Here is a 72,089-nt window from a genome sequence, read left to right as displayed (position 1 = left end):
TTTAGATCTAGTTTACCCATCGTCTTAGATCCTAGGGCGGAGCTGTAGTTCTTCATTCCTCCGTAGCTTGCTCCATTAATACTTGTAGGTACCACTTTGAATCCGTAGCTTAGTAAAGACCATAGTAGATTCATTCGATAATTACAACATATCCGTTGCTATTTCCATGGCTTCATAAGATCCCCTCATGGATTATGCGGTGATTCTTTATCTTTAGCATTCTAAAGACCTGCAGAGTATACTATTATGTTTCTTTTATTTAGGGCACCCGTAGATCTAGATTTCCTAGCATCGTGTGGGAAACATGTTTGCCTCATATCCAGGAAATTTTCTAACGAAAAACTTGAAAAACAATTCGTCCGTAGGCCGCAGCGAATCATAACTGTTCTCTAGACGCCTCTCACGCTGTGGCGAGTCAAGATTTCCATCCAGATGCCTCCATGCTGGTGAGTCATAATCTTTGTTTAGATGGCTTCGAGGCTGCGGTGAGTCACCATTGCTGTTTACATATTTCCCCAACCACTCGTTTGGCGAGTTAATATTTCCTTAGGTCCTTATGACCCGCCAATCGCCTTTTATGATGATCTCTTCCTCTGTGCCTCTACGGCCATGGGTCCCATTTCCAAGTGCAATTGGTTTCCATGTGAGGTTAGCAACGAAGTCCTTGAAGATTTCATCAAAGTGAGAACCCTAGGTCCAACAGAAACACTCGGTTGGCAAGACACCTTAGGAGAACAACACCCTCAACCTGCCAACGGGGAGGTGGTGGTTTTTACTGGGGCTTCACACCGCCCGGCTCAAAATTCTTCACAGACGCACTACATTTCTTCAACCTCCATCCCCAGGACATAGGCCCGAACTTGATCACTAACCTCTGTCAGTTCCAAGTATTCTGCGAGGCCTCCTTGTAGATAGAGACTACCGTCCTTCTATTTAGGATGTTTTTCTATATTGAACTACCAAACCGAATTCGCTGATGGCCCCTGCCTAGAACTTGGTGGGGTAAATATTCAGAGATGCCGAGAATACGGGTTGCAGGCTGCGGCTCTACCTAGTCACCCCAGGGGTTGGGGGAAGACTTGGTTTTACTACAGCGACTCTGCTCCAGCCATCGAGAATCTTCTACCAGGATTTACGTAGGAACGTTTACCCATGGGTTTTGAGCTGTGTGAGAAGCTCACTAATGAAGAAGAAGCTTCACTCGCCACTGTCTTCGCCAAACTCAGGGCCCTGACCGCCAACGGTCTCACCGGAGTTGATCTGATCCGCTATTGGGTGGAATGGCGGATCATTCCTCTGAGCCGCCGGTGCGGCCTAATGTGCAAATATGATGACAGCTTAACCCATCCACAATGCTTCTACAACGTCTTGCTAGCGGAGGAGGATATTCTTAATATTGTGAAGAAACAATGTGGCGAACCAAATGAGAATTGCGCCAAGATTGGCTTAAGACCATTGTGTGTCTCCAACCCTGCTCCAGAGGTAAACTAACTTGACTCGCCTATCTTTGTTCTCTTTATAATTCTGAGCTTATTTTCTGACCCGGCCCCCAACTTATGTTTGACAGAAGAACTTTCCATTTTGTAAACGAAGATCTAAAACCGTTGCCAAGAAGACGACAATGAAAGCCGCCCCAAAGAATAAGAAAGCCAAAGGCAAAGCCACCACCAAAGAAACCTTTGTTGTGGGCCAGTCTTACAATGTAGAAGAGCACTCAGAGGTAAACGCTTTTTGTCTTTTTTATTCTACCTCATTCCATACTTACGCGTTTTCTGTTTATAGGATGATGACATGGAGAGCCAATATGAAGACATCGAGGTAATTTCCATTTCTTCCAACTCAAATTCTTCCCATCCCAGGCCGGCAAGGCGAATATGTAGTAAAGTTCCCTTGTCTCAGCCGGATGCTCATCTGGATCCCAATTTCCTTTTGAAGAAGGCCCGTTTTACACCAAAACGTCGAACTCGAAGCCATTCTGGTGATCTTTTGTCGTGGTTGCATGAAAAAACGTCTGATCGCAAATGGCAGAGCGAGGTATGTGTTACACTAGATTTCCTTTCTTTTGCAGACGATTCTCTTATGATTTACACTATCTTTGGAATCTTTATACCCATCAGGTTTCTCCTCCTTCATCTGGCAAATCAGCGGCTTCGACTCTTCCTCCTTTATTCCGCCTTCAGGGCTATGTTCCTTCACCAACATGTCCTTTGGGTGCCATCTTTTGTAGGGCTCAAGCAAAGAAGAGGAAAACCAGCGAGTCATCATCCACTCCCAAGGCAGCTGAGATATTTGAAATGAGGGCTTCCATCCGAGAAATTCAAGATGAGCCGGCTGAGACTCACGCCGGAGCTTTTCACGTTTTCCCCGACATCCAGGACGAGCTTCCAAGCTCTCACAAAGAAACAACTAAAAGCCCCAATCCACCAAGTCCTCAAACGACGGCTGAAGACGTAATGCCTGATCCAGATCCAGTTGTCGTCGTTGGAACAGGTTATTCCAAACCTGCGTTCGAAATATTGATCAAGAATGTGCCCAAAGATGCCCCAATCCTCGTAGAGAAGGGCATGACCAAATTGACACTACTGGAAATCAGTTTTTGCCATCAGCCAAATCTTTGTCGTTTGTTGGCTGATGGCAAAGAGTGTCTTTGCCGTCAGCTTCCACAAAGCGGATGGCAAAGAAATGGCTGATGGCAAAGAAGGTCTTTGCCAACAGTCAATTCTTTGCTCTCAGCCGTAGACGACAACGATGAGAAAAGCACACGGCAAAGCTTTGGGCTGGGCCCATCTGGCCAGGGAAATATTAGGTCAAACTACTCCCCTTCTTTGCCGTGTGCTAGCGGACGACAAAGAGTCGAGAGGCAGACGACAAAGTGTATAGACCCTTTGCCGTACGCCAGCAGACAGCAAAGTTCATGAATCTACTAATGGTTGTCCCGCCCCCACCCGACCCTCTCTCTCTCTCAAACGTCCACTCTCTCTCTCTATCCACCCCCAACGCCCACCATCCCGAGCACCGTCGCATGGCCACCCTGGTGCCCCGGCGCCACACCAGTGCCACACAGCCCAAGCGTTGCTACCGCGGTGCCCCACAACCCCCTGACGCTGCCGCCCCAGCGCCCCCGGCGCCGCCCCGCAACCCCAGCACCCCCGGCGCCGCCCCGCAGCACAACAACCCCGGCTCCGCCGCCCCTGCCGGTGAGCCTCCACCCCCCTCCATTTATACGTTAGTATATTAACATCCTTTGAAGGAATAATATGCAACTTTAAATTGTTTTTATTCACTTCCTTATTCATTCCTATTTTGACAAACCAATGGTACGTAGAACATTTCCCGTGCTAGAAATCTAGTGACCATGACATATATAGGCTTGTCTTTTGGTTTAGACATTTGGTGTTGTGTGCTCTTAGCAGCCATATATTGAACCCCTGGTAATCTAGTGTTGATGTGCCTTGTGACTGTACTCATCAAGATGGTACTGGCAAGGAAGAAAAAATGTTGTGTACATCGACATGCTAAAAATTATCTGATGCTCATGCTTGCTTGATTTCCAGATCAGAGCAATGCCTGGTAAACCCACAGATTAAGCACAATGTCATTTACAAAGGACATTGTAACTATTGTTCTTGTTTACCTGGCACTGGTTGTTGTTCTGGATATGTACTATTGTAGACTGGTAATTTCTCTGATTGTGATCCTCCTAGTGTAACAAATGGTTCAGGCAGACTGTATATTGGTATGACCTTATTCATTCAGGATTTTGGTGAAGCACCGCCTTTGAGAATCTTCTTTTTGTGTGTGTTTCATGGTGCAAACCTTTGTTTTTGTTTTAACTACAAATGTATTTGGCTATCAAACTACTTTTCCGCTATCCAATTTTTTTCGTGCAAAAATTGCTTGTGTTATATGTAGGTGTGTAGTTTTTATGTTAACTAGGAAGTACTAAAGTTATCTATCCTACCTCCACCACACTACAAATTTCATTTCATATTAATATGAGAAATATAAGATGTAGTCATTCTTTAGGTTATTTGGGTTAGGCTCTTCGATTGCATCATGGCCACAATGAAGTTTTATTTATTTTCCTACAATTTACCCGTGGCAACGCACGGGCATTCTACTAGTAGGGGTAATTTCAATACTAGGCCATATCTCGGTCCGAGGTGCCGGATTGGACCGAGGGTCCGGGTGGCTGTTCCGCTGATGCCGGGGATGAGTTTACGGATAGTGAGGGCGATGTGCAGGTGGATGGGGCCACCGTGTACAAGCGTGGTTGTACACGCCTCCCGGTCGTGCCAGCTACCCGTGAGCAGAGGCCGGTGATTAAGCCTGAAGGGGATAGGTAAGTACATTTATTCATTTTTTAGCTTTTGCCTTCAAGTTTCTTGAAAATCTAATGCGTTGACGTTATCATACTGCAGGGGATGGGCACACCCTCATGGAGTCCGCAAGACGAACATCGTCTTGGGTTTGTCAGGTTGCCTGGTGAGGGTCAGGTTGCTACCCTAGGATTTTCTTGGGAGCCCTACCAGGCTGCGGAGGCCCCGCCGGAGGAAATTATTGATGCTATCTCGTGCCACACGAGGGCCGAGATGGTGATCAATAGCTTTTGGGTAAATTATCCTGTGACACAATCTAAAATTAACAATATAGCTAATTATTGTACTAATCGGTGTTCTCTCATCTGATTGCGGACCTTCTATAGATGTGAGGAGGGATACGAGGAGGAGGCGGCCAAGGTTCTCGAGGCCGAGTGTAGGCGGTTATTATAGAACTTAGGCCACGAGGCTCGGTCGCAGGCTATACGAGACTACTACGCCACGCGTGGTATTAAGAAGGAGAAGGAGTGCCATGCCAAGTATCTGAAGAAGGAGCAGTACATGAAGGTAATTACCTATTCTTAAGGCCTTCTACGTAGTTCTCTTGATTTGATTCATAGGCGTGGTGCTCAAAATTCTTTCTAATAACTTATAGGTGCCCCCGAGATGGTGTGCGGATAAGATGGATTGTTGGGAGGCGTTGGTGGATGGGTGGTGCATAGGGAACTGGCGAGCCGTCCACGACAATGGGAAGGATCGGTGGAGCCAAATGGTTGGTCTGCCACAACATGCAGGCAGCGCCAACTTACTTCACATCGGAGGAAACTGGGTATGTGGTTTGCTTCATGATTCATGCAATTCATTCTTCATGCCATCTTGAGCCCCTTACTAATAATGTGTTCCTCTCTTTTAGGCGCATCACAATAAGACGAATATGCCACACTTGTACGACCTTTATGGCATGGCCCATAGTGCCTCCTACAAGAAGGCGAAGGCATTCTCTGAGTCTCACCTGGATGATCCAAATAACTTCACCAACATATCATCCCACCACAAGCTCGTGACATACAGGGACACGGGGAAGGCTAGGAAAGTGGACAACTTTAACCCGAGCCAGGAACCTTTGGATCCAGAGCTGGTGATGATATCTGGTGGCAGGAGGCCCCATGGCTCGATAGCCATTGGAGATGGGATAATATGTTGTCCACTCACTCTCCCGGAGATCGAGGCGCGCCAGTCGAGCTCCTGTCCTGCGATAACGCCTCGTCCATGGCCAGTTGATCTAGCCATCGAGGTTAGTTGTACGGAATCAGAAAACTTTCATCCATTTCATTATGTGTGTGACCATCGATCATTACTGTGGTAACGAGGAATGGTGTTGCAGGCTGCTCTTCATAAAGAGAGATTTGTAAGTCAGGATGCTCTTCACGCAACTCTTGAGGAGAGGGACCGGACCATGGCACGAATGATTGAGGAGGAGAGGGCCCGGAATGACGCAGGTCAATGTGCCCTGTACGAACTTTTTGTAGTATGTTTTTTTTACATTAGCCAAATCATGTGTGTAATGCCTGTTTCATTACTAACTAATACGACCGCCTCTTCGGAGTTTGTGTGAGAAGAGCGGTCAAGTCCCTCCGCCAATGCTCATCTTCTCTGCGATTGGCACGGTGAGTTTCATTTGAATGGTCATTATAAACTAGTATTAACAATTGAGTGTCATCATGCTAACTGAAACATTGCAAAATATCTTTTCTGCAGAATAATTCCTGAGCGGCATCGCACGACACTTCTCCAGGGCAACCGTCTCCAAACGAAGCCGGCGTGAGCAACCGTGGTGTTTCTCCTCCTTGATGACCACGACGGTAAGTTTTCTCTAGTTCATTTTTGACATAATTAGATAATTTAGCTCCCCTCCTCTAAAATGACATATTTAACCCAAGTTAGCTAACAAATGACATATAGTTAGCTTGGCTTCCACCTAAATGAGGATAAAGAAAAATAGAAATATAAATAAGAGGGAGAAGAAGAAGAAGAAGAGGAGGAAGAAGAGGAGAAGAGGAGGAGGAGGAAGAGGAGAAGAAGAAGAAGAAGAAGAAGAAGAAGAGGAAAATAGGAGAAGAAAGAGGACAAATGAAAAGAAGTAAGAAGAAGAAGAAGAGAAGAAGAAGAGAGGAAGAAGAGAAGAAGAAGGAGAAGGAGGAGGAGGAGAAGGATCCCTCCTTCTTCCCCTTCTTCTCACCTCCTTCTTCTTCTCCATCCTTCTTCTCCTTCTTCTTCTCCTTCTTCTCACCTCCTTCTTCTTCTCCCTCCTTCTTCTCCTTCTCCTTCTCCTTCTTCTCTCCTCCTTCTTCTCCTTCTTCTTCTCCTCCTCCTTCTCCTTCTTCTTTTTCTTCTCCTTCTTCTCTTCTGGCTTCTTCTATTTCTTCTTCAATTTATCTTATTTTCCCCAACAAAGACATACTTAGCTAATTATCCTCCAAAAGGACATAATTAGCTTAGTTAGGGTAAAAACATCATAAGAACCTTGGTCAGCTCACAACTTAGCTAATTATCCTCCAAAATGACATAACTAGCTTAGTTAGCTCCAAAATGGCATATTTAATAAAACATGACCTATACTTAGATAAGTTCTCTCCTAAGTGACATAATAAGGCCTAAGAGAAGACGAGAAGAAGAAAAAAAAGGAGAAGAAGAGAAAAAAGAAGAAAACAAGAATAAGTAGAAGAAGAGGATAAAGAAAAATAGAAATAGAAATAAGAGGAAGAAGAAGAAGAAGAGCAGGAAGAAGAGGAGAAGAGGAGGAGGAGGAGGAGAAGAAGAAGAAGATGAGGAGAAGAAGGAGAAGAAAGAGAAAAAATGAAAAGAAGGAAGAATAAGAAGAAGAGAAGAAGAAGATAAGAAGGAGGAGAAGGAGGAGGAGTAGAATTGAAGGAGACCTCCTTCTTCTCCTTCTTCTCTCCTCCTTCTTCTTCTCCCTCCTTCTTCTCCTTCTCCTTCTCGTTTTTCCATCCTCCTTCTTCTCCTATTTGTTCTCCTCCTCCTTCTCCTTCTTCTTTTTCTTCTCCTTCTTCTCTTCTTGCTTCTTCTCTTTCTTGTTCAATTTAGCTTATTTTCCCCAACAAAGACATACTTAGCCTATTATCCACCAGAATGACATAATTAGCTTAGTTAGGGTAAAAACATCATAAGAACCTTGGTTAGCTCACAACTTAGCTAATTATCCTCCAAAATAACATAATTAGCTTAGTTAGCTCCAAAATGTCCTATTTAATATAAAATGACCTATACATAGCTAAGTTCTCTCCTAAATGACATAATAAGGCCTAAGAGAAGAAGAGAAGAAGAAAAAAATAAGGACAAGAAGATAAAAAAGAAGAAAAGAAGAATAAGTACAAGAAGAGGATAAAGAAAAATATAAATAGAAATAAGAGGAAGAAGAAGAAGAAGAAGAGAAGGAAGAAGTGGAGAAGAGGAGGAGGAGGAGGAGAAGAAGAAGAAGAAAGAGGAAAAATGAAAAGAAGGAAGAAGAAGAAGAAGAGAAGAAGAAGAGAAGAAGAAGAGAAGAAGAAGGAGAAGGAGGAGGAGGTGAAGGAGCCCTCCTTCTTCTCCTTCTTCTCCTTCTTCTCTCCTCCTTCTTCTTCTCCCTCCTTCTTCTCCTTCTACTTCTCCTTCTTCTCTCCTCCTACTCCTTCTGTATGTTCTCTCCTAAATGACATAATTAGCTAAGTTCTCTCCTAAATGACATAATTAGCCAAGTTCTCTCCTAAATGACATAATTAGCCCATTTAGCTCCAAAAAGACATAGTTAGCTCATTTAGCTCCAAGAAGAGGAGAAGAGGAGAAATGAAAAGGAAGAAGAAAAAGAAGAAGAGAAGGAGAAGGAGAAGAAGGAGGAGGAGAAGAAGAAGAGAAGGAGAAAGAGGAGAATAAGGAGAAGGAGCTCCAAAATGTCCTATTAGGATAAAGAAAAATAGAAATAGAAATAAGAGGAAGCTGGAATTGAAGTTTTTCTTCTCCTTTTGTTTTCTTGCTTCTTCTCTTTCTTCTTTAATTTAGCTCATTTGTCATATATATGTTGTTGTTGTTCTTCTTCTTACTTTGTTATTCCCATTTTGCAGATTGGATGTACTACATGCATGGAAGCTGGCATTGGAGTGCTTGAGTTCTAGTTTTTATTTGAGTTGATGAACAATGTGCAACTAGATGTATATCTATATATGGATGAACAATATGTGCGGAACTATATGTATGTATATATGGATGAAACTTTGTATGTGTTGGTTCTTTTGATATATGGGATGTATGTTGATGAACAAATGGCACTGATGAACTTTATATGTATATCATATATGTGTTTTGACCTATATACCATATATGTGCTACGAATTATATATATATGTTCTGTGAAATAGAAAAAATAAACAAATAAGTGACAATTTGGGCTCTTTGCCATCACGGAGCAGACGACAAAGAGGCCACGTGTCGAAAGGATCGAGATGGACCTAGAGGGGGGGTGAATAGGTACAATTCCAAATTTTAATAGTTACTTAGCAATTTTAGGCAATGGTGCGGAATATGAGAGTGAGCCTAATAATTGCAAAGACAAATAGTAAGCTACGTCACCCGGATGACCAAAGTAGTAATATGGATTAACACAAGTAGAGAGTTAGGGTTAGGGATAACCAAAACTACAAGAGAGACGAGGATGTATCCCGGTGTTCACTTCCTTGGAGGGAAGCTACGTCACCGTTAGAGGGGCGGATGTTACCACGAAGGCACACCAATGCCACGAAGGCTCACCCTATTCTCCCTTTGATACAACACCACAAAGGCGTTTCTCAACCACTAGTGGTAAGCCTTGAGGTGGCTTCCAAACCCTCACAAACTTTTTAGGGGGTAATCACAAAGGTTTGATTCCTCTCCGAAGACTCCTACCACCTAGGAGTCTTCAACCTCCAAGAGTAACAAGATAAATGGAGATTGCTCAAAACTTGCTCAAATCACAAATCGCTTTGGTGGAGAGGAGGAGAGGGAGACGATCTATCTTTCGATTGGAACAACACTCAAAGGGGCTCATAAATGCTCTTGGGATCTAAGATTGGGTGTAGGAAAGAGTGGGTGAGGAAGAAGGTGTTCTTGTAAGTGTTCATGCTGTGTTGAACACCCTCTCACGAAGCGGGAGGGGGGTATATATAGTGGGGAGACTAAAATAACCGTTGGGGTCACTTAAGTCTGACAGTGGTCGGACGTCCGACGGTTTCCGGTTGTCCGGACGGCCCCGAATGTCCGAGAGTACGTCTCTATTCAAGGCCACTGGATTTCCGAAGGCGGTCGGATGTCCGGCCATCGGACGACAGGGGAAGGCGAGAAGTCCGAGTTATTTGACTCTCGATTTCTCTCGTGCAAGGTGCTAGTTTTCCGAAGTGGTTGGGCGTCCGGCCCTCGGACGTGCGGAGGGAGCCGGATGTCCGAGACTTTGGCTCTAGTTTATGGTTCCGAATTTCCGAAGTAGTTTCCACCGGACGTCCGAGGCATTGGTTCTGTTTTGAGATAAAAGCAGAGCAGTGGAGATGTGGTATGAGCAGAAAAGTAGAGATGTAGTTTGAGCAAGTTCATCGCAAAACCCGTGATCCCCTCTTAATAGTGCGGGATCCCTATACTCAAGAATAGTAAATTAAAGGATAGGCTACATCAACTTTTCTCAATCCCGAGCCTTCGTGACATATAAGTCCTGATCTTCTCAAGCCACCTTGGCACATAATTCTCGATCTACTAAGAGTACTTTAAAAGCCATCCTGAGATACACTCAACAAATAAGATTAGTTTCCTATGTATGTGTTGTCATTAACACCAAAACTCGATTAAGGGGATGACTGCACTTCCAATCTCCCCCTTTTTTGTAGTTGATGACAACATATACATAGCTCTCAAAAGATTTAGCATACATTTAGCTCTGGAGAGGTTTAGTACGGAGCTCCCCCTTAGTATGTGCACAGTAAAAATAACGGAGCTCCCCCTTATTGTGTGTATCAAAGATATCATGTGACTTAGTAGAGATAATAGATCATCATATGGCAACCGCAACCGATCATCATATAAAGTAATAGAGCAAAACATAATAACATACGATGATATCATAGCAATCACGACATTCATAGGTAGCCATACATAGTTCATCACAGTAGTTTATTCATTACATTATGCAAACAATCAAATTGAGTTCAAAACTAAATCTCCAAAGACTAAAACTAGGATACATTACTCCCCCTTTGGCATAAAGTAACAAAAAGGGAGGCACCAAAAACATCAACCATGCTCAAAGATCATCAGCACCATCATCCTCATCATCCTCATCCTGAGGCAAGCCACTGCCACCAGCCTCGTCAAGAAAATCAGCCCACTCAGGACCAGATGGGAAGCCAAAATCAGAAGGAGGAATAGCAGGAATAGCCTCATCGTCACTAACATCAAGAGTGCACGAGTCTCTCGAACGACCCTTGAGGGCATTCTTGGAGGAGATCAAGCGTGAAACCACATCGTGGTTCTGAGCGCACTGGAAGGAGAACACCTTCATCATGGCAGAATGTGCCTTGCCAATGAATTTGGCAAAGCGACCGAGTGTAGCTGAGTTGGATGAAGGGTTGCTGACCGGGCAGCAGTGCGGCGAGTGGAGGTGTTTGAGGTTTTCTTAGGAGCATAGTCATGCGCCATATGATTGGGAATGGCCCACTTGTGATGCATGTGAGTGGGAGCAACAGTGAATTAAGCAACATGGTGAATAAAGGTGTGGATGAAGGGGGCATGAGGGAAGGCTCGCCTGTATTGAAGACTAGCTAGTCGAATCTCATGCCAGAGAAAGTGAGGCACATTAATCTTGCGCTTGGGGAACTCGTGTAAATGTGACATGATTTCAATACAGTAGCCGCTGCAGGTTCCCCTGTCACCCATCTTGGGATAGATGGTGCGGATAAGACACTGAAATATGATAAAGAAGGGAGAGCGCCAGATGGATACTTGGTTAAGATCCTTCATCCGTTCGTCTGCATCAAGTTCACGAAGTGGTTTGAGGAGAAGGCCACACGCCTCAATGGGCTTAGGTGTATGGTTAGGATCACTCTTCTGGATTTTGGTGCCGGAGTCGGGGAAACTGAGTGCGGCAAAAAAATCAGCATAAGAGGCTGTGAACTCAACATCAGAAGTCATCCAGCTAACAGTGTTGTTTGAGCCAAAGAAACACGTGGCATAAAATTGATGAATAGCGGCACTGTTAAAATCGCACCGAAAAGCAAAGGGGGCAGCGATCCTCGATGACTCAATGAGCTCAATGGCAGCCGTATATTTCGCCGGGTGAGTGCGAATATGCTCAAGATCAATATAATGATGTACTGAGAGACCCTTAGGAACGATGACAGTAGAAAAGATGTCCGCTTGGACGTGTGTGTGGAAACGTGAGTCCATAGAGTCACGTTCAATAGAAAATTGGTTAACATCACGGCGGAATGTAAAGTAGGAAGAATTAGTAACCTTGGTGAAGTCCTTGACTTCACGACCTAAAGCAGGAGGAGGTTCGAGGGAGATGCGATGAGCATCACCTCCGGGCTGTTCAGGAGGAGTCGGTGGCATATATGAGGGCCTACGAGTCCCCGGCTTCGGCATAGTCTTCCAAACGGCAACGTATTCAGCACGTTCCTCAGCTGCAAGCTCATCCTCGAAGTCAGAGCCATAAGACGAGGAGCGGGGCTGTGGAGGAGGACGCCGGGCGAGCCGTTTGAAGGGACGACATGGTACATCGGGGTTATCCGACCCCGTGCCAGGAGTGGCACGAGCGGATGAGCCAGCAGAGTTCTTCCGGGCAGTGTGCTTAATCATGGGCATGATTGAAAAGGCCTACACGATTGGAAACCCAATGGGGAACGGTCACGGCCAAAACACATGAACGAACACATGAACTATTGAGAAGGGGAACCAGTCACGAGAGAAACCGAGAGGATACCTGCAGATCGAGAGAAGCACTACTGGAATTCAGAAATTTGTTGTCTGCCTTTCCTTTGCCGTCTGCTGACACATGGCAAAGAGCTTCTTTGCCATCAGCTGGGGCAAAGCGGACGGCAAAGACAACACCTACAACAAAAGTTTTCTTTGTCGTCGGCCTTCCCTATGTCGTCGGCCAGCAGACGGCGAAGGAACCACAGGCGGACGGCAAAGGGGTGGCAGACGGCAAAGGGGGTACCACCGTACACCCCTCCCACCCCATAACGGGCGCTCCCTTTGCCGTCTTCCCTCCTTCTCTTTGTCGTGAGGGGGGACGGCAAAGCGAGCCCCCCCTAACGGTCGTCTCCCTCTCCCTCTCACTCTCACTGGCTAGTCTCCTCCGCTCTGACAGTTTCTCTCAGCCGCTCGTCCCACGCCCGCCCGCCGCCTCCCCTGCCGCTGGCCGCCTCCTCCCCCGCCCCCTCCTCCCCTCCCGCGGCACCCCTCCTTCCCGCCCGCCCACCGCCTCCCCTCCCGCGGCACCCCTCCTTCCCGCCCGCCCACCGCCTCCCCTCCCGCCCCTCCTCCCCGCGGCCTCCTTCCCACGCCCGCCCGTGGCACCCCTCCTCCCCGCCCGCCGGCGCCTCTGCTCTCGCCTGCCAGCCGCCTCCCCTCCCCCCGCAGGCCGCCTCCCCTCCCACCCGCCGGCCGCCTCAGCTCTCGCCCCCTCGTCCCCGCGCCCTCCTCCCCGCGCCCTCCTCCCCACACCCGCCTCCTTGCCCACCGGCCGCCTCTCCTCCCGCCCGCCGGCCGCCTCCCCTCCCGCCCACCGGCCGCCTCCCCTCCCGCCCCTCTTCCCCGCCCCCTCCTCCCCGGCTAGGTGAGTTTTTTATTTAATTAGATTTAGTTAGTTGATTCAGTTATTTGATTTAGTGGTAGTTGATTTAGTTAGTTGTTTTAATTAGATTTAGTTAGTTGATTTGAATAGTAGGTTTAGTTAAATAGTATGTTTAGTTAGTTATTTGATTTGTTAATTTAGAGGTAGATTCAATTTTGTTAATTAGTGGTAGATTCTTTTTTAGTTAATGATTGGTAGATTTTGTTTTTGTTATTTTTGTTGTTGTTTAGTGCTATATAGGTTTAGCGATAGGTTTAGTGATAGGTTTAGATTCTAAATAGTCATAATTGAAATAAGTAGAAAAAGGATGAAGAATAAAAGAAGAATAAGTAGATAAGGGAAGAAGAATAAGAAGAAGAGGAGGAGAAGGAGGAGGAGGAGGATAAAAAGAAGAAGAAGAAAAAGAGGAGAGTGGAGAAGAATGAAGAAGTCGAAAAAGGAAAAGAAGGAAGAAGAAGAAGAAGAGGGAAATGGAAAAGAAGGAAGAAGAAGAAAGAGAAGAAGAAAAGGAAGGAAGGAAGAAGAAGAAGAAGAAAAGGAAGAGGAGGAAAAATAAGAAGATGAAGAAGAAGCACCCGACACCACCGACCCTCGATGACACTGAATCCCGACGCCACTGACCCCCGACCCCCGACAACTCTTCTGCCTCCGGTTGAACGAGAAGGTGCCTTGCGACCTTCCACAAACCGACGGGGTCATAGTTTTGTAAATTATGAGTTAGGTCACATATTTTCCAATTATGTTAATTATAAAAACATCCTATTTGTGTTGATCGTGTGAATTTCAATGTGTAGTTGTTCGACTACCTCCACGTGCGTTGGACGAGCTCCGCCCTTGTGTTTGTTGGTGAGCACAAATCACTTCTCCTCCTACCCCCTTAATTTGCTCTGTCCCGGTCTTCGTGCCGATGAAACTTGCTAGCTATAGGTTTCTTCAATCATGAGCATGTGTGACTAGTATACGTCTCCTGTTCGAAAGGGCGACATCTATAAATATGCATTTCTTTGCATATTTATAACCGCCATCCTTTCGAATTGTCCAACATTATCAATGGACAGCCCGAGTATGTGTAGATTGAGTTTGTTTTCCCGTTTGCTGTGCTACGGATCCGATGCGGAATTTCGTCAGTGCCTCCCCTGTTGTTCTCCAGGTACACATCCTCTCTGCTTATTGCCGAGACGTGTATCAGGAGAACAGCGGGGAGGTGCTGCCGAAATTCTACGTCGCATCTGGAGCAGAGCATGGGAAAACGAACCCAGTCTACACATACTCGGGTCTATCTTTACCTATTAGCGTGTAGGTTGCATGGACGTAATAAAACTAACAAACTTGATTAGCGTATGAATATAGATGATGAATTATATATTTATTTCTTATGCCCCCATAGGTAGCTAGGCAACATGAGTGATCGTGCTTGGATGTACACTGGTCACCCTAGTCAGAAAGACATGACCCATGAATGGTTAACAAAAACCAGGGGGTTTGTGAGAGCCTCATTTGCAAATGGCCAGCAAAAAACATGGTGCCCCTGTCCCAACAGCGACAACTGGAAAAAGCAGACAGAGTTTGAAATGGGTAAACACCTACAAAAGTGGGGTTTTACACCTAATTATATGGTGTGGACTTTTCATGGTGATTCTGACCAACGTGCCAAAGCTGAGGTGATTCGTCGTCGCACCGACGAGCATGGTACCGGGATTGAAGACATGGTGCAGGACTTTGATGATGCTCGGGATTCGAACGATGAGATGCAGGAATCTGCAAAGGCCTTCTATGAATTGTTGGAGTCTTCAAAACGTCCTCTCCACGAGCAGACTGAGCTTTGTCAGCTGCATGCCATCGCGCAACTAATGGCTCTGAAGGCTCAATTCAACCTAGGCAGAGAATGCAACGATGCGATGATGACGATATTTGGACGCTTTCTACCCAAAGTCCATGTACTGCCTGCAAACCTGTACCAGTCAGAGAAAATCCTCCGTGTACTTAAGATGCCCTATGAGAAGATACATGCCTGTGAGAATGGATGTGCCTTATTTAGGCTTGAGTATGCGGGCTTGAACTATTGCCCCATTTACAATTCTTCCAGGTATATTGTGGTAGACAACGACATGGGTGAGAAGAATCAGACCAAAATCCCCATTAGTGTTCTTCGGTATCTGCCAATCGTACCAAGACTTTAGCGTCTTTTCATGGTCGAAGAGACGGCCAGACAAATGACATGGCACAAATTGGGCAAAAGAACTGAACTAGATGCGGATGGGAACAAGATGCTGGTACACACTTCAGATGGTTTTGCGTGGAGGCACTTCGATGCATTACATAAGGATAAATCGGAAGATCCAAGGCAACCTAGAGTTGCCATCAGCAGAGATGGGTTCAATGTGTATGGTATGACGGCAGCACAATATAGCTGTTGGGCTGTATTTGTCATTCCACTATATTTGCCACCCGGAGAGATTATGAAAAGAAAGAACATTTTCCTGACGTTGATAATTCCAGGGCCCAACTCTCCAGGGAAGAATATGAATGTGTACATGCAGCCGCTTAAGGATGAGTTGCAAGAAGCTTGGGATAATGGGATCAAGACCTACGAGGCGGCTACCAAAATAAATTTCAAAATGCATGTGTGGTACATGTACTCGACGCATGATTATCCGGCATTTGCGCTATTCGCTGGCTGGTGTGTGCATGGAAGGTTCCCGTGCACCACATGCAAGGCAGCTCTTCAGTTCTGTTGGTTGCAGGCTGGTCGCAAGTATTCTTGCTTCGACATGCATAGACAATTCCTGGATCGTGACCATAAGTTCAGTAAATACAAGAAGAATTTCATCAAAGGTAGAGTTGTCAAAAACACTGCACCAGCTGCGTTGACAAGCCAACAGACCCTTGATCAGTTGAACACTCTCGAGCCTGATCCTTTGCGTCCAGGATACTTCAAAGGGTATAATACGGAACATGCCTGGACTCACAAGTCATGCTTATGGGATCTGCCTTACTTCAAAGACCTCCTTTGCCCACACAACATTGACGTGATGCACACTGAAAAGAATATTGCGGAGGCCATTTTTGGTACATTGTTCGGCATAGAGGGGAAGTCAAAAGATAATCCTAAGGCTAGAATTGACCTGGAGGCTCTATGTGATAGACTATTGCAAAGCTTGCGGCAACGGAAAGGAAAGCAAAGCATAGCGAAGCCAAAGGCATGGTTCAATCTTGAAAGGCTAGCTATGAGGGAAATGCTATTGTGGGTCAAAATGCGGTTGATGTTCCCCGATGGTTATGCTGCGAATCTAAAGAGGGGAGCGAGTCTTGAGAAATTGAAAATATTTGGGCTCAAGAGTCATGATTGGCACATATGGATTGAGCGGGTAATGCCGGTGATGTTGCTTGGCTTTGTCCCTCAGGATGAATGGCTAGTACTGGCAGAGATGAGCTATTTCTTCCATTCTCTTTGTGCGAAAGAACTATCGCTTGGCGTGCTAGATGAAATGGAAGAGTTGGCGCCGGAGTTGATCTGCAAATTAGAAAAGATCTTTCCACCGGGCTTCTTTAATCCAATGCAACATTTGATTTTGCATCTCCCGACCGAGGCAAGAATGGGGGGGGCCCGTTCAAAATCGATGGTGCTACTCAACTGAGAGGATGCAGAAGACGCTTCGAGCTAAGTGTAAAAATAAACATAGAATTGAAGCATCGATGGCCGAGGCATTCATTACCGAGGAGGCGGCAAACTTCGTGACAGCACACTAGGAAGCCAAAAATCATCATTTGCATAACCCAAAGCCTCGGTACAATGATGGCGATCGAAAAAAGTTCGATCCACCGTCAGCCTATTCAAAGGTAAGCTCGCACCATCCGCTGCTTTGAAAGGGAAATCGTTGGATGTCGAAGAATGGCAGGCCATTTCATTGTATATCTTCACCAACCCAACAGAAGTGCGGTCGTACATCGAGTAAGTTCTCGGTAATTTATTGTTCCAAAACTTCTAATTGCTTTGAACTACTCTTATTCCCGGATATTTGATATAGTCGATACGTCGCCAAATTCTCGGATGGAGCGGTCATCGAAAAGGATTCCATCGAAGAGTATGAGCTTCTCGGAAAGCATGGAGGCGACTATCCGGTTTCATCTCTTGGTTCAAACAAAGCGTAATTAATTACCATTAAGGGCCCATTTGATTTCTTGGTCTAATTTGTGGCTAATGCATCCATTCCTTCGTATTAAACTTGTAGGCTGATGGAGAGTCTATGGACGCCGAGTCGAGACAAGTCGCTAATGGTTTTGACTATAAGGTCCGTTCATTTGACAAATACAATATTTGAGGATAAGAAGAAGGAGAAGGAGGAGAAGAAGGAGAAGGAGCTCCTCCTTCTCCTTCTTCTTCCTCCTTCTTCCTCCTTTTCCTTCTCCTTCTTCTTTTCTTCTTCTTCTCCTCTTCCTTCTCCTCCTCCTCCTCATCCTCGTCCTTCTTTTACTTCTTCTTCTCTTTCTCTTCTTCTACGTAGCTTAGACTCATCCAAGAAAGGCCAAATTGGCTAATTATCCTACGAAATGACATAATTAGCTTAGTTAGCTCCAAAATGACCTATTTAATAAAAAATGACCTATAGTTAGCTAAGTTCTCTCCTAAATGACATAATAAGGCTTACGTAGGTGCAAGATGACCTATTCCCCCTAACTTAGGTATTAAATGGCCTATAATTAGCCTAGCTAGATCCAAAATGGCTTAATAAGCATAGTTTGCTCCGGAATGACCTATTTTACCCAAGTTAGCTCCGAAACGACCTATAGTTAGCTAGGATTCCACCTAAATGAAATAATTAGCTTAGTTAGCTCCTAAATGGTCTATACTTAGCTAATTTCTCTCCAAAATAACCTATATATACACTTCTTCATCTAGTATTATTCTTGTAACTCTCTTATTTGTTATTTTGCAGATTACCTTCACTTCACGGGAAGCTTGGATTATATTGATGGAATGTTTGAAGATGATTTCTTGTACCATGGGTTGTATTGAAACTATTGTAGTATATGGATATATATGAAACTTTGTATGCATGTGGATGAAACTGGTGTAATATATGGTTTGGTACGGATGCAACTTGCACAATATGTATGCACTATGGATGAGAGTTACTTTAATATGGTTATGAGTACGGAAAGAAATTTATTTATGTCAAATATATATATATATCCTGATTATCGTTAAAAATGTTGGATATAATAAAAAATAAATTAAAAGGTGTTGGTTCCCCTCTTTGCCGTCTGCCCCCACATGGCAAAGGGGTGTAGGCAAACGGCACAGGGGGAAATCTGCCCCCTCTCGCTCCCCTCTTTGCCGTCTGTCCCCACATGGCAAAGGGGGGTGGGCATACGACAAAGGGGGGGAATCAGCCCCCTCTCTCTCCCCTCTTTGCCGTCTGCCCCCGCATGGCAAAGGGGGGATGGTAGACGACAAAGAGAGGAGACCTGTCGTTAACACTTAACGTTGTCGTTGCACTATGTGTCGTCCCATTCTGTTTGTCGTCTGCCCCCTCATGGCAAAGATTCTTTGCCGTCCGTTTTACAAAAGCAGATGGCAAAGAACCTCTTCACCGGATTTTTTTTACCGTCTAGTTTGCCGTCTGCTGACCGATGGCAGACGGCAAATTTCTGAATTTCAGTAGTGAAGAGAGGAATGGAAGAAGGATCCCACGGAGGAGGACAGCCAGATTGCGGGGCAGGGCCCCTGTGGCAGCGAGGTCGCAGGGCCGAGCTCCTCAAGCAGCTGGCGGCGGCTGTGGAGGGAGAGGGGAAAAAGGGGGCGCGTGCGGGGTTAGGGCAAGCCCCAGCCCGCGCCCCTCTATTTATGGAGGATCCCTATGTGTCGGACGTCCAACGGGCGTCGGACGTCCGGAGAGCATCAGCCGTCGGACGACCGACAGGTGCCGGACGTCCGAAATGTGTGAGCCATCGGACGTCCGAGACGCGTCGGACGACCGAGAGGGAAGTAGGCAAAGGCAACACCTGGGATCTTGATGATGAGGTGATTTGACATGGTTTATCACAAGGGACACCCAACAGTGTTGCCTATAAAAACTATATATACTACATGTGGGAGGTAGTTGATTTATGCATATTATAGGGTGAAAACAAAAATTATGATGTGAGTGCTAGTATCTCCCCCTAAATGCATACCGACAACAAGACAAGAACATAATGTGAGTGTGTGCATGTGTCCAGGATTTCAAGTTATGTTATCAAGCTCCAAGATACCAAGTTCACGCCTAAGTTGACAGAAACTTGCTACGCAAAGTGGCTTGGTGAAAATGTCAGCGAGGTGCATGTCGGTACCCACATGAGCAATATCAATGTCACCATTTTGCACATGGTCTCTCAAGAAATGATACCTAATATCAATGTGTTTTGTGCGAGGGTGATCAATGGGGTTCTCGGAGATCTTGATGGCACTTTCATTATCACAGAGAAGAGGCACATGTCGATAGGTGATGCCATAATCCTTTAGCGTTTGCCTCATCCATAGGAGTTGGGTTCCACAGCTTGCGGCTGCAATATATTCGGCCTCGGCCGTGGAGACAGAAACACAATTCTGCTTTTTCGAGGACCAACTTACCAAGGAATGTCCAAGAAACTTACATGCACCGGAAGTGGATTTCCGTCCCACTTTGTCACGAACCCAATCCGCATCGGAGTACCCAATGAGATCGAACTTTGCATCCTTAGGGTACCATAGGCCTAACTTTGGGTGGGAACAAGGTATCTAAGAATATGCTTAACGACCGTATGATGGCTTTCCCTAGGGGAAGCTTGAAATCTAGCACATATGCCTACACTTAACATGATGTCCGGTATAGATGCATAAAGATAAAGCAACGAACCAATCATAGAGCGGTAAGTAGATGGGTCAAAAGGAATACCGTTGGTGTCTTCATTTAGAACAACATCTGTGGCCATGGGTGTCTTCATTGGTTTAGCATTTGTCTTATCAAATTTTTCTAGAATGTCCTTGAGGTATTTAGTTTGAGACAAGAAAATTTCTTCTTGAAATTGTTGTATTTGAAACCCAAGAAAGAACTTCAAGTACGTGTTGAGTGACATCTCAAAGGTCTTGGTCATGGAGGCCGCAAACTTCTTGCATAAATGGATGTTAGGAGAACCAAAAATGATGTCATCCACATAGATTTGGCATAAGATCAAATCACAGTTTTCCCTCTTAGTAAAAAGAGTGGGATCAATCACCCCTCTCACAAAGCCATCATCGAGTAAGAACTTCTTAAGATGATTGTACCAAGCACGGGGTGCTTGTTTGAGGCCATACAGAGCCTTGTGAAGTTTGTACACATGGTCTTTGTGATGGGGGTCAACAAACCTAGGTGGTTGTGATGCATATACCTCTTCTTGTAGAGGACCGTTAAGGAAAGCACTGTTCACATCCATTTGATGCAAAGTAAAACCATTGAAAGCAGCATAGGCCAATAGAATGCGAATGGATTCAAGACGAGCAACAGGGGCGAAAGTCTCACCAAAGTCCAAACCTTCAACTTGGGAGTACCCCTATGCTACTAACCTTGCCTTGTTGCGGAGGACAGTCCCATTCTCATCTTCCTTGTTCTTCAAGATCCATTTAGTTCCAATGACATTGTGTTCCTCAGTTGGTCATTCTACCAATGACCATACTTCGTTGCGTGTAAAACTGTTTAACTCTTCTTGCATAGCAAGGAGCCAGTCATTGTCACACAATGCATCCTGAACCCTGTGTGGCACAGTACTAGAGACATACGAAAAGTGATCACAAAACTTTGTTAATTGTTTACGAGTCACTCTACCTTCCGACACACCGGTGACGATTTGATCAATATCAACACGACCGGCCACACGTGGCATGATGGAGGTCAGGGTTTCACGAGGTTCGACTTCGTTTCCATCATCAATGTCCTCAACATATGGATCATTAACGTGCGGTGGAAGATATTCCTATTTGCGTTGCACCTGGTGAGGTTCATCATCAACAATATCCATACTTTGGTCTTGCTCTTGAAGGTCAACTTGTTCTTGAGTGTGATAAGGATGAGATACATGTTCTCCCACTTGATCGTGAACAACTGACATGATATGTGTGCTAGTATCTTGTGTAGGTATGGGAAGTGAACTGTCTTGAGGATGAGAAATACTCTCATCATCTTCATCATCATCATGGGGTTATTGTTCCATGGGAAGAAGTGCACCTACACCCATGTTCAAGATATCTTGCGAGGAATCTTCTTCACCTGCATCACTTAGATCAACTTGCTCCCCATGAGAGCGGTTAAATTCATCGAACATCATGTCACAGGTTTCTATAACACATCCATTGGATTTGTTGTAGACTCTGTAGGCATGAGAGTTTGATCCATAGCCAACAAAAATCCCTTCAGTTGTTTTGGATTGAAATTTTCCTAACCGGTCCCGTTTGTTGAGGATGAAACACTTGCATCCAAATACACGAAAGTACTTCACATTGGGCTTGTTCCCGGTTAGGAGCTCATATGGAGTATTTTCCAATATTGGTCGAAGGAAAAGCCGGTTTGATGCACGACATGATGTGTTGACAGCCTCAGCCCAAAAACAATGTGGTGACTTGTATTCGTCTAACATGGACCTTGCCATTTCCACAAGTGTCCGGTTCTTCCTCTCTGCGACACCATTTTGCTGAGGGGTGTAAGGTGCGCAGTACTGATGTTCAATTCCCTCATCAGTAAGAAATTCTTCTAGAGTGTAATTCTTGAACTTGGAGCCATTATCACTTCTTATTGCCTTGATGGCCTTGTCAAACTTGCGCTGGACTTGTTTGGCAAAATCAATGAAAGTGATCTTCGTCTCGTCCTTGTACTTGAGAAATAATACCCATGTGTATCTTGAGTAATCATCAACAATGACTAGTCCATAATTTTTCCCACCAAGACTAGCCCATGAAGGAGGCCCACACAGATCCACATGAAGGAGCTCTAAAGGCCTTGAGGTGGATACAATATTCTTGGGTGGGTGTTTTGATTGATGTTGCTTCCCAGCTATGCATGCACTACACACACGATCTTTCTTAAAAGACACATTGGTTAGTCCAAGGATGTGATTGCCTTTTAAGAGATTTTGACGATTTCTCATGCCGACATGGGCGAGCCGGTGATGCCACAGCCATCCCATGTCAGCCTTGGCCATGAGACAAGTTGTATGGAAAGTGCTCTCTTTCGAGAAATCAACCGTGTAAAGGTTGCCATCCAACTCTCCAACAAAGGCCACTTCGAGAGTGTCTCTCTTAAAGACTTTCACATCCGTTAGTCCAAATAGTGTGCCATAACCAATGGAAGCCAATTGGTGAACTGAAAGAAGATGATATTGAAGAGATTTGAAAAGCATGACATTTGCAAGAGACATGTCATTAGTGATTGCCACCTTACCCAACCCAATTACCTGCCCTTTCGACTCTCCTCCGAATACAATGCTCATGTATGGTCGAATGGCTTGCATGAACTCATAGAGCAAGTTACTATCTCCGGTCATATGAATTGTGCATCCACTGTCGATCACCCATTTGACTCCTCCGGAGAAAACAGCTTGTACACGAATTAAGACTTGGTTTGAGGTGCCCATTTCGTCATGGGGCCTCTCACATTAGTTACAAGATTCTTAGGGACCCAAATAGCATAAAACCGGAATACATTACGGGGACCAACAAATTTAGCATAAACCTCTCCTTCCTTTGATTTGCGAAGTACATAGGATGGAGGCATGAACTCTATAGTCTTGTTGAGAGTGGGCAAACCCCTAGTGGCCGACCCACTCACAACCTTACCTTTCTCCTTGTGTCCCTCTCGTACAAATAGTTCTTTAAGCGGGGTGGTGCACTTGAGAGGAGAAACACCTTTCTTCGCGGTGCTTGGATTGAACCCAAGCCCTTCCTTGGCAAAGACTTCATTGTGTTCACTTAAAATCTCATTGAGAATCTTTTGTCCTTGTGCACATGTCATGAGACCTCTATCTAGCTGTGCCTTTAGCGAACAGTTTTCCTCAAGAATAGATGCGAGTTCACTACTAGAGTTAGTAGTGCAGGTATCAATATTAGTAATAGGTGAGGAGTAAGCCTTAGCTAGAGTGTCAAGATAAGTAACCTTGAGTGCCTCAAAGCTCTTTGTAAGAAAAGTGAGTTTCTCTTCCTTGTCCTTGAGAGACAAGGATAGGCGCTCACAGTCCTTAGAAAGCGAAGCATGAGAATTCACAAGTCGATTTTTATCATTTAATAACTCTTTGCTCACAGATTCAACCTTTTTCAAGGAGGCAAGATCGTTAGCATGTTTATCAAGGTTTTCACCAACTTTTGAGCATAATGCATCATTTTGTGCTTCCTCATACAGTACTTTCTGCTCAAGGATTTCATTCCATTCCTTCTCCTCAGTGATGAGGGTTTCGAGTTCCTTGATGGTATTGGTGTGCTTACTCACCATTTCCATAAGTATGCGAAACATAGTGAGCTTCTTTCCTTTAAGAGAGCACATAAATTTGTTTATTTTGGCAAACATAGGATGATATAAGTCATTGTCCTCATAGTGATCCTCCGCATCAAGGTACTCATCAGATCAGGTAGAAACTAGACCGAAAGAGTTTAATCAGGGAGTTACCTTAACCTTATCATGGGAGCATTGGTCTTCCTCATCTTCTATGGCAGCCTTTGCCATCAAACACTTGTGGGCGTTGCTCTTGTAGTCTTTCATCTAGTTGTAGTGAACAACCTCGCCACTTTTGTTGACGAGCCTCAAGGTGTTTTGTGTATCCTGAGCTACTCCGGCAACCCCACCAACGTCTTCTGGATCTGATTCTTCTTGTGCAACCATTGCTCCTCCATCTCTCCTCTTGAGCTTGGAGTTCATAGGGTTTGGCAATTTCTTCTTTACAAAAGTCTTCGGAAACCTTGGTTTATCTTCTCTCTTCTCATAAGGGCAGTCATTGGAGGAGTGGTTGGTTTCCTCATAGTTATAGCATTTTCTTACTTTCTTCTTTGGGAATCTTCCCTTGAATTTTCCTACACTAAACTTCTTTACAAAGAGATCAATGTCCTCATAAGATGGGATTTCATCAGAGTCAGCATCATCACCATCTTCGCAGTCTTCATCACCCTCTTCTTCTTCACTTTCTTCTTCGTCACATTCATGCTTGGCTTTGAAAGCAAGATTGATCTTTGATGGTGAAGTACCATGCATGGCAAGGTGCTTTGTTGCATTTGCCTTTGACGCTTCAAATAATTGGAAAGTGGATATGATGTCATCTGGGGTCATTTCTTTGAACCCATGGTGCTGCCTTATGTCCCATACCATTTGATGGTGGTACAGAGCAAGGGCATGGAGTAACTTGTCCACGAGAAATCTCTTGGTCAGGTTGAAACCATCTTGCCTCTTGTCACAGTCACAGTCACAGGCCAGAGTCATGGGCCGTTCTAGCAGTTGCTTGGGAGATTCACCCTTTTCCATACAGAAGTTCTGCAATTGCCCCTTGGCAATTTCATATTGAGCAAGCCAAAGAGTGGAGGTACCGGTCTTGGTCCTTATAATGCTATCCCATAGTTGCTTAGCGCTTGTGATGTGTATGTAAGGTCTCTGTTGCTTGTCATTCATTCCTTTTCTTATGCACATGATCGCAGTGTCGTTGAGATGCTTGTCATAAGTTTCTCTGCGAGTGAGGCACGTTCGATCTACAGGGTGGTAGCCATGCTCGAGGATGTCCAACATCTCATCATTGGCGTACCTAAGATGATCCTGCATACCAACTCTCCATAAAGCAAAATCGGAATTGTCATCAAGCAAAGGAGGTTTTCCTCCAGGATTGTACTTAGGTTTCTCAACTTGAGATCTAGCATAAGCCATGGAACACTGGTTTGGTTATCGCTTGGAGGTTGTTGGCCAAATGAAGAACCGGGCACATTTTGCCCTGAGGCCCTCGGAGGCGTGGCTGTCCCCATGGTTAATGAGGCCAGTCTCATTTGGACCAAGGACTCAAGAGAAGCATCATGCTCCTCTTTTTGATTGGCAAGGGCTCGTTCCAGGTCGTCAGAGGTGAAGGACCTGACTTCCGTGGAAGTCCCGTCCTTATCCACTTGAGCTACAGTAATGGGAGTCCCGTCCATCTCGCTCTAGGGTGGTTAAGCCAGAAGAATAGAGCACGAGGCTCTGATACCAATTGAAAGGGATCGAGATGGACCTAGAGGGTGGGGGTGAATAGGTACAATTCCAAATTTTAATAGTTACTTAGCAATTTTAGGCAATGGTGCGAAATATGAGAGTGAGACTAATAATTGCAAAGACAAAGAGTAAGCTATTTAGAGTAAAGTAAGGCAGCCGGTAAACTATAATCAAATGCAAGTATGTAATAAGGATTAACACAAGTAGAGACTTAGGGTTAGGGATAACCAAAACTCCAAGAGAGACGAGGATGTATCCCGGTGTTCACTTCCTAGGAGGGAAGCTACGTCACCGTTAGAGGGGCGGATGTTACCGCGAAGGCACACCAACGCCACAAAGGCTCACCCTATTCTCCCTTTGAGACAACACCACGAAGGCATTTCTCAACCACTAGTGGTAAGCCTTGAGGTGGCTTCCAAGCCCTCACAAACTTTTCGGGGGGTAATCACAAAGGTTTGATTCCTCTCCGATGACTCCTACCGCCTAGGAGTCTCCATCCTCCAAGAGTAACAAGATCACGGGGATTGCTCAAAACTTGCTTAAATCACGCTTTGGTGGAGAGGAGGAGAGGGAGACGATCTATCTTTTGATTGGAACAACACTCAAAGGGGCTCACAAATGCTCTTGGGATCTAAGATTGGGTGTAGGCAAGAGTGAGTGAGGAAGAAGGTGTTCTTGTAAGTGTTCTTGCTGTGTTGAACACCCTCTCACGAAGTGGGAGGGGGTATATATAGTGGGGAGACTAAAATAACCGTTGGGGTCACTTAAGTCTGACAATGGTCGGACGTCCGACGGTTTCCGAACGTTCGGACGGCCCTAGATGTCCGAGAGTCCGACTCTATTCAAGGCCACCGGATTTCCGAACGCGGTCGGACGTCCGGCCATTGGACGACAGGGGAAGGCCGGAAGACCGAGTTATTTGACTCTGGATTTCTCTGGTGCAAGGTTCCGGTTTTCCGAAGTGGTCGGGCGTCCGGCCCTCGGATGTCCAGAGGGAGCCGGATTTCCGAGACTTTGGCTCTGGTATATGGTTCCGGATTTCCGAAGTAGTCGGGCGTCTGGCCCTCGGACGTCCGGAGGAAGCCGGATGTCCGAGGCATTGGTTCTGTTTTGAGATAAAAGCAGAGCAGTGGAGATGTGGTATGAGCAGAAAATTAGAGATGTAGTTTGAGCAAGTTCATCGCAAAACCCGTGAACCCCTCTTAATAGTGCGGGATCCCTATACTCAGGAATAGTAAATTAAAGGATAGGCTACATCATCTTTTCTCAATCCGGAGCCTTCTTGACATATAAGTCCCGATCTTCTCAAGCCACCTTGGCACATAATTCTCGATCTACTAAGAGTACTTTAAAAGCCATCCTGAGATACACTCAACAAATAAGTTTAGTTTCCTATGTATGTGTTTTCATTAACACCAAAACTCAATTAAGTGCATGACTGTACTTTCAACGTGGCACGCAGCTGTGCAACCTGGGAAGCAGCCTGTACTTTCAACGTGGCACGCAGCTGTGCAACCTGGGAAGCAGGAGCTGGCCATATGGGCTCTTTGTCGTCCGCTGCCTCGGGAGGGTGACGACAAATCGGTAGGGAGGCAGACGGCACAGATGCGGAGGGAAGCATACGTCAAAGATGCAGAGGGAAGAAGACGGCAAAGCCTGTGTTAGCCCTAACGGAGGCGCCGCGTGTTGACTGCCGTCTCAAACTCTTTGCCGACTGCTTAGTGTCCGACACTGACAGCAAAGAGCTTTGCCATCCACTTAGTATAGGCTGACGACAAAGAAGGTACAATTCCATCGTAGGCTGACGCAGAATCTTTGCCGATGGGTGGCACACGGCAAAGCCCTTTGCCGTCAGTGTGGACCTCTTTGCCGTCTGTGATGGCAGATGGCAAAAAAGCTGATTCCTGTAGTGTGAAGCTTCCCAATTTTTAGAAGCTGGAGTTTGATGAACTATATTTTGGCTTTGTGAGTCGCCTGGAGACGAGTCATGAAATGTAGAAAAGCTTGGTTAATATGATGAGAAGAAAACATGATGTATGATACATGTTATCCTCCTTTACATGTACTCCCATTAGCCCTCCAAAGGGCGAGTCATGTGTGACAAGTCGAGCTTTGTTAACAAATTCAACTTGTAGCCCCCAAGGGCCGGGTCATCTTCTTGAAGATGAGCCGGGTATTTAGTTTGCATTTTGAAGAAACTTCAACCTGTAGCCCCCAAGGGTTGGGTGATCTTTTTAAAGATGAGCCGGGTCTTTAGCATATATTTGAAGAAAGCTTCAACCTGTAGCCCCCAAGGGCCGAGTCATCTTTTTAAAGATGAGCCGGGTTTTAGCATATATTTCAAGAAAGCTTCAACCTGTAGCCCCCAAGGGCCAGGTCATATTTTTAAAGATGAGTTGGGTCTCGCTTTATGGTATGACATCGGAAAAATTGAACCATACATTAGCCCCCAAGTGTCAGGGATATTGCTTGTAATGTGCATGAAACTTGTTATAACCGTCCTGTGTTCACAAGAATCGTTGAATCAAGCCAACTCAACTGTGTCCAGCCTAAGGCAAAGTCTGGCGGAGCAACAAGATGCTCAAGCTATGTCTGAAGAGATACTCCGCCTTGCGTTGGTTGATATTGAGAAGAAGAAGGCGGAGCACAAGGAGCTTGAAGACAAAGCCAAAACTAAGCGAGCCGCCTTGATGAAACGAGCGGAGCAAGCAGAGGAGAAGATGAAGGTCACCGTGCAGGAACTGTCCGGGTTAAAACATCATGTATCAAAAATGGCCAACACTGTGTTTGGTAAGTGTGTGCCACTATCCTTACTTCCAAAGTCGTGTTGTAAGATATTTCGGCGACTTATGATCGTGTATCCTTGCTATAGGTCTCCGAGCCACCAATCTTCATGATGATTGCATATTGAAGCTAAAAGAAATATATACCTTGATAGAGCAACTGTACACTGGCAGCGTGATGACTATGAAGGCCGTTATGGGGGACAAAGAGCCCATAAAGTAAATCAGATATATGTTGGGATGCTTTTCCATGCTGACACCCTAGATTGAAGAGCTAAAAACATCAGCCGCCCAGAAAGGAGTACTGACCACCCTAAGCGGGTGCTTGGCTTATGCTCCAGAGCTGAAGCCGGAGGAAATAACTAGAGGATTTCCAGAGTACAAGGATGACGGGTCAGAATTTACTGAAGAGGATTACCATCGCTGTGTGAAGGAATCTCGCATCGCGGTGACTCCACTAGCAGACAGTTTGGACTTAACCAAGTATTAGACGGCTTATGATGAGCCCAACAAGCGTGTTACTTCTCACTCGTATGAATCACAGTTCTAACTCCGTAGTGTCGTAAGCATCCTTTTGACTCTAATGCTGACTCGTCCACCAGCCTGACTGACGAGGCTGACTTCCATGCCTTAACCAATTGTAATTAGAAAATGGGTGACTTACAGATCCAAGACGGCGAGCGCTCGACGTAGGATAATTCGGAGGCGGCTTGAACCAGGTGTCACTTTGAAGATTGCACATGGAGATTGGTTCAGAAAATCCAGTGTTGGGTTATGTAACATTTGATGGCCTTCTGAGCCATGTAATAGGTTAGAGATGAAAAGAGTACTATGCTGCACCTGCACCTTTATTGACTCTGAAGTATCACCCTTTTGTTAATATGAGTCGCCTTACTAGGCGTCTTTGCCATGTCTTTTGACGAATAATTCCTCCTCCTGTTGTCAGAGAAGAAATACTGAGCCGGCTCAATGAGACGCGACGACATAAGATGAGTTTTCCAAAAACTCTAGCTATGCCACAAATAAACCTTGTAGTCATAAAAGTTGTGGGCTCAATGAGTCATGATGGGGTAGGACGATCTTGCAAGGCTCTAGTGCTACACAGCGAGGCTTTTGCAACAGCCTTAGTTGTTTAGACTAGCTGATCTGGCACGAGTCAAGCTTCAGTGAAGCAGGTTCGGTGAACCCATGGTTTGTCTATTTTCCATATGCCGGCTCCCGTAGGCACGCTTCATGGTTTAACCAAGGCAAGTTCACGGTACAGAACTGGATTGACTCGCCCAGAGTACATGGGACAATAGAGCGAGTCGCCAAACACACAGTCCAGTATAACCATTGTAATGCGTTAATTTTTCGCCAGCCAAGAGGGTATCCAGGCTGACCTCAGTGAGTAGAAGCCCCCAATTGACCTATGATTAGGGAAAAGTCGGACATAGGATTGCAGAAGCGTTTACGCTCTTACTGCAAAACGACTTGGGAACTAGTAGCCCCCAAGTAAGCCGGCTTGACTCTCAAACCATATAAGGCGCCCATGTTTGAACCGTGCAACATGGCAACTTTGTTCCTCTTTGGCTTACCAGTATCTAGTTTTGAAATAAGTGCAGCATGGCGACTTATGCTCTTTGATACTGATGGCGTCCATGCTTGGACGGCTTGTGAAACAATAAAGACTCATTCTCTCAAGAAGCTGAAATGGTAGAGACCCCAAGTTCGTCGGCGCCTGCTTTATTGCAATATATATGTAAAGAGAGTACAATGACTAATCTATGTACAATGATAAGGAGCTAGTGGCTCTAAGTGTAATAAGGCCGCAAGTGGGCAATGTTCCAAGGCCGTGTTGTTTCAACCTCTGTTGTTTGCCTATCTGAACGAAGATCCACCAGGTAGTAAGAACCATTATGAAGACTTTTGCTGACGACAAACCTCCCTTCCCACGGGGGGGTAACTTATGCATACCAGTATGATCTTGAATCAAACGGAGCACTAAGTCGCCCTCCTGAAAAACCCGACTTCTGACTCGACGGCTATGATAGCGTTGCAAGTCTTGTTGGTAAATCACCGACCATGCTGCTGCTGAGTCACGCTCCTCCTCCAGAGCATCCAAAGAATCTTGATGCGCCAGCTCATTGTCCTCCTCCAAATAAGAGGCGACTCGCGGTGAGTCGTGTCGGATGTCGCTTGGTAAAACTGCCTCAACTCCGTAGACCAAGAACAAGGGCGTGTATCCTGTGGATCTGTTAGGGGTAGTCCGTATGCTCCATAGAACGGAAGGGAGCTCGTCGACCTAACAACCCGGGGTGCGTTCGAGAGGGACCATGAGTCGGGGTTTGATCCCACATAAGATTTCTTGATTCTCCTGTTCTGCCTGTCCATTGGACTGGGGATGCGCAACCGCAGAGACATCAAGCCAGATGTGATATTTTTCACAAAATTCTTGCATGGCGCCTTTGGATAAATTAGTACCATTATCATTAATGATACTATGAGGATACTCGAAGCGATAAATCAATTTCTTGAGGAATTTGACGGTCGTATCTGCATCCCAACTACTAACAGGTTGTGCTCCAAGCCACTTGGTAAATTTTTCAACCGCCGCTAGTAGGTGAGTCTTCTTGTTGGAAGACACCTTGAAGGGCCCAACCATGTCGATCCCCCAGACCGCAAAAGGCCTTGTAATTGGGATCATCCACAATTCTTGAGCCGACACATGCATTTGACGCCCAAACTTTTGACACCAGTCGCATCTGCGCACTATGTCCTCAGCATCTTCATGAGCCGTTAACCAGTAGAATCCATGCCTAAAAGCCTTGGATACCAAAGAGCGTGATCCAATGTGATGTCCACAATCGCCTGCGTGGATCTCATTAAGGATCACACATCCTTCTTCGAACGAGGCACATCTTTGAAAAATTCCACAAGTACTTCGTTTGTGCAACTCGCCCTTATGTATAACCATAGACTTGCATCGCCAGATAATTTCGCGGGCCACTAACTCATCAGCAGGTAACTCGCCTCGTGCTAAATATGCCATGTATGGGACTGCCCAATCCGGAGCGGCATGAAGAGCCGCCACAAGGTGAGACTCTGGGTCAGGGACCGCTATATCCTCTTCATAAGGCAATTTCACCGATGGGTTATGCAAAACATCCAAAAAGACATTGGGAGGAACCGGCTTACGCTGTGATCCGTGTCGTGAAAGAGCATCATATGCTTCGTTGAGCCGGTGATCGATATGATCAACTTGATAACCATGAAAGTGACCCGCCATGTCTGATACAGCACGTCTGTAGGCCGCCATCAGAGGATCCCTGGAGTCCCATGTTGCGGAAACTTGCTGTGCCACCAGATCCAAGTCTCCCAAGCATCTAACTCGATTGAGGTTCATTTCTTTGGCGATCCTAAGCCCATGGAGCAAACCTTTGTACTCTGTTGCAATTTTAGTACACGGAAACATGAGCCGGAGGACGTAGCAAAACTTGTCACGCTGCGGCAAAGTTGGTACTACGACGGCCCCCGAGCCTTCCAGCTGCCTAGACCCGTCAAAGTGGATCGTCCAATACGCGTGATCAGGTCTGTCTTCTGGGATCTGTAGCTCTATAAAATCGTTGATGAAATCCACTAAGGCCCGAGACTTGAAGGCCATGCGGGGCGTATATTTCACGTGGTGAGGACCAAGCTCAATAGCCCACTTAGCAATTCGCTCGGTCGCTTTTTGGTTTTGTATGATGTCGCCTAATGGCGCGGAACTGACCACCGTGACCGGGTGCTCCTGGAAGTAGTGCTTCATCTTCCGACTTGCCATGAAGATCCCGAAAACCAGCTTCTGTATGTGTGCATAACGTTTTTTTGGAGAGGGTTAAGACCTCGTGAACAAACTATACTGGCCTTTGGACCGGATATTCCTTTCCTTCTTCTTTGCGTTCGACCACCACTGCCACACTCATTGCCTTAGAGTTAGAAGCAATGTACAGGAGCATAGGCTCTTTATCAACGGGAGCAGCTAAGACGGGCGGTGTCGGCGATGCGAGGTCGACACCTATGGAAATCAACGTGAAACCCTAGTGATCGTAGGGCTGGGATATGTGACGTGAAGAGCAGAGCTAACGATCAGCACCCGACAAGCCTTTTTACCCAAGTTCAGGGTGCTTATGCGTAAACCCTACGTCCAGCTTGTCTAGTTGTATTAAGCATTTTGTTGTTGATTCTTACAGTGACTGTTGATAACCGTCTTATGGGCCAATGTCCAAAGAGTCTAACCCCTTGTGAATGAGCTAATGGCCTCCTTTTATAGGCAAAGGGGTCACCTACAGTACTCGGTGGTTGGTTCACGAGGAGTTAAAGTGAACCTAGGGCGATGCTTATCCATCTACCGCTGCCAGGTGCATTTAATACACGTCCTGTCCTTGTCAGCGTTGTGCTGGTGAAGACACGTATCCAGGTGTTTCGACACCTGGACGCTGCGCTGGCACATGCCGAATGCACCAGCACATGGGGGGGCGGTGCCATTATGGCAAGGGCGGCTGCCCACCAGTGGCCAGGCTCGTCCTCCCGGCAAGGATCTTGCCGGGGCCTTGAGTCTCCGTTCCAAGAAGGAAGCTTGCCAGGAGCTTCAGTTGTCATCTCGGCAAGGGAGCTTGCTGGGGTCTTGTACTTGGTGAGTTCATCGCGCCCACCGAATGGACGCGACCTTGGTCACCCTCTCGGCAAGGCAGGCTTGCCGAGGCCTTGATAATCTTGGGGGTTGCATCTTGAGTGGGTCCTGCCATGCCCTACCGGCAGGGACTCTTCGCGCCCATGCACAAGTCTGGGGCACTACAGACCCCAGTCTTTAGTGAACCGACAGGAGCCCCCAGGCTTGGGCCACACATGCGTGCGAGGCGTTGTTGGGCCGGGCCCAAAGAGGTGTACGGGCTTCCATGCCTGGATCTGCTGGCGGTTGCTTTTCCCCATGTTGCGCATTGAACGCGCGGAGTGAGGAGTCATGCGAACAGTGGCCTAGGTCGCCGCGAGCGTGGGGAACCGCTGGTCGAGTAGGCAAAGGGTCGACCCGCGTCTCCATAAGAGGGGGAAACACGAGCCCTCCTAGCCCACTTTTCCCAGTCCTTTTCCAATCTCAAATGTCGCTGTCGTCACCTCCCTTATCTAGAGATTCCCCATGCCTCGCCTTCCTCCCTGAGGTTCCGCTTCGGGCGGCAGCGTCCTTCCTCCATCATCGCCATGCTGCCGAAGGCCTCCAAAGGAAAGGCCTGCGCCACAGAAAAGGAGTTGGCAAGGCTGTGGAAAAAGCACGCCTAGGTCTAGATATTGGCACTCTGAAGAGCCGCTACCAGATCATGTGGGCCATCCAGACGAAGGCGCATCCGGCCAGCCACGTCCTCCCCGGGACGGGAAGCGGGGGGCCGGACCAGTTCCCCTTCTTCGCCGACTACTTCTTTTGCGGCTTTGCTCGCCATTCTCTGAGTTATTTGTCGACCTCATGCACACCTACGGCTTCCGTCTCCTCGACTTCACGCCGACCACGGTGACCTGCATGTCCATCTTCGTGCACCTATGCGAGAACTTCGTCGGGATCACTCCCAACACAGCTATCTTTCGCCACTACTTCACTTCTTGCATCCAGAGCGGGAAGGCCCTTTCGGGCTCCATCGCCTGGGTCCCAAGGCCTAGGTGCAAAGAGGCGTACCTGGGTGGTACCCTCCGCGAGAAGTGGTACGAGTGGCGGGGGAAAAGGTGTTGGATTCGTCAGTAGGGGTACCTGCCCTATTGCGAGGCCAGGACCTCCTTAATTGGGGCCCAGGGAGAGGGCTGGAGCGATCTATCCCCCAACGATGATATGTTGACCATCGCCACCACCAGGATCCTGCGCCTCAGGGCTGCGGTGTTGATGATGGACATGGTGGCCGCTGATTTCATCCACAGGCGCATCACCCCCCTCCAGTACAGGTGAGGGAGGCCGGCTTCGGCCTTTTTGAATGCAGTGGATGTCATTCGGCTGCGATCGGGGGTGGACAACAATCTGAGGTGAAGACTCGGCTGCCGCCCGGGGGGGGGGGGGGGGGTCTTTACGTTGTGCAACAGCTCGACCCTCAGCAGTCTCACGGAGATGATGCCGGATTGTGATGCTCAAGGCGTGCTTGCAACCTGTCTAGACCCTGCGGCAGAGGTAATCTCATCTTTCTTTGAAGGATTGTCGGACGTCTCCATTCGAGAGGAAACCGGCCTCATCTGCGAGACCACTGTCGATAAAGAAGCGTACATCACCCGCCGGGTGGAGGAGCATAACCTTGCCCTCGAGGCTGGGGATGCGGGCTTCCATGGCGGGGAAACGACTAGCGAAGAGATGCCTCCGCAAGCGGAGTTTGCCGAGGGGCCCAGCAACTCGGCTATTGGTGGTCTCCTAGAGGAACGGGTGCCTGTCGCCTGGACGCGAGAGGAGGAGGAGGACACAGAGGAGCGCTTGGCTCGCCGGAAGCGCAAGCGAGTGCTCCGCCGCGTCGGCTCCAACATCCCGGTCCGGCAAGGCCCACCTACCATACCGGCCAAACGTCCGAGGGCAGAGCCCCCCTCAACGAGTGCCGGGGCCGAGGTGGAATATGATATCTCGACCCTGAGTTTGGAGGAGGAGGACGACGAGTAAGAGTTCGATCTCCCGTCTCCCCCCATCCTTACTTTCATGGTTCTTTTAAAATTTCATGCTACCGTCGACCCGCAAGGACACCGAGACGCTGGCTCAAAGGTTGGCGAAGAGGGCCAGGGTGTCAGCCACCGGCAAGCCACAGGCGAGAGGGGACACATCGGCTGGTGGGGTGCCCCCGTCAAGCCCCAGGCGGCCAGCCGACGGTGATATTTTTGTGGATGCTCATGCATCGGTCGGTAATGGGCCATCGTGAGGCGCCATGGAGCCAACTAGCGACAACCCGTTGGCGGCCGTTCTGGAAGCTTCGCTGGCGCCTCCGACCACTCACCTGGCCAGCCCCCGGTAGAGCCCCCATCGTGCATCTCCTTTGCCCGCGGAGTTCGAGGACAATCCCCCGACAACGGACGTTGCTGGGGAGGGGACAACTATCATACATCAGCAGGATGAAGGTGAGCATGTGTCCAGGTGCATCCACAATTTGGGCCTTGATTTCTCCTTGATTAGTTCGTCTGATCTTGATTATTCCTCTTCTCTTCCAGTCCCACAGGTACTTCTCCCATGGAGGAGATGGACGTTGACGCCGTGGTTACGGAGCTTGCCCTGAAGCAGCAGCTGAAGCTTCCGACGCCATGGCGCGCGGGGCCACCCACGATGAGCGGGAGCAGGAGCAGGATATCCAAGGGCCTGCAGAGGGGCCCGTCGAGGGCCCGGAGGCGCGTCCTAACGACTCTTCGTTTGCCGGGGGTGAGGAGACTGCCAGGGGCGAGGAGTCCCAGCCCGCAGGTGGAGAGGCAGGCGGCGGTCAGCCTCCCAGGCCTGAGGATACCCCGGGCACTGTGTACCTCCATGTCGGAAAGGAGACGTTCGTCGTCCCGCCGGGGGCGGAGCGACCGAGGATCTTGGCAGAGGGGGAGAGCGTCGATGTGGAGATTTCCGCCGGCGTTGGTCCCGACGCCTCGGTCGGGTTGGGAGCCAGTGGTGGAAAGCTCAACGAGGAGCTGCTCTTCCTGTCCATGAGGGACCACGTCGGCCAACTCCAAGCCTTGTATCGTGCTAGGAGTGTGAAATTGGACTCCTGGGAGGCGATCATCAAGGCAGCGGAGGAGGAGTTTGACAAGCATTTCAAAGAAACACGGGCTCACTTCGACGAGGTCTACAAGGCGTTGCAGAACGAGCGCGAGAAGCTGAAGGTCGAGGACCAAGCGCTCCACCTTCGGTCGGATGACGTCCAGAAAGAGGAGGAAGCGTCTCGGCGTCGAATCTCACTAGAGAAAGCCCGCCTCACCAACATCCGGATCATCCGAGAAGACCATGAGAAGGAGCTTGGTGTTGACCCACAAGTATAGGGAATCAATCATAGTCCTTTCGATAAGTCAGAGTGTCGAACCCAACGAGGAGCAGAAGGCTCTGATAAACGGATTTCAGCAAGGTAATAACTGCAAGCACTGAAAGTTGCGGTAACAAGTGATTGTGTAGCGAGGTGAAACGTAGCAAGCAAAAGTAACAAGTAACAAGTAGTAGCAACGGTGTAGCAAGTGGCCCAATCCCTTTTGTAGCAAGGGACAAGCCTGAACAAAGTCTTATAGGAGGAAAAACGCTCTCGAGGACACACGGGAATTTCTATCATGCTAGTTTCATCATGTTCATATGATTCGCGTTCGTTACTTTGATATGTGGGTGGACCGGCGCTTGGGTACTGCCCTTACTTGTACAAGCATCCCACTTATGATTAACCTCTCTCGCAAGCATCCGCAACTACAAAAGAAGAATTAAGACAAAGTCTAACCATAGCATTAAACTAGCGGATCCAAATCAACCCCTCACGAAGCAACGCATAGACTGGGGTTTAAGCTTCAATCACTCCAGCAACCCATCATCTACTTACTACTTCCCAATGCCTTCCTCTAGGCCCAAATATGGTAAAGTGCTATGTAGTCGACGTTCACATAACACCACTAGAGGAAAAACAACATACAACTTATCAAAATAACGAACGAATATCAGATTCACATGACTATTATGAGCATGACTTATCCCATGTCCTCAGGAACAAAAGTAAATACTCACAAAACATAATCATAATCATGATCAGAGGTGCAATTAATAGCATCAAGGATTTGAACATAAACTCTTCCACCAAGTAATCCAACTAGCATCAACTACAAAGAGTAATCAACACTACTAGCAACCTTACAAGTACCAATCGGAGTTGCGAGACGAAGATTGGTTACAAGAGATGAACTAGGGATTGGTGAGGACATGGTCCTGATAAGATGTTGATGAAGATGCCTCCTCTCCAATGAGAGGAGTGTTGGTGATGACGATGGTGACGATTTCCCCCTCCGGGAGGGAAGTTTCCCCGGCAGGATCGTCCTGCCGGAGCTCTAGATTGGATCTGCTCAAGTTCCGCCTCGTAGCGGCGGCGAAACCACGAAAAAGCTCCCATCTAATTTCTTTCTGGACCAAGACGCTTCATATAGCAAAAGTGGGGGGCTAATGGGCCGTCAGGGAGCCCACAAGCCCCCACTCCGCCACTAGGGGGGTGGCGGTGTCAGGTCTTGTGGCGCCCTGGCAGCCTCCCTCCGGTAGTTCTTTCGCCCAGTAATTTTTATATAATGCCAAAAAAATCCATGTAAATTTTTAGGGCATTTGGAGATGTGCAAAATAGTGGACTAAGATTGGCTCCTTTTCCAGTCCAGAATTCCAGCTGCCTGAATTCGCCCTCTTCAAATAAACCTTGCAAAATAAAAGAGAAAATGCATAAATATGGCACCACAAGTAATATAACAGCCCAAAAAGCAATAAATATCAACATGAAAGCATGATGCAAAATGGACGTATCAACTCCCCCAAGCTTAGACCTCGCTTGTCCCCAAGCAAAAACCAAGTTCTATAAACATGTCCACATGTTAGGGGACGAAGGTGTCGATAAACACAATACGGACATGAGGGCATCATGATCACACATAGAACAGCGATACATCATAAAGATTCTTATGGGAAAGTAACAATTCCTTCACAAAGCAAAGCATGAAGCAAAAACCTTACCGAGAAGTAACCAACAATGAACCATAGTCATTGAAGCAATTGCAATTTATCACAACATCAGAAAGAGTCAAGTGAGAGCTTGTAAAGCAAATCCACATACTCAATCATCTCTTTTGTTTTCCACAATTGTTACAACTCACGTGGTACTCATGGTGTCAAAGTTTTAGCTGGACACAGAGGAAGATAGGGGCTTGTAGTTTTGCCTCCCAACGATTTACCTCAAGGGTAAAGTCAACAATAAAAAGCATAAGTACTCAACTCCAAGTTGATATATGAATATAGATCTTTCCCAAACATGTGACAGTAGCCAAGACAAAGGCAAAATAGGGAATTGGTGAAGATCACCATGACTCTTACAAGGGCAAAAAGTAAAGGTACAATCGCAGAGGGAAGCAGAGGTTGTCATGCCTTTTGAGGTTTGAATGCGTGTCCTCTTAGTGCGGATGAAAGCCACTTTATATTGCCTCCTATGATAAAGAACTTTATTATGCAGTCTGTCGCTTTTATGTCTTCCTCATCACAGGTTCGTACAAAGCTTATTTTCCACACACTAATAGATCATACATATTAGAGAGCAATTTTTATTGCTTGCACCGATGACAACTTACTCGAAGGATCTTATTCCATCCATAGGTAGGTAAGGTGGACTCTCATGGAAAAACTAGGTTGGAGGTTTATGGATGCACAAGTAGTATCTCTACTTGGTGCGGGTGTTTTGGCTAATATGAGGTTGAAGCAATCGTCACATGCTAGGGGATCTCTAATCATATAACATTGTTTGGAACCAAGCAAACACAATTCATTATGTTGTCTTCCTTGTCCAACATCTACTCCTAAGCATGTAATAGTTTGGTGAGTGTTCACAATTGTAAGAAGTGTCTAAGATGATATATTTATATGTGAACCTCTCTTTCCTTATTCCTTCTTATTAATTGCAACAATGACTGAGGTCTATGTTGTTTCATTCTCAACAAGTTTCAAACATCATACGTGTCATAAGTGAAGTTATCACATTCCATAAGATCGTCTCATGATCTTACATGCTATCGTTCTTTTCATACTTTTGATCATGGCACAAAGCAAAGCCCTTGACTAAGACACTCTTTATTATATAGCTCGTAAGCTCGAATACATCGGGGGAGAGACAAAAGCAAAACACTCAAACTAAAAACTAAAGACTTATTCCTCTAAGAGAAGAAATAAAAATTGAAAAGGAAAGAACTAAAACAAAGGTAAAAGCAAAAGATATAAAGGTGATACGATACCAGGGCAACTCCCCCAAGCTTGGAAGAAGCCAAGGGGATTGCCCATACCAATGCTTACTTGTCTTCCTTCGGTGGTGATGGTGGTGTTGTTGTTGGAGCAGTCTTGAGCTTGTCTAATTTCCACTTGAGCAAAAAGTTCTGCTCCCTTAGATCGTCATTTTCTTCCTCAAGTTTCAACACTCTATGGCAAAGTTCCTGCTTACTCTCCTGCAAGAAACGAGAAGGGATAAACAAGGTCTTAGGCTTCTTCCTATGGTCAGGGAGGCTTGAGTTCTTGAACTCCACATAGGTGTTTGCAGGTTGAGGTAGAGGAGCCTCCTCTTCATCGGAACTCGTTTGTTCCTTCCCCTTGGGCTCATATTCCTCTTCCTCGTCAGTGGTCCAGCCATATGGTTCCAAGTCCCCATTAATCCTAGAGTTAACACGATCATCGGCCACATAGATCTCCTCTTCTGAATCTTGGGAAGACATCTTGACCTAAATCTGCGGCAAAAAACAAGCTCGAAACGAAAACGGAGGAAAATTGCGTGATACGGAGATCAAAACCATCGGGCAAGTATATATTGATTTTTTCTAGGCCAGAAGGAGTCCTCCACAAGAATATGGAGTCCGGGAAGCACACGAGGTGCCCACAAGCTTGCCCTCCGCCACCAGGCGGGTAGGGGTGGTGCCAGGGCTTGTGTCCGTCTCGTTTGCTCTCTGGACTGCTTTTTATTTTTCTAGTTTTCCAAAAATTCCAAAACGGAGGAAATTTCCTATTGGAAAAGCATCGGAGTCCAATTTCTTACCGAAACAGATACATCTTCGTTTTTAGGGTCTGAAACAGGCTGATAAACATCCCTTATGTACTCCTCTGGATTTATGACATTGATGATATTGGTCTCAACATTTATGGGAGTACGAGAGATGTAATGCTTGATTCTTTGCCCATTTACCACTCTAGGTAAATTTCCTTCCGTGTTAGTGGTTTTGATGGCACCGGAATGATATACTTCCTCGACAACATAGGAACCTTCCCATTTAGAGAGAAGCTTGACTGCAAAGAATCTCAAAGGAGAATTGTATAGCAGGACATAATCACCTACATTGAACTCTCATTTCTGTATTCGTTTGTCGTGCCATCTCTTAACCTTTTCCTTGAACAACCTGGCATTCTCATATGCCTGGGCTCTTCATTCATCTAACGAGCTGATATCAAAAAACCGCTTCTCACCGCCAAGTTTGAAATGAAAGTTGAGCTCTTTGATTGCCCAATAAGCTTTTTGTTCCAGCTCAAGAGGTAAATGACAGGACTTATATGGTGACATGCCCATGGGATTCTTATAAGCAGTCCTATAAGCCCATAGTGCATCGTCATGTTTGCTAGACCAATTATTTCAAGATCTATTGACGGTCTTTTGTAGGATGAATTTGATCTCCCTATTACTCAACTCCACTTGACTGCTAGACTGAGGATGATAAGGAGTTGCAACTCTATGGTTGACATCATACTTAGCTAGCATCTTGCGGAAAACACCATGAATGAAGTCTGAACCGCCATCAGTCATCAAGTATCTAGGGACTCCAAATCTTGGGAATATAACTTCTTTAAGCATCTTAATAGAGGTGTGATGATCAGCATTTTTAGTGGGATAGCTTCTACCCACTTAGTGACGTAATCCAGAGCAACTAAGATGTGACTGTACCCATTGGAACTTGGGAAGGGCCCCATATAATCAAAGCCCCAGACATCAAATGGTTCAATGACAAGTGAATAGTTCATAGGCATTTCCTGACGCTTACTAATGTTCCCTATTCTTTAGCATTCGTCACAAGACAAGACAAACTTACGGGCATCCTTGAAGAGAGTGGGCCAATAGAAACCTAATTGCAATACCTTGTGGGCAGTTCTATCTCCAGTGTGTTGTCCTCCGTAGGCTTCGGAATGACACTTCTGCAGGATCTGTCCCTGTTCATGTTCAGGCATACAACGTCTAATAACACCATCTACTCCTTCCTTATATAGGTGTGGATCATCCAAAAAGTAGTGTCTCAAATCAAAGAAGAACTTCTTTTGCTGATAGGTGAAACTGGGTGGTATGTATTTGGCTACGATATAGTTTGCATAATCGGCATACCACGGTGCACTATGTGAAGTGCGGATGACATTAATTGGTCATCAGGAAAGCTATCATCAATAGGTAGTGGGTCATCAAGGACATTCTCTATCCTAGAAAAATTATCTGCTATAGGGTTATCAGCACCCTTTCGGTCAATGACGTGCAAATCAAATTCCTGTAGCAGGAGAACCCATTTGATTAGCCTAGGCTGAGAGTCCTTCTTCTCCATAAGGTACTTGATAGCAGCATGATCAGAGTGAATAGTGACTTTGGAGTCAACTATATATCATCTGAACTTTTCACATGCAAACACGACTACTAAAAAATCCTTCTCCGTAGTGGCATAGTTTCTTTGGGCACTTTCTAGAGTTTTACTAGCATAGTGAATGACATTCAACTTATTGTCAACTCTTTGTCCTAGAGCAGCACCAACAGCATAGTCACTAGCGTCACACATGATTTCAAAGGGCAAGTTCCAGTCAGGTGGTTGAAAAATAGGTGCGGTTATCAAAGCCTTCTTAAGTATATCAAAGGCTTCCTCACAATCCTCATCAAAAAAAGGAACATCCTTCTGCAAGAGGTTGGTAAGAGGCCTAGAAATCTTAGAGAATTCTTTAATGAACCTTCTATAGAAACCAGCATGACCTAGGAAACTTCGTATACCTCTGATATCTGTGGGGCAAGGCATTTTCTCAATTGCATCAACCTTAGCCTTATCAACTTCGATGCCTCTTTCAGAAATTTTGTGTCCTAACACGATACCTTCATTAACCATAAAGTGGCACTTCTCCCAATTCAAGACGAGGTTGGTTTCTTCGCATCTCTGTAAGACTCGATCAAGGTTGCTGAGGCAATGATCAAAGGAAGACCCGTAAACGGAGAAGTCATCCATGAAAACCTCGACAATCTTTTCACAAAAGTCAGAGAATATAGCCATCATACATCTATGAAAAGTGGGAGGTGCATTCCATAAGCCAAAAGGCATACGTCTATAAGCAAAGGTACCGAAAGGGCAGGTGAAAGTGGTTTTCTCTTGATTAGATTGTGCAATAGGTATTTGCGAGAAACCTGAATAACCGTCTAGAAAGCAAAAGTGTGTGTGTTTTGATAGCCTTTCTAGCATTTGGTCGATAAACGACAAAGGATAATGATCTTTCCTGGTTGCCTTGTTCAGTTTCCGGAAGTCTATCACCATTCTATAGCCGGTAATAATCCTTTGTGGGATTAGTTCATCCTTATCATTAGGAACGACGGTGATACCTCCCTTCTTAGGTATGCAATGTACTCGACTTACCCAATCACTATGAGCAACATGATAAATGATTCCTGCCTCCAGATGCTATAATGTTTCTTTTCTAACAACCTCTTTCATCTTAGGATTTAATCTCCTTTGATGATCAACAACTGGTTTAAAGTCAGGACCGGTTTTAATCTTGTGCTGACATAGAGTGGGACTAATACCCTTAAGATCATCAAGAGTATATCCAATAGCAGCACGGTGCTTCCTCAGAGTTCTTAGTAACTTCTTCTCTTCGTGCTCTGAGAGGAGAGCACTAATAATGAAAGGATATATCTCCTTCTCATCAAGATAGGCATACTTAAGAGTATCAGCCAACTGTCTAAGCTCGAACACAGCATCACCCTTTGGTGGGGGAGGATCCCCAAGCAGTTCAACAGGAAGATTATTCTTGAGAATAGGATATTATTCTCACACAATTTTATCTATCTCATGTCTCTCCTCCATATGCGTATCATTTTCATGCTCAAGCAGATATTGTTCTAAAGGATCTGTAGGAGGTACGGCAATAGAGTCAAGAGCAATGATTTCATATCTACCAGACGACTCTCTTTCATGGGGTTGCCTTCCAAACTTTGAGAAGTTAAATTCATGAGCCACACCCTTGAAACTAACAGTGACGGTCTGCTTAATGCAATCAATGTGAGCATTGACAGTGTTGAGAAAGGGTCTACCAAATATGATGGGACAAAAGCTATCTTGTGGAGTACCAAGGACGAGGAAATCAGTAGGATACTTCGTCTTACCACACATGACTTCTACGTCTCTCACAATTCCCAGAGGGCAGATAGTGTCTCTATTAGCTAGCGTAATAGTGACATCAATGGGTTCTAACTCAGCAGGTGCAATCTCATCTTTGATTTCATCATATAGAGGACAGGGTATTGCACTAACACTAGCTCCCATATCACATAAATCATGGTAACAGTGATCTCCTATCTTGACAGAAACAACGGGCAGGCCAACTACAGGTCCGTATTTGTCTTTCACATGAGGTTTAGCAATTCTAGCGGAGTCCTCACAGAATTTAATAACATGCCCGTCTATGTCTTCGGCTAAGAGATCTTTGATAATAGCAACACTAGGTTCAACTCTAATCTCCTCAGGGGGTGCAAGTGGTCTAATGTAACCCCTATGTATCACAGTTGGAGCTTTAGAATAATCCTTTATCCTAGCAGGCTATGGTGGTTTCTCAGTGTAAGCACAAGGAACAACAGGATCACTAAAAGCAATGACTTTCTCCTCAACTAGATTGGTTTTGGCTATGTTGCTTTCTACAGGAGGATGATATTTAAACAATTTCTCTCTGGGAAGATCAACATGAGCAGCAAAAGATTCACATAGAGAAGCTACTATCTCAGAGTCAAGTCCATACTTAGCGCTAAAATCTCTAAAAGTGTTTGTCTCAACAAAAGATTTAACGCAATCAACTGGAAATCATACCTGACTCCTTACCTTCCTCCAGCTCCCAATCTTCAGAGTTGCGTTTGATTCTCTCCAATAAGTTCCACTTGTGATCAATATCCTTCTTCATAAAAGAACTGGTACAAGAAGTGTCAAGCATGGTACGATCTTCATGGGAAAGCCGAGCATAAAAGTTTTGAGTGATGATTTCTCTCGAGAGCTCATGATTGGGGCATGAGTATAACATTGATTTAAGCCTCCCCCAAGCTTGAGCTATGCTTTCCTTGTCACGAGGCCAAAAGTTATAAATAAAGTTCCCATCACGATGTACTAAATGCATAGGATATAACTTTTGATGAAATGCCAATTTCAACCGATTGTAGCCCCATGATCCAGTATCATCACATAGCCTATACCATGTCAACGCCTTATCCTTCAAAGATAAAGGAAAGACTTTCTTCTTTACCTCATCCTCGGGCAAACCTGTAAGCTTAAATAAACCACAAACTTCATCTACATAGATTAGATGCAAGTCTGGATGTGAAGATCCATCTCTTGTAAAAGGATTAGCCAGCAGTTTCTCAAGCATACACGAAGGAATTTCATAAAAGATATTTCCAGTAGGTACCTCAGGTCGAGGAACAACTCCTCGTGCTTCCGTTCATGGTGAAGATATCCCGAACAAACTATTCAAAGGAACAGTTTCCATAGTGACAAGTGACAATAAATTTCAGCACAGTATATAGATGTTTCCATACCAATTTCCACTTACCAAAGGCACTTCACTCCCCGGCAACAGTGCCAGAAAAGAGTCTTGATGACCCACAAGTATAGGGGATCAATCGTAGTCCTTTCGATAAGTAAGAGTGTTGAACCCAACGAGGAGCAGAAGGCTCTGATAAACGGATTTCAACAAGGTCATAACTGCAAGCACTGAAAGTAGCGTTGACAAGTTATTGTGTAGCGAGGTGAATTGTAGCAAGCAAAAGTAACAAGTAACAAGTAGTAGCAATGGTGCAGCAAGTGGCCGATTCCCTTTTGTAGCAAGGGACAAGCCTGAACAAAGTCTTATAGGAGGAAAAACACTCCCGAGGACACACGGGAATTTCTCTCATGCTAGTTTCATCATGTTCATATGATTCGCGTTCGTTACTTTGATAGTTTGATATGTGGGTGGACCGGCGCTTGGGTACTGCCCTTACTTGGACAAGAATCACACTTATGATTAACCTCTCTCGCAAGAATCCGCAACTACAAAAGAAGAATTAAGACAAAGTCTAACCATAGTATTAAACTAGTGGATCCAAATCAGCCCCTCACGAAGCAACGCATAGACTGGGGTTTAAGCTTCTGTCACTCTAGCAACCCATCATCTAATTACTACTTCCCAATGCCTTCCTCTAGGCCCAAATATGGTGAAGTGTTATGTAGTCGACGTCCACATAACACCACTAGAGGAAAAACAACATACAACATATCAAAATACCGAACGAATATCAGATTCACATGACTATTATCAGCATGACTTATCCCATGTCCTCAGGAAGAAAAGTAACTACTAACAAAACATAATCATAATCATGATCAGAGGTGTAATGAATAGCATCAAGGATCTGGACATAAAATCTTCCACCAAGTAATCCAACTTGCATCAACTACAAAGAGTAATCAACACTACTAGCAACCTTACAAGTACCAATCGGAGTTGCGAGACGAAGATTTGTTACAACAGATGAACTAGGGATTGGAGAGGAGATGGTGCTGATGAAGATGTTGATGAAGATGCCTCACCTCCGACGAGATGAGTGTTGGTGATGATGATGGGGACGATTTCCCCCTCTGGGAGGGAAGTTTCCCCGGTAGGATCGTCCTGTCGGAGCTCTAGATTGGATCTGCTGAAGTTCCGCCTCGTGGCGGCGGCGAAACCACGAAAAAGATCCCGTCAGATTTTTTCTGGACCAAGACGCTCCATATAGCAAAAGAGGGGGGCTAGTGCGCCGTCAGGGAGCCCACAAGCCCCCACTCCGCCACCAGGGGGGTGGCGGTGTAAGGGCTTCTGGCGCCCTGGCAGCCCCCCTCCGGTAGTTCTTTCGCCCAGTAATTTTTATATAATCCCAAAAAAATCCACATAACTTTTCAGGGCATTTGGAGATGTGCAGAATAGTGGACTAAGATTTGCTCCTTTTCCAGTCTAGAATTCCAGCTGGCTGAATTCTCCCTCTTCAAGTTATATAATAGCCCGAAAAGCAATAAATATCAACATGAAAGCATGATGGAAAATGGATGTATCACTTGCCACTCGCGAGCGCGCGCTCAGCGAGTGGCTCTGTGCCAAGGTTGAGGAGGTCAAAAAACTTGTGGCACAACGTACTCAGGAGCTGGCAAACCAGCTCAAGAGTGACCTCGATGCTCAGGCTTCGGAATATGCCGGCAAGTGCCAGGAGGCAACCGACCGAGTGTCTGTTGCCAAAGTCGCCAAGGATGGGCTCACCGGGATGGTGAAAGATCTCGAGGAAGAGGTCGGTGGCCTCCGTGACGAGGTATCGACGCTATCTTCTACGAGGGAAAGCCCCTTGCCAGCTTGAGGGATGCTGAGTCTGCTGCAGCTGACAAGGCCGCCCATCTTTGTAGAGCCAACGCCTCCCTGGGTGCCCTGCAAAACAAATTGGTTCCTATGGAGGAGGTACTCAAGGAGGGTGCGGCCCGCGAGGAGGATTTGACTAGGAGGCTCCATGTTGCGGTGGAACAGCTCGATGCCGCCTCCGCCGTCCATAGCTGGTACGTGGAGACCATCAAGTTGTGGACAGAGCTCCTTGTTAACGCTGCGTCTACTATTGCTGATCAGGTTGCCACCATGGATCGCCAAGGCACTCTCTATTCTCCTTCTCCAAGGGTTCATCCGAGCGTCAATTTGGCCTTGTTCTTTGAGAGTCTGACAAACGCCCTGAAGTGTCTTCAGACCGACGAGGCGACGCGACTCGCGAGCGAGGCCCGACGGTTGTGCCGGAACGTCCTCCTCAAGGTGCTCACCAAGCTGGCGTATAGGAACCCCGATCTGAACCTCTCCATGGTACGCCTACCGAAGGACGTGGACCCCAAGCCTTTTAAGGAGAAGGTCATGCCTATCGTCGACAGGGTAGGCAATGTTAAGAGAGTGCAAGGATCACGTCGGGACTAGCCCCCGTGCCCCTTGTTACTGCAATCTGTGCTTTAAACAACATTATTGTTATTTGTAGTATACTCAATGCTTCTCTTGAGAGAGCAGTGCTTCTCTTCCTTTACAGCCCCTTTCTCTCTCCCATTTTTTTATCGTGGTCTCCCTTTGTGGGTTTCCTAGGGAATCGTTGGCGCGACCGGCCTTGTCACGAGCACCTTGGGGGTGATACCTTGTCGGAGTCGTCACTACCGACAGGGCGTTTAGCTCCCTTCCGGGATTTGCCATGGGTCGTCGAGCACGCTTTTTACAAAAAGAGGTTTGCCGGACAAGCCACCTCGGTTGTTGAGCGCGCTTTGAGACGACGTCTAGAAGTCTTATGACACTGATCCCCAGTGGACAGGTTTTCCCATGTGAGAGAATCGAGGATGCTTTAGAGAAGAGAGGGATGTACTTACCCGAGGACTTACTCAAAGTGTTTGCAACTTATCTTCCGGCTGCGTTTACATTTTTCGGCCTCGAGTGGATTATCTTTGGCTCTTGCTTTTGCTGTGGGTGTCCCCACTATCTGCCCCCCGGCAAACTTGTGTGCGGGGTTGTACCTGTGTTTCAACAGAAAGAAGAAAGGGAAAATATCCATTGGGGCTATGGTCCCCTTGTAAGTTTATGCGTCTCATAAAATCATAGATGCATGCATGTTTTCTATCATGAGAATCTATATGATGATGCGGAATGCTATGCTTTATCTAACTGCGCTCAGGGTCTTCGCCTGGCTTTGTACAAAGGATTACATGCAACTTCGGCAAGACCTGTACAAAAGGTGGTTATCAGTCAGCCCGGTAACCTCTCCCTACTGGTAGAACTTTCGAAGATGCTTAATGTTCTAGGAGTTGCTCACCGGTAATCCATCTTCAGTCTCCAGGCGGACAGCGCCGGGCGTGGTGACTCGCACTACCCGATATGGGCCTTCCCACTTGGGTGTCAACTTGTTTGTATTCTTGGCCGACTGAACATGCTGAAGAGCAAGATCGCCTTCCTCAAGACTTCTGGCTCGTACCTTGCGGCTATCATAGCGGCGCATGGCTTGCTTATAGCGAGAGTCTCGCACAACCGCTTGAATCCGGCTCTCCTCGAGGAGCACTATGTCGTGTGGACGCAATTGCTGTTGCTCAAGGTCATCATAAGCGAGCATCCGAGGCAGCCCATAAATGAGCTCCGTGGGAAGAACTGCTTCTGGCCCTTGATCAGGGAGAAGGGTGTCTGGCCTGTGGCTCAATTTCGTGTCGTTCTGACCGACCAAAGAATCTCCGACAGTTCATCAATCCAGTGCTTTCCATGCTTGCGCAGCTTGTCGAAAGTTCTGGTCTTGAGCCCGCGCAGTACCTCGGCATTTTGTCTTTCGGCTTGACCGTTGCTCCTTGGGTAAGCGACCAGAAGCAAAGCATATTTTGCTGCCGAGGTCCTGGGCATGTTGCAGGAAGGTGCGGCTCGTGAACTGGGTGCCTTAGTTAGTGATGACCCTGTTCGGGACCACAAAGCGACAGACTATCCCCTTGAAGAACTTGACGGCTGATTTCATTGTCACCTTTCTCATTGGCTCCACTTCTGGCCACTTTGTGAACTTGTTTATTGTGACGTGCAAGTACTCAAAGCCCCCGATGGCGTAGGGGAAGGGCCCGAGAATATCGAGCCCCCAGACCGAGATTATCCATGAGAGAGGGATCATTTAGAGAGCTTGTGTTGGTTTATGAATCTTTCTTGAATGGAACTGACACGCGTAACACTTGGTTACTAGTGGAGTTGCATCCTGGAGTGACGTGGGCCAGAGGAATCCTTGCCGGCACGCCTTGCCGGCAAGGGCCCTCGACCCTATGTGGGATCCACATATTCCTCCGTGTATTTCGGCCAACAGCTCCAGTCCTTCCTCCACGGGAATGCACTTCAGCTTCACACCGTTTAGTCGTCTTCTATAGAGGGCATCATCTACGAATTGATACATGCTTGACTAACAAGCTACTTTTTCTGTTTCTTTGGGTTCTTCGGGCAATTCCCCAGTCTAGAGGTATTGGACTATGTAATGCGCCCATTCCTGAGTGAGGGGCTCGACGGCAAGGACTAATGGCATGTCTTCTGCCGGGGTGGGATCCCCCCGGCAGGCTTTGCTTCTAGTCCAGCAACTTCTTCTGCGGCGAGGTTCTTGGCGGGGTTCCTTTGTAGGTCTGCCGGGAGGTACTTGCTGGACATAAGCTTCTTCCTTTTGTCTGGCTTGGTTGATGGTGCCACGGAGGGTTGAGTCAGTCATAGCATGAATGTTCATGGTTCCATAGGAAGTTTAAGTGCTGCACGCTTTGACAGGTCATCTGCGATGTTGTTTTCGGCACAGGGTACGTGCTCCATCTATAGACCATCAAAGTGTTCCTCCAAAATTCTCACCTCCTCCATGTAGGCTTCCATCAACGGGATCTGATAGTCTTTGTTGACTTGCCGGATGACCAACTGGGAGTCACCTCTCATGATGAGCTTTTGAATTCCAAGATCTGTCGCGATCCTGAGCCCGACAAGCAGTCCTTCATACTCTGCGGTGTTGTAACTTGACTTCACCAGGGGGAAATACATCTGGCTCACATACTTGAGATGCTCTCTGGTAGGCACGACTTGCAGCACGCCAGTCTCGCCACCTTGGAGAGCGAACGCTCCGTCAAAGTACATGACCCATTCTTGATCTGATTCCCTGCCCAGGAGGGTTGATTCTGGTATTTCTTCTTCTCGCATCAGGGTACATTCTGCAATGAACTCCTCCAAGTCCCTGCTCTGTATGGTCGAGGTGCTCTCGAACTTGAGGCCGAAGCTGGACAATTCCAACGCCCACTCCACTATCCTGCCAGTTGCATCGGTATTTCGCAGAACCCTTTGCAGCGGGAAGCGAGTGACGACGATAATGTCATGTGCTTGGAAGTAGTGCCGCAACTTTCTTGAGAAAATGAGGAGGCCAAAAGGAACTTCTGCACTCCGGAATATCTCGTCCTAGCTCCTTGTAACAGGGAGCTAACGAAATAAACTAGGCATTGCACCAACTTCTTCTTTTGCAAAGGCCCGCTGGATGGCGATGATCTCTCTTGGTTGCCCCCCGATTCCGTAGGGGGGCCTTGTTTGCTGTCGTGCGCATCGTCATTGAGCGGCATCGCCTTTGCCGAGGCTTCATCGTCCTCCTCCCTCTGCTCCACCAAGGCAACACTGACCACCTGGTTGGTTGCCGCTAGAAACAAGAGCAGTGGCTCTTGGAGTCTAGGGCCACCTGCACGGGTGCGGAGGAGAGGTATTTCTTCAAATCTTGTAGTGCCACTTCTGCCTCAGGAGTCCACTTAATGGGTCCCACCTTCTTAAGGATTTTGAAGAAGGGCAGGGCGCGCTCAGCGGACTTGGAGATGAACCGGCTCAGGGCAGCTATGCAACCGGCTAGGCGTCGCACATCCTTGACGCGCTTCGGTGCCTCAATCTGCTCGATGGCCTTGATCTTGTTGGGATTGGCTTCGATCCAAGTTTGGGACACGAAGAACCCGAGAAGCTTGCCGGATGGGACACCAAAGACGCATTTCTCGGGGTTGAGCTTGAGGTTGATTTTGCGCAGGTTGGCAAACGTTTCTTCCAGGTCTTGCACAAGGGTCGACCTGTGCTTGGTTTTGAACACTATGTCATGCATATAGGCTATAAAATTTCTATGGAGTTGGGGTTCAAAACCAATTTGGATCACCCTTGCGAAAGTCGAACGGCGTTCTTCAACCTGAAAGGAATCTGCACAAAGCAATACGTGCCACATGGGGTGATGAACACGGTCTTTTCTTCATCTTCCTCGGCCATGTAGATCTGTTGATCACCGGAGTAGGCATCGAGGAAGGACAGCAGGTCACAGCCGGAAGTGGAGTCAACAATCTGGTTGATGTGCGGTAAGGGGAAGGGATCCTTGGGATAGGCCTTATTGATGTGGGTGAAGTCAATACAAACCCGCCACTTCCTGTTCGCCTTGCCCGCAACGACTGGATTGGCCAACCATGTGGGATGGATGACCCCTCTGACTAGATCTGCTACTTCTAGCTTCTTGATCTCCTCGAAAATAAACTATTGTCGCTCCTGGGCCTGTTTCCTCACCTTCTGCTTGACCGTCCGCGCATGTGGACAGACAGCAAGGTCGTGCTCAATCACCTTCCTGGGAACGCTGGGGATATCTGACGGTTGCCAAGGAAACACATCAAGATTTTCCTGTAGGATGGCGAAGAGCGCGCTTTCCTATGTGCTGTCGAGGGCGGAACTGATGGTGAAAGTTCCACCCGAGCCATCTTCCATGGCTGGCACCTCCATGGTCTCAGGTGGAGCGGCCCTGGACTTTATGCTCTGCTTGGTGGAGCTTTCAGGCACGTCCTTGCCGGCATCACAACACTCTCACGAGGTGTGCTTGCCGGGGTCGACGGGGGAGGTCGTCTTGCCGACCTTCTTCTCTCCTAGGATCTTCATGGCGGTGGAAAGGGCCTTGGCAGCTGGCGCTGCCACAGCCTCCCGGTAGAGGCGGTTGGTGCACCGGAGTGTGTCCTCCTTGTCGGGGCGGATGACGATGACGCCGACCGGGCCAGACATCTTCAAGGTACTGTGGGTGTAGTGCGAGGCCACTATGAATTTGGCCAACGCACGGCGCCCTAGGATTCCATTGTATGTGAACGAGTTGTTGGCAACGTCGAAGACGACCTTTTCCGTTCGATAGTTCTGATTGCTGCCGAAAGTTACCGGCAACATGATCTTTCCCTTAGGCTCGATCTTCTAGGGTTGATCCCTTGGAACGCGCGTGTGTCCTGATGGTCTTCCTCGGGGATCTGCAGCTTTTGGATCACATCAGGGGAGATGAGATTCAGGCCAGACCCTCCGTCTACCAACATTTTCGTGACCCCGAGGTTGTGGATCGTTGGTGATACCAACAACGGGAAGCACCCGACCGCATGACGCGGTCTGGGTGGTCCTCAGAGTCGGAAATGATCGGTGTCTACGACCGTCTCAGGGGCTTGTGGACGCCGATGGAGGGCTTCGCTGCAATCACCTCACGTGCCCACTTGTTGAGCTGGCGGTGGGAAGAATGCACCGAGGTGCCTCCTTCAAGGCACATCATGTCCGTTGCCCTCTAGAACTTGTGGTCGCTGGAGTCGTCGTCGGGGCAGTCTTCATCATCCTCCTCCTCCATCTTATTCTGCGGTTGTGCGGGCCCTGCTTTCTTGCCTTTGAACTTGCCAGGGCTGCCCCCTTGGGCGCCCTTCTTCCTGCCTGACCCTTCGCCCAATTGCTGGGCCTTCTCCTTATCGTGCCTTTGGTACACGGGTCTCTGCTTCTCGACAAGTTGTTCGACCAGCCGACAGTGCTAGAGGTCGTGGCCCTTGGTGCGGTGGATCTTGCGGTACTGGTTGCTGGAGCCATCCGGTTTGTCGGCGGCCGCCAAGGCCTACACCCGGCAGCGTTTCTTGTGGGAGCTCTCGGATTTTTCCTTCTTGGCGGAGTCGGCATCGCCGGTCGCCTCGACGGCAAACACGGTTTTGCCATTTCGCTTCTTGTTACGCCGCTTTCCCCTCTTGGTGGGGACATAGGCATCTTCGCCTTTGGAGTCGGCTTCAACACCGGCCTTCTCGCTGGGAAGCCGCCTACCGTTTTCTGCACGCGTGCATCTGCCCGCCAGAGCATAAATCTCGGTGACATCACAGACTTTGTTCATCGCCAAAACTTCGCGCATCTTTCGATTGCGCACGTTGTGGTAGAACGCACTGATGACGACAGCTGGGTGAACGTACGGGATGTTGTGTTGGATGCGACTGAACCTCTGGATGTACTTGCGCAGGGATTCACCCTCCTTTTGGGGGATGATGTGCAAGTCGCTTCCTGACCAGGACCTCGGTGGCGGCCAGTGAACGCGCCAGCAAAGTCCTGGCACAATTCTTTCCACGAGGAAATGGACTTCTTGGGGAGGTGCATCAACCACGATGTGACGTTGGGCTTAAGTACCAACAGGAAGTAGTTGGCTAATATCTTCTCATCTTGCCATTGTACTTTTCCGGAATCTCCGGCTTGAAAGTACGAGAGCTGGGCCACTCGACTCGCTGTAGCTCGTGGGTGAACGCTGGACAGCCCACCTCGTAGGGTAGGTCGCCAAGGTAGCCTGAAGCTGGCATGCCAGCAGCGGTTCCTGCTTGCATATCCGATTGACGGCGTGTCTCGCGTCATCGCTCGATGAGGGTGCGAGCGTCTTCCTCGTGTCGTTTGTGGAGAATGTCTCGCTGGTGACGGCGGTGGCGGGGTCGGAAGACTCAGTCGAGTTCTCAGAGCAGACGACATGTTGCCGTCACTGTGGAGGAGAGTGCACTGTGGCCGTGGGAGCCCCAGTCTTCTCAGTATGGTCTTGAGCGCGCTTGCTCGGGGGTTGTTTCGACGTCCCCACTTGCTACAGCTGGTCTCCATTGGCGATTGCGAGGAGGCTTTGGATTGTGGCTCTCCATTCCTCTTGCTTGTCCGCCGTCAGAGGGAAATCTAGGAGCAGCTGGGCTCGCTTCTGGGCTTCCGCCCGCATGGGTGGCGGAGAGATGTGCGAGGACCTCTTGGGGCTCTTACTCCTAACTGTGTTAGAAGGAGCACCATGTTGGTCACACGATGGCACACCATCCCGCGCCGTACCAGAGTGAGTACGCCAGCTCGACGTGCCCCGAGAACGGGGTCCAAAGGTCTTCTTAGGTGGGGGCGGATCGCCGCCCTCCTCGGAAAATCCGTCTGTGTGGCCTGAGAGGGCCGCGAAGCGCGTGCTTGCGTTGGCGCCTTGAAAGGCGTCGGCACGTCCTTGGACGTGGCCGCGTCGTGGGTTGGGTGTGCGGTCGTGTCCTTCGACGCACCAGGGCGAGGATGATCGCCGTGGCCGCGGGCGACTCCACTCGCCAGGGTTTGTTCTCAGAATGTTGCGGAAGCTTGGGGCCTCTGCCTCCTTTTTTCACGCCCGTACCCCCTCCTGCCCCCACCGGGGTCGTAGGGCTGGGTGCCGGAGCGTTGGTCGCCGGAGCGCCCCTTCTCTTAGGGGCCATGGTGATGAAGAAGAGGCGGTGCGCTGATGGCTAGGTCAGGTTAACGCAACCTTCCCCCTTACCCGACGCGCCAAAGATGTCGGTGATGCGAGGTCGACACCTATGGGAATGAATTTGAAACCCTTGTGATCGTAGGGCGGGGAGAGGTGACGTGAAGAGCAGAGCTAACGATCAGCACCCGGCAAGCCTTTTTACCCAGGTTGGGGACGCTTATGCGTAAAACCCTACGTCCTGCTTGTCTGGTTGTATTAAGCGTTTTGTTGTTGATTGGTACATTGACTGTTGATAACCGTCTTATGGGTCAATGTCCTAAGAGTCTAACCCCTTGTGAATGAGCTATGGGCCTCCTTTTATAGGCAACGGGGTCACCTACAGTGCTCGGTGGTAGGTTCACGAGGAGTTATAGTGAACCTAGGGCGGTGCATACCATCTACCTATGTCAAGTGCATTTAATGCACGTCTTGTCCTTGTCAGCGATGTGCTGGTGAAGACATGTATCAAGGTGCTTCGACACCTGGACGCTGCGCGGGCACATGCGGAATGCGCTTGCACTTGGGGGCGGTGGCACTGGGGCAAGGGCGGTTTCCCACCAGTGGCTAGGCCCGTCATCGCAGCAAGGAGCTTGTCGGGGCCTTGAGTCTTCATCCTGGTAAGGAAGCTTGCCGGGGGCTTCAGTTGTCATCCCGACGAGGGAGCTTGCTGGGGTATTGTACTTGGTGAGTTCATCGCACCCACTGAATGGACGCGGCCTTGGTTACCCTCCCGGCAAGGCAGGCTTGCCGAGGCCTTGATAATCTTGGGGGTTTCATCTTGACTGGGTCCTACCATGCCCTGCCGACAGGGACTCTTTTCGTGCCCGTAGACAAGTCTGGGGCACTTGAGACCCCAGTCTTTAGTGCACTAACAGGCGGCTCAGCCAATTGCTTTTTCAACGCCTCAAAGGCTTCGTTAGCCGCGTCCGTCCATACAAAAGGGTATGTTTTCTTGAGCAGCTGATAAAGAGGGATGGCCTTCTCCCCAAGGCGATTTCTAAAATGGCTCACAGCCGCGATGCGACCCACCATACGCTGGACCTGCTTGATATTGGCCGGCTTGCCAAGTGAGGAAATAGCCTTGATTTTGTCCGGGGTAGCCTCAATGCCTCGCTCTGACACCAAGAAGCCCAATAACTTCCCCGCGGGGACGCCCAAGACACACTTGGTCGGGTGCAGCTTCATCTGATACACGCATAAATTGTTAAACATTTCCTTGAAATCCTCCAGGAGTGACTCTTTCTTCCGGGATTTCACCACTATGTCATCAACATAGGCATGAACGTTGCGTCCAATCTGGTTGTGCAGGCAATTCTGGATACAGCATTGTTAAGTCGCCCCTGCACTCTTGAGCCCAAATGGAATAGAGACATAGCAAAAAGCGCCAAAGGGAGTTATGCAAGACGTCTTCTCCTGATCCTCTAAAGCCATCTTGATGTGGTGATAACCTGAGGATGCATCCAAAAAACACAGCCGCTCGCAACCCACCGTAGAGTCAATGATTTGATCAATACGCGGGAGGACAAAAGGGTCTTTCTGGTAGGCTTTGTGAGGTCAGTGTAGTCAATGCACATGCAAAAGTGCCATTCTTCTTTAGGACCAAAACTGGATTGGCCAACCATTGTGGGTGAAAAACCTCCACAATGAAACCAGTAACCAAGAGCCGGGCTACTTCTTCTCCGATTGCTTTACGCCTTTCCTCGTTAAAACGGCGAATATATTGCCAAACCGGCTTCATCTTGGGATCTATGTTAAGATGGTGCTCAGCGAATTCTCTCGGTACGCGCGACATGTCAGAAGGTTTCCGTGCGAAGATGCCCCGGTTCTCATGGATGAATTCGATGAGTGCACTTTTCTATTTAGGTTCCAGAATTGTCCCTTTTGGGGAACGTCGCATGGGAAACAAAAAATTTCCTACGCGCACGAAGACCTATCATGGTGATGTCCATCTATGAGAGGGGAAGTGTGATCTACGTACCCTCGTAGACCGTACAGCATAAGCGTTAGTGAACGCGGTTGATTTAGTGGAACGTCCTCACGTCCCTCGATCCGCCCCGCGAACCGTCCCGCGATCAGTCCCAAAATCTAGTGCCGAACGGACGGCACCTCCGCGTTCAGCACACGTACAACTCGACGATGATCTCGGCCTTCTTGATACAGAAAGAGAGACAGAGAGGTAGAAGAGTTCACCGGCAGCGTGACGGCGCTACGGAGGTTGGTGGTGATCTTATCTCAGCAGGGCTCCGCCCGAGCTCCGTAGAAACACGATCAAGAGGTAAAACCGTGGAGATATGTGGTCGGGCTGTCCTGGCAAAGTTGTGTCAAATCAGCCCTAAAACCTCCGTATATATAGGGGGAGGAGGGGGAGCCTTGCCTTCGGGTCCAAGGACTCCCAAGGGGGTCGGCAGAGCCTAAGGGGGGAACCCTCCCCTTCGAAACCGAGTCCAACTAGGTTTGGAAGGAGGAGTCCTTCCCCCTTTTCCCACCTCATCTTTTTTTTGTTTTCTCTTTGATTTTCTTCCTCTGGCGCATAAGGCCTTCTTGGGCTGTCCCACCAGCCCACTAAGGGCTGGTGCGCCACCCCCAAGGCCTATGGGCTTCCCCGGGGTGGGTTGCCGCCCCCGGTGAACTCCCGGAACCCATTCGTCATTCCCGGTACATTGCCGGTAACTCCGAAAACCTTCCGGTAATCAAATGAGGTCATCCTATATATCAATCTTCGTTTCCGGACCATTCCGGAAATCCTCGTGACGTCCGTGATCTCATCCAGGACTCCGAACAACATTCGGTAACCAACCATATAACTCAAATACGCATAAAACAACGTCGACCCTTAAGTGTGCAGACCCTGCGGGTTCGAGAACTATGTAGACATGACCCGAGAGACTCCTCGGTCAATATCCAATAGTGGGACCTGGATGCCTATATTGGATCCTACATATTCTACGAAGATCTTATCGTTTGAACCTCAGTGCCAAGGATTCATATAATCCCGTATGTCATTCCCTTTGTCCTTCGGTATGTTACTTGCCCGAGATTCGATCGCCAGTATCCGTGTACCTATTTCAATCTCGTTTACCGGCAAGTTTCTTATCTCGTTCCGTAATACAAGATCCCGCAACTTACACTAAGTCACATTGCTTGCAAGTCTTGTGTGTGATGTTGTATTAACGAGTGGGCCCCGAGATACCTCTCCGTCACACGGAGTGACAAATCCCAGTCTCGATCCATACTAACTCAACGAACACCTTTGGAGATACCTGTAGAGCATCTTTATAGTCACCCAGTTACGTTGCGACGTTTGGTACACACAAAGTATTCCTCCGGTGTCAGTGAGTTATATGATCTCATGGTCATAGGAACAAATACTTGACACGCAGAAAACAGTAGCAACAAAATGACACGATCAACATGCTGCGTCTATTAGTTTGGGTCTAGTCCATCACGTGATTCTCCTAATGACGTGATCCAGTTATCAAGCAACTACACCTTGTTCATAATCAGAAGACACTGACTATCTTTGATCAACTGGCTAGCCAACTAGAGGCTTGCTAGGGACAGTGTTTTGTCTATATATCCACACATGTATATAAGTCTTCATTCAATACAATTACAACATGGGTAATAAACGATTATCTTGATACAGGAATTATAATAATAACTATATTGATTATTTCCTCTAGGGCATAATTCCAACAGTCCCAATGGTGAATTTCTTAGAAGAGTCTCCGGGTGTGAAATCCACCAGCTTAGTGTCATTTGTCGGCTTAAACTTAGGGGGCGACTCTGAATCGATTGTGGGCTTCTTGAGTGGGGTCATGTTTGCTGGGTTAACTTTGACTTGATCAAACTTGACTTCCTCAGCTGCGCAGGCCGACTCAGCATAAGCGGCATCTCCTTCTTCGCACTCTTGAGCTATCTTCTGATTTCCACTGATCGTGATGGTTCCTTTAGGGCCTGCCATCTTCAGCTTGAGGTAGACATAACATGGGCGGGCAATGAAACGGGCGTAAGGCGGCCGACCAAAAAGTGCGTGATAAGGGATTTTGATCTTGACCACCTCAAACATGAGAGACTCGCTCCTGTAATTAGACTCGGTGCCAAAAGCCACATTGAGTTTAATCTGACGAGCATGATATACCGACTTACCCGGGACGATGTCGTGGAAGACCATAGAGGAAGGCATCAAGTCGCTTTCGGCAAAAAGTGTCGTAGTATAAGATGTTGATGCTGCTGCCTCCATCCATGAGGACTTTGGAGAGGGTATAGCCCCCTACTTGTGGCGCCACGACCAATGCTAAGTCGCCACGGTTGTCAACCCGGGGCGGGTGATCCTCCCTGCTCCAGATAATAGGCTGCTCGGACTAATTGAGATACCTTGGGAGCGCCGGCTCAATGACGCTGACGGTTCTGTGTTTGACCTTTTTGTCCCTTTTGAAAGTACTAGTGGTAAACACATGATACCGCCCACTGTTCAATTGCTTGGGGTTGTTTAGGAAACCGCTGCTGTCATTCTGCTGCTGAGAGCCGCCCTGGTGAAGTTTCTGCTGAAAACAGCCCTGCGCATTATATTTCTGGCTATTCTGGACCGGCTACTGCCCAGCGTTGGAATGTGACCCGCCCTGAGGACCAGGGTTGGGTAAACCGCCGAACGGATACCTCTGTGAGCCGCCCAACCCGAATTGGTCTGGGTATCCACCACTACCTCCTCCTTGGTTGCCCGTAAGTGCCTCGGCATGGAACTCCTGGGTCACATAGCAGTCTTCCCAAGAATGGGTGGATGGACCTTCCACCGTGGTATGTTGTGGGCAGGGGCACTTGAGCATCTCGTGATAGTTGCTTGGCTTTTTCCCACTGAAACACCTTTTCTTCGGACGCTGGTTACTGGTCCCCGTGTTCTTATTGGAGACGAATTCAGTGGCACCTTTCTGCTGCCTTTTCTTCCCTTGGCCCTCGGGGTTGTGGTTATTTCGCCCCTCGGACTGCGAGTGGCCTTTGGATGACTCCCCTCTCCTGGCACTACTGATTTTATCATCGTCCTCCCCGGGATCTTTGGTGTCGTCAGACTCGGCGTACCTAGTGAGGGTGTCCATTAGCTCTCCCATATCCTACACTTTACGCTTGAGTCGCCCATGCTTCAATACCAAGGGTTGGTAGTGACCGTTTTTCTCCAAGATCAGCACGGCCTGAGCCGCCAAAATACCATCCGATGAATGCATTACCCTGCAACCCGTCGCGTCCAATGATGGGCCCACTCGTCTGGCTGCTAGAAGCTGTGTTGTAAGTTGACAATAGTCATCGGGCGCTTGCAAGTTCCTCAGAAGTTTTTGACAAAACGTTCCTTCAACTCGGCCCTGGTGTTGATGGAGTTGGGCAGCAAGTTCTTCAGACAAGTGTGTGCCATGCCTTGATGCATCATTGTAAAGTACTTGGCACACACCGCCTCGTGAACATCAAGCATATCCATTGCAAGCTCGTAACTTTCACTCGACGCCCGTGGCTCAAGATCCGGCGTGTAATTGGGAACCTTGCATGGACCTTTAAAATCTTTGGCATACACTGGTCGCGGAAGGCGGGTGACAGATAGGGGATCCCTATGTTCCTGCCTTCTGACTCGGCCTGCGTGGGGAATGGCGGCACATAAGCCGGATAGGCTTGACCTACCGCGGCCACCAGCTCCATTAGGCGGGCAGCTCGTGCTGCATCCACGAGGTCCTGAGCCCGGGTGTCGGGCATCCCGGGTGGGTTGATTTGCGGAGGGCGTCGCCGTTCACTTCAGGACACTGTAGGCGGGTCGTTGTGACGTCTCCTAGTATGACTTGCATGAGGAGTGGAGTGCAGCCACTCACGACTATACGAATACTGCGCCTGTTGGACCACCGCCGGTTTCAACATCTCGATGGTGTTCCTTGCCTCCACCTCAGCCAGAGAGTTTCCATGGAGGGGAATAGACTCTAAGTTGCGGGTCGCCGCCAATATGTTGCAACGTGGTTAGAAAAGGACCCCGTGACGTCTGGAAGCATGGTGGCTAAGCAGGCGCCGACTAAGGCGTTTGTGGGTTGGGCGGCGGCTGAGCTAGGTCGACACGCTAAGTAACTTGCCATGGCTGGTTAGGCACCATCTTAGGAGTATCTGGATTGTCGAAGAGTCGAGTTGGATTTAGATCGACTGGCAGACGATTGCAATGCCTCCTCTAGTGAATCGCATTGGAAGCGCACTATTGTCGTTCAAGCCGCCATCCCTGAACACTTAGCCGCTCTGTCTCCATGGCGATCTAGGCCCGTTGGGTCGCCATCCTGACAGTCTTGGCTTCAATCCCACGTTGGATCTTGGTCATCTCCTCCCTCAGATTTGCTAACTCGGCGTTGACCTCTTTCTGGTTCTCCGCCATCACGGTAACTGCCGTCAGTTTAGCCATCTGTCGGTGCACTAAAGACTGGGGTCTCCAGTGCCCCGGACTAGTGTCGGACACCGGCAACACCTCGACACCGGCAAGCCGCGTCACTAGGGCTTATGGCGAAAGCAATACTCAGAAGGCACCAAGTGTTGATTGCAAGCCCCGGCAAGCACTCGCTCGCTCGGAAGGAAGAGGAGACCCCGACAGGAGCTCCCTACCGGGGAGATAGACAATGCCACAGCGAGATTCTCCCATCGGTGAAGAAGGACTGAGCCCCGACAAGCCACTCTTTCCACGAAGGCTGACAAGGCCTCGGCAGGCCATCACCTCCCTGCCGATAGGGAAAATAAGAGCCCCGGCAAGGTAACCCTTCCGGGAAGGAAGAGAAGGCCCGAGGAGAGGCACGGGCCCAGGGCGCCCCTGTGACCTGTGAACGCCTCCACCGACAAGCACGCCACCGACGATGCATGAACCACATGTCCGCCCGCACATCAACCCAACACCCTGGAGTTGCCATGTGTGGATACGTGTCCAACCCGCCCTGACGAGGCAGGGAAGTCTATCGAAGCATTTAATGGACCTCTGACAAGGCAGTAACACTGTAACTGTCGCTCGGCGCTATTTCACTCATGAACCCACCGTTCACCCACTGAGCCACTTTGGTGATCCCTTCGTCTATAAATGGAGGCCCGAGGCTCGGTAGTAGGGACTTTTGGATTTTTTACCAATCGAAAAGCTGTAAAAAGGGAAAGATCTATAGTAAACCAAAACGAATAACTAAACACATGCACGAGTAGGGTTTCACGCACCACGCGGCCCAACCTGGGTAAAAAGATATTGCCAGGCCCTTACTGTTGGTTCCGCTCTTGCCGTGACCCCTCTCCCCACCAAACAAGCAAAAAGGGGACCGTTGAGGCCCCCATAGGTGTCGATCATACATCGACATCTTTGGCGCACTAGGTAGGGGGATCGCCGGAAGCAGGCCGACGTCAGCGCCACCCCGATCTGATGAGCCGTCGTCGGCTCCACGGATCCCAGTTCGCCGCTGCATCTTCCATGAGTGGGAGGAAGTTATGCCTGCTCTACCCATGCAAGAGCTCATAGCGCCTCTAGGAGCTATGTGAGCGCGGGTGGAAGGAGCGGAAGCCCCGAGCTCCGCATCACCCGCCCGACACACCTCCTTGGAACGCCGCACTACTGTCAAGGGCATGACAGGGGGCTTCGTCCAGGCCTCCAACGCTTACTCTGACCGCGCACATCTCCGGAGTGCTGCATGGTCGTCGAGGATGCGTCCGAGGTCCCCAACTGCCCCTTTACGCAGCCTCCGGCTCGCATTTCTTCTTGGAGCACTGTGGCGCTAGAAAGATGCCCTTGAGGGCTCCACTAACAAATCTCGTGCAAAAGAGATGAGAAAGTGATACGCCCCAGTGTGCCTCTTTCCTTCAGAGTGGCCAAAGGCCACCAGCAAAAACCTCGTCGGCAAGGAGGCCGCTAGAGGCAACATCAACTTGTCAGAGTACGGATACTCCTCCCCGGCAACGCCTTTAGACGCTGCAGCAAGGAATGCCGCGACGCGCGAGATAAGTACAGAGGAAAACTTCTTGCAAGACTCTTGGTAGATTAGTTGTATCCTTTTGAAGCATCAACTTTTGTATGAGAATCCCGCGCGCAGATGGACCTCACTAGGATCAGTGCACTCCGACTCCGTTACGAGCCTATTCAACGGCTTGAGCGGCCATAGAGCACCCTTATCTCGTTTCGAACTCGCTCAATGTTTTGGACGGCTACGTGGCAACTTATTTGACCTCGAGACACGCTCGATGATTTACATGGTTGCACAGAGTGTGGCAAGGAGTCTTGCCGGTGACGACCTCCTCCGTCGAGTTTTCTGAGGATCCGCTCCTCTAAGTACTCGCGGCAGGAAAAGTCAAGCCGGCAAGCATCCAGAAAGTGCAAATGAATAATCATACAAAATGAGAGTCGAATAAAGGATGCAACTATTCATTCAATTGTATGGATACATTTGATACCACTTACAAAGCATTGTTGTCCTTACCTAAAGACTCCGTCCTTTGACGAGGAACGACCTATGCGGAGGAGTGAAGTTCAAAAACAGAAAAAACGAGTCAGCCCCCGGCGCAACCCGGGGTGGTTCTTCCTGGACCAACATTGTCCAGTGGAGAACAACGCTGGAGGATAGGGCGACCGGAGGAGATGAAGGGGCCGGAACCAATGGTCGCGCCCCCTCAAAGACGAGGCGTGGGTGCAGGCTTCGTCAAGATGCCCCCGCTAGGCGGGTGAAATGTGTGAGTGGGCCCGGCGGCAGTGGCAGCAGTCAGTCTGAGCTCGGGGGAGTCATACTCCGACTTGACCCCCTAAGATCTTGACCTGCAAAGGTCACCACTACCGCTGTTGTCCACCTCGTCGCTATCGCTCGAGGAAGGACACGCGGCGCCGATCGAGCTCACCTTGCAGTAGCCGAGACGTACACCTGAGCGCCCATAAAACATGACAAATAGCATATTTTCCTCCGCTAGATTAAAGCGGAGGATATGCCCATACTTGAGGCCATGGGCGCAGGCGAAGGTTTCCAGCCCCGCTCGAGCAACATGGAATGGTGCTTTGGTTACTCCATGCACACCTGCATAGCGCCGTGGGAGCAGCCGTGCTTGCGCAACCACAATACAAGGGGCCTGGCAGCCTCCATCGCCCTAGCAAAAGGGCGTGGGTGATGCAAATGGCCACGCAGGACGTAGTGCAGCTCGACGATGAACTCCAGTGCCGTCCGGTCCGAGTGACCACCAAGCCCAGGCGTAGGCGGAGACACTGGAGTAGCGCTCCGCCTCCCTCGGCCACGTCCCAGGCGTCCTAGGCCCCTCGAGCCTCTCCCGCCATGGTCGACGGGGCTGACGCTGGCTGCGGCCTCTAAAGCTGTGGCATGATCCGAGTGGGATCCCCTTGCTGCCCTGGTGGCCGACGGAGGCCGGCCCCGTCCCCAAACCATGGTTAGGGGCAGGTACCACCGGCAAAGCTGAAAGAAACAAGATAAGGCAAGGCGAAAGACGCTGAAGGCTTCGAGAGTGCGATAGATGGGAAATACCTCCGCGCAAACACCCTAATTTATAGGGAAAAGCTCGGAGGCCATGCTCCTTGCTCCAGAAGCTACCGCCCCTCTCGCCCAATCACCGTCAAGTCACGAGCGGAACATGGAACCACCCTAATGCACCAATGCATGCATGGGCGGGCCCATCCACGCCCATGGCTTTTGAGGCCACGATCGCCACTTGCCCGATCGCCGCTGCGCATGTCTTACACGTTGCAGAGGCGGTTTGAGGGAATAAAGAGGCCATCACACGCACGCCGCTCGCCCTCCCACTTCACACGTTCAATCCGCGACGTGGGGAAAGAAAGCATCTAACGGCTCAATTCCGATAAGGCAGGTGCCTGTGAGTCCGTGCACAACTTTGGGCCTGGCCCAATAACGCCTCGCATGTGTGTGTGGCCCAGGCCCGTGGGCTCTTGTCGGTGCACTAAAGACTGGGGTGTCCAGTGCCCCGAACTAGTGCGCGGACACCGGCAGCCCCTCCATACCGGCAAGGCGTGTCGCTGGGGCTTAGGGTGAAAGCAAGACTCAAAAGCCACCAAGTGCTGATTGCAAGCCCCGGCCAACACTCGCTCGCAGGTAAGGAAGAGGAGACCCCGGCAAGAGCTCCCTGCCGGGGAGATAGACAATGCCACGATGAGACCCTCCCGCTGAGGCAGAAGCACTGAGCCCGGGCAAGCTAACAAGACCTCGGCAGGCCATCACTTCCCTGCTCTGAGGAACAAGAAGAGCCTCGGCAAGGTAACCTTGCCAAGAAGGAAGAGAAGGCCTTAGGAGAGGCGCGGGCCCAGGGTGCCCCCCGTGACCTGGGAACGCCTCCACCCACGAGCACGCCACCGACAATGTATGAACCACGCGTCCATCCGCATGCCAGCGCAACACCCCGGAGTTGCCACATGTGGGTACGTGTCCAACCCCCCGCCCCCCCCCCCTGACGAGGTCAGGGAAGTTTGTCGAAGCATTTAATGCACCTCTAACAAGGTAGTAACACTGTAACTGTCGGTCGGCGCTGTTTCACTCGTGAACCTACCGTTCACCCACTGACCCACTATGGTGACCTCTTCGCCTATAAAAGGAGGCCCGAGGCTCAGTAGTAGGGACTTTTGGCTCTTTGACCAATCGAAAAGCTGTAAAAAAGGACAGATCTATAGTAACCCAAAACGAATAAATAAACAAATATAGGAGTAGAGTTTTACACACCACGCGGCTCGAACCTGGGTAAAAAGATCTTATCGGGCCCTGACTGTTGGTTCTGCTCTTGCCACGACCCCTCTCCCCGCCAAACCAGTAAAATGGGGACCATTGAGGCCCCCATAGGTGTCGATCCTTCAGCGACCCCATCTCTGCCACGAACTCCGCCATGGCTTGAGCCGGAGTCTTTCCTGATCTGCTAGCTTCGTTGTTGCCTGTTCCGGTTGGCTGAGCCGTCGCTGCTCCTGCCATGTAGATGGCGACCTGATGATGGGGTCCTTCGACCTCCTCGGAGGTTGCTGATGTCTACTACGCATCCTTCTCCTTGTAGACGTTGTTGGGCCTCCAAGTGCAGAGGTTTGTAAGACAGTAGGAATTTTCCCTCAAGTGGGTGACCTAAGGTTTATCAATCCGCGGGAGGCGTAGGATGAAGATGGTCTCTCTCAAGCAACCCTGCAACCAAATAACAGAGAGTCTCTTGTGTCCCCAACACACCCAATACAATGGTAAGTTGTATAGGTGCACTAGTTCGACGAAGAGATGGTGATACAAGTGCAATATGGATAATAGATATAAGTTTTTGTAATATGAAAATATAAAAACAGCAAGGTAATTAATAATAAAAGTGAGCACGAACGGTATTGCAATGAGTGGAAACAAGGCCTAGGGTTCATACTTTCACTAATGAAGTTCTCTCAACAATGATAACATAATTGGATCATATAACTAGCCCCCAACATTCAAAAAAGAGTCACTCCAAAGTCACTAATAGCGGAGAACAAACGAAGAGATTATTGTCGGGTATGAAACCACCACAAAGTTATTCATTCTGATCCATCTATTCAAGAGTCCGTAGTAAAACAACATGAAGCCAATCTTTCCGTTCAATCTATCCTAGACTTCGTACTGGAATAACACCTTAAGACACACATCAACCAAGACCATAATGTCACCTAGATACTCCATTGTCACCTCAAGTATCTGTGGGCATGATTATACGATATGCATCACACAATCTAAGAATCATCTATTCAACCAACACATAGAACTTCAAAGAGTGCCCCAAAGTTTCTACCGGAGAGTCAAAACGTGTGCCAACCCATATGCATAGGTTCCCGATGTCACGAAACCCGCAAGTTGATCACCAAAACATACATCAAGTACTCACATGATTATCCCATTGTCACCACAGATAGACACGTCCAAGACATACATCAAGTGTTCTTAAAGACTCAATCTGATAAGATACTTCAAAGGCGAAACTCAATTCATTAGAAGAAGGGAGAGGGGGAAGAACATCATAGGATCCAACTATAGTAGCAAAGCCCGCGGTACATCGAGATCATGACATCTCAAGAGCACGAGAGAGAGAGAGAGATCAAACACATAGCTACTAGTACATACCCTCACCCCCGAGGGAGAACTACTCCCTCCTCATTATGGAGATCGCCGGGAAGATGAAGAAGGCCACCGGAGATGGATTCCCCCTCCGACAGGGTGCCGGAACGGGCTCCCGATTGGTTTTTGTGGCTACAGAGGCTTGCGACGGCGGAACTCCCGATCTAGGTTTATTTCTGGAGGTTTCTGTATTTATAAGACCAGATGTCATCAAGAACAAGTCAGAGGGACGCACGAGGGAGTCACGAGCCCCCAGGCGCGCTAGGGGGGTAGGCGCGCCTCCCAGGCACGTGTCTTCCTCTGGACTCCTCTCCGGTATCTTTTTCTTCTGGTATTTTAGATATTTTCCATAAAAAATCATGGCGAAAGTTTTATTCCGTTTGGACTCCGTTTGATATTCCTATCTGAAAAAGGTCAAAAACAAGGAAAAAACAGGAACTGGCACTGGGCTCTAGGTCAACAGGTTAGTCCCAAAAATAATATAAAATAGCATATTCATGCATATAAAACATCTAAAGTTGGTAATATAACAGCATGGAACGATCAAACATTATAGATACATTGGAGACTTATCAATTGCCGCCTCAGGAAATTCCCTAAGCCGCCATTCGTGGAGAGGGTACATCAAATCTGTGTCGCCAATGGACGACTCATCGTCCGAGTTGACACGGGTGTTCTCCTGGATCACCGATTCGTCTGGCAGGTCGATCCCCTGCGTAAAACCAACGAAGGCGTGGTGTGTCCTAACCTGACGTTTGGCAGGATGGTCGTACCAGGCCGGCTCGACAACGTCGGTGAAGGTGTCCAGCTCAGGTACGGGAGCCCCAAACTTGCCAATGAAGACATGAATATTGCAAAAGGGGACCATGTATCCAGAGTCGATTGCATTGGTGTCATGCCCCCACTGAGAGTTATCGATGTAGTACTTTCCCCGGCGGCTCTTTGTCATGAGGCCGACCGAGTAGCTCCCAAACCCAGGAAGGTATCCCTTTCAGAACTCAACTCCACCGTGCGCTAGCCCCACAGCAGGCGTTGACTGTCGTGGTTTTGTCAAGGCAGATGTCCTTGTGAAAGGACTTAGTAATGGAGCCAACGCACCATCGTGGTGACTCAAAGCGGTTGAGCGGAAGCGAGACTCCGGTTTACCCAAGTTCGACCCCTCCGATGGAGGTAAAAGCCTACGTCCTGCTATGTGTATATTTGATGGTGGAATTGATTACAAGGGTGCATAACTCGCCTGACCTAGCTCTCGATGGATTGTAACTTAATCCTTCTACCCTAGAGACTCGCCTTTATATATAGGTCGAGGCCCTAGGTTTACAGGAGTCCAGGTCATATAATGAATCGTAACCCGATCTATTCCTAACCCATCGTGTCTCTCAAGTAAGGAAACCTCCAGCGAGTCTTCCCATTCTTGGGTCTTGAGTCGCCTTCAGGTCTCATGGGTTGAACCGGCCCTAAGGTTGTAGAACACCTCACGCGTTCTGTGTTCTTGGGTCTTGAGTCGCCTTGAACCTAACCCGACCCAATATGGCGGGTCACACAGCGAGTAATATCCCCATCAGGATCCGAAATATGTCTAGAGGGGGTGAATAGACTACTTGACAAGATAAAAACTTAGCCTTCCCAATTTTAGTTGTGGTACAGTTTAAGAAACTATGACTAGTCAAGTTCACCCTACACATGCATATCGAAGAATATTGGAGTGGAAAGTAAATACATGCAAATCTAAGGTAGAGGGTAAGGTAGGATGATCAAACACAAAGGTTGACACGATGATTTTTGGCATGGTTCCAATAGTGGGTGCTATTGTATGTCCACGTTAGTGGAGATTCAACCCACGGAGGGTAACGACTGCGAGAGTCCACGGAGAGCTCCACCCACAAGGTGTCCACGAAGAATCGACATTGTCTATTCCACCATGGCTTACGTCCACATGATGACGAAATGATGTATATACTTCTCGCTCCTCGTTGGTTACGCCAAGTGGAAGGTTGAGATGTAGTCAGCAACAAGTTTTCCCTTACATGGAGACTGTAAGGTTATCGAACCAGGAGGACTCCGAGGATCAACAAGTAGGTGTCCAGTGCTCTAGCACTAGCAGAAGATGTGGACCTGCACACACGCAATTAAATTTGCTCCCAACGAGTACACAGAGGTTGTCACTCTCTCTGGCCTTGTAGTTTGCAAACGATCAAAACACAAGTGGGAATAGAAATAGTGATTGCAACGAAAAAGTAAATGGAAGTAGTAAATGATGGAGGTGTAAGCAATGGTGGTGATATGGTCCGGAGTCGCATGATGTTCACTAGTGATGTCTCTCTCCCAAAAGACGATAAACAACTACGCTTGGGTAAACAAATTACAGCTGGGAAATTGACAGAAATATAAACGCACTACAATGCTAATTATGCTACTTGAAACTTAGAGGCTCAATAGTAATGCGTAGTACGCGAAGACAAGTAGACCGTTTATTCATCAACATCTATTTACTAATCATCCACCTAGAGATATCTATCCAGAACATCTCGTTGTTATTAAGTTCCGAGCCCCACCCAAAGTGTAAACTCAAAGCAACGGAGAACTACATTAATGAACTATGCCAAGGTAAACAATCCTTGCAACCATGGTCACAAGCACCATTGTTTTCTCCCTGGTGGCAACATCACATCCTCTACTCTCATGTTTCTGTCACTCAAGCTAGAGATCAGGGGGCATGAACCCACAATCATGCATAACGCTCCCTCTTCGAGTTACAATCTACTACTCGGCCTAAGCAATAAAGAGCAACGGAGAACTTGCATGAATCACTAAGGAACATAATATAAAGTGATAATCAAATATATAACTCATAACAATCTGAACATAATCTCATAATCCATTGGATCCCAACAAACTGAGCATAGCAATAGCAAGAGGATTACATAGATGCCTTAATCATGTAGAGTAGCTCACAAGGGCTAATCCTGGAAGCACAAGATTGGAGAGAAGACATCACATAGCTACTAGTCATTGACTCATGGTCCAAGGAGGACTACTCACGACATGTCCGGGAAGCGTCCATGGCGGTGGAGAAGCCCCCGGTGGTCAACCCTCCCTCTAACAGGTTGCCGAGAAGAGGTCTCGTGACGCTCCCGATCTCGGAAGAGCTGCGGTGGTGGAACAATGGAGAAATTCGTGATTCTGGATGTGATGGAAGGGTTTCCTCTTGGAGGAATAAATATAGGCCAAAGGAGGGCGTCAGAAGAGGTGGGGTACACCCAGGCGGCCTGAGGGCGCGGCCAGGGGCCAGGCCGGGCCGGGAGGTCGCCTGGGCAGGCCCTGGCCCCCTCTGGCCCATCTTCGGTGATGGGGAAGCTTCCGGTACGCTGATTTTTATATACTTTTCTCAGGATTTTTGGGGCTTCGGAAAATTGGTTAAAAGCCCCTACAAAAAAGACATCAGCAGACAGAAACTGGCACTGGATGCATCGAGTTAGTAGGTTAGTCCAAATATGTGTAAAAAGATATAAAAGTGTAGCAAAACATATAACAATGTCATCGAAAAGATGATGGAACAAGCAGAAATTATAGATACGTTTGGGACGTATGAACATCCCCAAGCTGAATTCCTGCTCGTCCTTGAGTAGGTAAATGATAACACAATAATTTATGTGGTGACATGCTAACACACATATAAGAACTTCAAAGTAAAGCAAGTATGATATGCAATTCAAGTCAAGACAAAAACAAGCAAGAGTATATATCTAGTATTGAAATTAGCAAAGTAAGAACATAAAGGTGCAAGAGCTCTCCCTATCCATGACTCGAAAGTCTCCAAATGGTATTTGCATGCAAGAAGTGGGAGATGGGTTGGGAGTATAATTTTGTAATTGAGAACTCAATCTACTAAACCTCACACTTGGTCTCCTTCGGAATCTTATTTTGACTCATCCCCAGACCACTGGCCAGGCACAAGTCAAAATAATCCTCTCCCTTTCAACTTTGAGCACTCATGCAATGGATGAATGTAAGAAAGATATGCTATCACTTAGGATGGCAAATAGAATAATGATGGGGAAAGAAGAAAAAAAGGTGTGAAAGTCTCACATCAATGAGGACAACCATAGACGAGAGAAAGCCAAATGATAGATATGATGTGAGGAGTAGGGATTGCCATGTAATGGATGCACATATGAGCCAAGGCAAGCTCTCCAATGGAACTAGTGGGGGTGCATCCAAATTGTTTGCTCATGAAGACCTAGAGCTCATTTGAGTAGGCTCATCATTGGAATATGCAAACCAAGTTCTATAGTTTAAGGATCCCCACATTTTTATTCGTGAATGATAATCTCTATGTAGTACAAATATAGAAATGGAGTACGAGTGTGTATCTTTCAAAAGGAATAGTAGTGTCACCCCCTTCTATCTTTTTATTTCTTTTTATATCTTTTTCTTTTTCTCTCTTTTTTTAATTTTTTTGTGGCCTCTTTGGCTCTTTCTATTTATCTCTCATTTGTCCTCTTTGGGATCTTTTGATTTTTCCTATTCAGGATCTTTTCCTCACTTAAGGGCTACAAGAATAAAAAGAAGATCATCACACCTTATAAGAAGTACTCAACATAAAGACAAGTGAAAACGATCATGATGTATGCAAATGTATGCCTCTACCAGTGTAGCAGGATATGCAATGATACTAGCGCATCATGTAGAAATAATATGGGCAAGGCCCAACTATCATGTGGCTCCTCAATCAAGAAAAAGCATGTATGACATGAAGATCAAGTCATGAGATGGTGGATGTTGCATGTCAATGTATCTCGGAAAGGATATGGAAATGCTTTAATAGGTAGGTATGGTGGCTGTTTTGAGGAAAGATATAATATGCCTTCTGTATGAAAGAGTGTATTATGTCATGGGTTTAGATGCACCGGCGAAGTTTGCACCAAATCTCAAGATGAGAAAGGGGCAATGCACAGTACCGAAGAGGCTAGCAAAATATGCATGGTGGAAGTGCCAACAATCGCATACTCACATTAGTCTGAAGAACTCATACACTTATTATCGGTAAATCTCTATCTAGTTAGGAAATTCACAAAGAGAAAAATACCCCGAGGAGGAGCGTTCGGGGGTTTGGTTATCCTTGCGCATCCTCGACTCATGGTAACGTGATGGTACTCTATATATTCCAACCCCTCCAGAGGTTGGTGATCAATTTAGTAGCTAGAGTTCTCAACTAATATTTAGTTTTTGAAAAACACACGGATTTCTCAAAATACAACACCTATCACTAATAGCCTCAAGCTCTTGGCACCAATAGTCCAAACATTACTCAAATCAATACCTCCAAACTATTGCAAGTTACTACTATACTTAAATAGCAAGCTCAATTACCTACTCATGCAAGACACACAACTCAGTGCAACGATCCAACTCTCTAAACAAGATAAGCATGATAACTCAAGAGATCTCCAAAAGCAACCTAAATAATAGCTCTTAAAAATATATAGCAGGCAAAATAAGAGCTAAGCATGACAGTAGCCATGTAAACACAGAGAACACACAAAAAGGATAAGCATGAAAACCTATGTTGTGTTCTAGAGTGGAATGGAGCGTGCTTCTCTCCCAAACAAGGTAGGCTAGGTTCCGACTTGTTATGAACAGCAAGCAAAACTAAGACAAACTAAAAAGTAAAGAGCGGGACACTCCAAGCATAGCACATAACATATGAAGTGATAAAAGTATAGCATGGAGATGGACAAACTGATGATTGTTGATAGAGAAGGGGATGCACGAATGCATCCCCAAGCT

This window comes from Hordeum vulgare, chromosome 6H (genome assembly GCF_904849725.1).
Source record: "Hordeum vulgare subsp. vulgare chromosome 6H, MorexV3_pseudomolecules_assembly, whole genome shotgun sequence".
In the NCBI taxonomy this organism is placed as follows: domain Eukaryota; kingdom Viridiplantae; phylum Streptophyta; class Magnoliopsida; order Poales; family Poaceae; genus Hordeum; species Hordeum vulgare.
This window is presented reverse-complemented; position numbering follows the sequence as displayed.